General features: G+C 48.2%; 1 protein-coding gene across 3 annotated transcripts; it reads right to left on the bottom strand.

Moving 5' to 3' along the window:
- Positions 1-29,486: 29,486 nt before the first annotated feature.
- Positions 29,487-70,596, bottom strand: LOC119450134 (uncharacterized). 3 transcript variants are annotated; one of them, XM_037713500.2, is made up of 5 exons: positions 70,216-70,596; positions 66,912-66,992; positions 46,865-47,156; positions 45,208-45,391; positions 29,487-36,377 (listed from the first exon to the last, which is right to left on the bottom strand). In XM_037713500.2, exons 1-5 carry the CDS (start codon positions 70,302-70,304, stop codon positions 35,908-35,910), a joined length of 1,116 nt encoding a protein of 371 aa, XP_037569428.1. In that variant the 5' UTR covers positions 70,305-70,596; the 3' UTR covers positions 29,487-35,907. The 3 variants fall into 3 exon arrangements, with proteins under 3 accessions (XP_037569428.1, XP_049521606.1, XP_049521607.1); XM_049665649.1 differs by lacking the exons at positions 66,912-66,992; positions 70,216-70,596 and adding an exon at positions 56,371-56,684; XM_049665650.1 differs by lacking the exons at positions 66,912-66,992; positions 70,216-70,596 and adding an exon at positions 50,574-51,289.
- Between the last annotated feature and the right edge of the window lie 1,493 nt (positions 70,597-72,089).

The following is a 72,089-nucleotide window of genomic DNA, read 5'->3' as shown; positions in this document are numbered from 1 at the left end:
GCGTTTCGAGCGCTCACGCCAGAGTCTGGGCCGTCACCGTGCCACGGGCATTTTTTTCCATGCAGGCAGGCGAGAGGCGCACCACAACCCTGAACGCTGGGCTGCATGCAACTCACGTGCGCCAGGAACTTGCCGAGACACGTTTTTCGGCCCCGCCGCTACACTGTTTCGCTGGCAGCTGTGGACACGGAGTAACTTTTGCGTTTGTTTGGTTATGAGGAACGGATGGAAGCTTCTGGAGACGTCAGCGTGCGAGGAGTGAAACAACAACACGTCTTTGTTTACTTGCCGCTTGCAAAAGCAAAATGATAATTTACATACTTACTCTCTGCAGCCTGCACTGCCACTTGAAACGTGTTTCTGGTTTGTTTCGTTTTCAACAGGAATCTTCTTTAGCTCAGTGGAACTCTTTTGAATGCTATTAAAATGTGCTGCAGTTATGTTCGATGCGTGCTGCTCTTCAGCTGCTTAGTTCCCGGCTTGAAATGACTCAGAGCAGGCTGAATAAAGAGTCAATAGTAGCGAATTGATATCCAGTGGCAGCTTGCCTTAACTAACCTGTTTTGCAATGTTCGGATCAAAATAAACTATCTGTTTAATGTTCCCAATCAACCCTTTCTTCTTACTTTTTTTTTTTTCGTAGGAAAAGAGAGGCCACCATCCGCCAACAAGGACACCTTTGTTCCACGACCGCATTTAATCATTCAATTTCATTATTTTATATACTTTCCAGATGCCTTTTTCTTTGGATATGAACCAACCTATGCTCAACTCGTATTTAATTTCCTTTACGTTAAGGTACACTGTTAATACCTTATATTGTGCTATTCGGTTCTAGGTCAATTCCACGAGTGGGGCATGCGCCACTGTGACACATGGGCCTACTGCTACTACTAAATGCTAAACTTCAAGTAGAGTTGTCTTTGTTTGCAGGGATTTGCAGACTTTAGTTATGCTCAGTAGCGTACGACATCATGGCGTTTACTGCCACCATTCATAACAAATCACAAGAAAGCTGCGAAGAAAACAGCTTCACCTTTCGACAACAAACACGCATATCGAAAGCACGCCACGTGGCTTCACGAACTACAAAATAATGGCGCAATGGGAAGCTTTAGTGCAGTGACACTAAAGCTACGAGCAACGTGCAAACGTTTAGTGACTCTCTGCTCTACGCAAACGTTTAGTGACCCTACTCTACGAGACCAAAATAAAACATCGCGAACACTAACGCGTTGTAATGATTGATTTTGCGCACGTGAAAGTACTAACCTTGCACGCCTCCAGTCTGAGTCACCTAGCCATCGACGTCAGTTGCAGAAACCTCGAGCGCTGGAGACTGCCTCTCTTTGCTGCTTTTCTTTCTTTTTCTCTCTCTCTCTCCTTTTTTTTCTTTCTTTCTTTCTTTTTTTTTTTTAAATTCTATCTAGCCACCTCAGACAGCGCGCGCCTTGCAAGCGCAACTCAGTGGACGAGGTCGCAACACAAGGTGAATTCCTGATCGCCTTCACGTACGCAACTAAAATCGTGTGCATTGCTCGTAGCCGCCAGTATATGCGCTTTCCGTACTAGAGCGAAGCGAACGCCCTTTCATTCATTCAAGGTTACCGGGTATGAGTCACGTTTTGTTTTTATTTACCGCTGCAGGCGCGCGAACGTTCCAGAACATTTTCTCGTAACGTCTACGTAGACGGCAGACGCGCCTCGCATGTCGAGGCTACTGGGAAAATCTACAACTTTTTATCTCTGTTTTGCAGCGCGCACTGCACCGTTGGCGAGCAGGTGCCGTCACCGACGTGCACAAAACCAAATGTTTCAAAATAAACCAAAATCGGAAAAGCCGCCGACGTCGACGAACGGCGCCGGGAGAGCCGAGCGAGCCCGGGCAAGCTCGCCACGGAGTTTATCGGCGCCGGCGCCAGATGGCGAGCGGCGCGTTTGCTCCCATTTTGCGCTTTGTGTTTTGTTTTGACTGGTACGGTGACGTCATCGCCGGGACGGCAACATAAACGCTGCGGCGCGGCCCTGTGTCTGCGTCCATTGGCGAGCTGTCTCTGAGAGGAGGGAAGCATCTCTGCGTTCCAACTTGAGCTTGCGACTCACTCGTTCGTTGCCTACCCGCTGCTGTGTTTTCTGCACCCGTTCGTTCCTTTATCGAGTTCCCGTTGCTGCAAGCAAGTCATTCGAGATGTCTGAGAGCCACTTCGACGAGTACGAGCACTACAACTTCGACCACGACAAGTTCCTGTATGCGGGCCACAGCGGCAAACAGAGGTCGAAGAAGGAAGCTTCGGAGCACACCAACCACCATGACCCGAGCGGACACGTTCGTAAACTAGTCACGAAAATGGCCAACACCGAGAGGAACCGCCGGAACTCGGGCGGCAACCGGCATTGAAGTCTGGTAAGAGCTCGTTTTGATTTGTCTGTTCCAGTACTTTTGTTTAGATCACGAGGCGCAAATGAGGCCTAGAAGCATCAGACAAGTTACTAGAATCGCTGTAACGGACGCTGTTAATTAAAATCAATCAGTTTCGATGCGTTGGTAAGCGTGAACGTATCGTGTACGTGTGCATCCTTTGTCGCTGGCGCCATGTTCGTTTCCCGCCCCTAGCACGAACGTCCTTGAGCGCTTGACAACAACGCAGTTACCTGCTATACGGGGCGTCGGCAGCTGCATGGCGTTCAACACCTGTGTTGTGGATCCCTGTGAAAGGAATAATACTGAGCTCGGAAATGCGCAGTACAGGTTACTTCGAGCCGTTTCTGTTAGTTTCAACGAGGTTGTTTCGTTGCAGAACTTGTCGCTAAGGGTGGGCAAGAGCACGGCCTTTGTTTATAATATACCTAGCAGAGGCGTGGTCGTTGACTTGGGTGCGTGTTGCAATATAGCTAATGCACACACGTTCGGCTCTCATACCTGTTTAAGGAAACCACGAGATATTGAGTATTGTTCCGAAGATAAGCTCGCAGGAGGCTGCACTTTTATCGATCTGTCTTTTGTGCGTTCCTTATCTTTTGTCGTGGGAAATAGAGTGAAACAGGGAAGACGTCACGTCGTATTTTTTTCGTGCCCAAATGTCCTAGCCACTTCACGATCCTTTTGCGAAACCTTTCGAGCTTGTGATGAACGCAACGCTCAGGATGACAAAGTCTATACATTTTAAAATAGGAAGACCTTGCGGTGTTCTTTGTTGTGTGCACGAGGGCCACGTGTCGGTGCACACCGCGTGCGCTCGTGAGTGAGTCCTGTTTGACCGGAGGACCACGATTGCTGTAGCCGTATGTAACCTAAACGCACCAACCCATGCAACGACATTTAGGCCGTTGGCCCGTCCCAATCCGTTTACTCGCGACGTTGATGCAACCGCCTAGCTGTGTCCCCTTTTTATTGTGTAAGTGTTACACTGCTGGAGTAATAGCGTGCCGCGAGTCGTAGCAAAAACCAGTCTGGTCAGCTGCACCCAGGTCGATCTGTGTGCCTCAAGGAAAAAACAACAAAAGAGGAATCGCGTCAAGGAAAGGCTTAAAGGCGAAACAGGGCCAGGTTTAAAAGGAGGCAGGGAATAAAGTTTTCGGCAACGATGGCCTTGCTTAAGACGAGGCCGCGAGCCCTCGGCAGCAGTCGTCAAGCGCGTTCTCGTGCGGCCGTGCAAGTTTTATCTTGGCAAGCCAGCCGCGCTTGATGCGGATGGCGACTGGAAGGAGGAAGCAGCGGGGAGGGACGAAGGGGGGCGGCGGTTATCGACGGGTGCTCGCTCGTTTCCTCGTGCGCCGTGGAAACTTGCCAACAGATCTTTGTCGCCTCGGGGATGCATTTGGAGTGGCAGCTGCCCTCGTTTTGGCACGACCCTGCCTGGTGTTGGGTCTTGCAGTTTGTTTACTGTGTGCTGGGCGCCGGCGGTTACGCCTCCTGCTGCCGGCCCGGCGTGTAGCACAATTGTCTTATTCCAGCGGCAATTATTGTACATACGCATTGATTAGCGTTGCTGATACTACAAACTTGGAACCATTATTTTGTTCTTTTCAAAAAAAAAAATGCTAAGACGTGTTATGACCACCGGACGTAACACGTCCCTCGCGACCTTTGTGATGCTCCTAGCTTCAGCAACTTGTTTCCAGTTGCGAATTCTATGTTGGGTCTCGGCATTCTTATTCTTGAGTCTGTAGCTGCACCATTTGAAACTGAGCTGCAGATGTAGCTTGGCTAGTGAAACGCCTGGCATGTTGCTACAGACATACCTTAGCGGGAGTTGCAATACAGAAAGGCGCAAAGGTCATACATATTAGACGCTCATGTGGTCCACATTAAGTTGTCTTTAGCGCAGTCTGAATTTTAAAAAAATTCTGACGCTTGACGTTGCAATTACTGGTCGCTCTAAACAGGTTCCAAACAGGTTCATGACGCTAGCTAGTAGACCTTTGACCTGCCTCAAATATGTAAATGGTAGTGTAAATTTTACTGGAAATCAACTTTTTTTTTTATTCGGTGCTTCATATCATCACGAAGGCCAATACATTGTCTGCCTTTAATAAACTGGCAAAAAAAAAGATAAGTTTTAATAATTTGCTTCGCTCTCCATAGGCCTTGTTTGTAGTGCCGCTTTAATAAGAAACCAGTTGCTCCGCTTTAAAGTTTCTGTCGCTCACTCGCCTTTTGTTCCCTCCTGCAGGTCGTGTGTGGCATCGGTGCCGGGCTGACATCACCCACCTGAGCGCGGTCTCGTGTGCTACATCTAATTTATGGTACAACGGAACATCGGACGTCGACTGTGATCTTTACAAATACCTTGAACATTGCGTACTCACCGGGGCGGTGTGTGTGCACAGACTGTTGCCTTTCCTCCCTGGCCCTCTTTCTGTGATGTCTCGTCGCTTGCTTTGACGCGCGGTGTGTGTTTCATCTATCCTCACAAGTGTCGACGGTGGCCGGCTTGCGTCCTAGAATATTCCGGCGGTCTGTCGGAAAGCCCATTCAAGCTACTTGTCTTCGCCTTTTTTTTTTTTTTTCGCTTTCATATTTATCTTGCACTGACGTGTCGTAGACAAAAATAAGAGGGCAACTCGTTATGAAGATATCGTACGAGTATAGGGTTTCACAACTAAATAAAGTGTTTTGGCACTTAGTCATGTGTTTGTTTTTATTGTGTGCCCTGCTCGCGGCCTTCAGATGCGCCGAGTTTAGGTAGGTTATGCCCTTTCGCACGCAGTTCTTGTTCCAAGTATACGAGTGAAAGAGAAAGACAGAGCTGGCGATGGTAACCCAGCGAAATGTGTCAAGGTGACGTGGGCAAAGAATCCTGCGATCACGAGATCCTCCCTTTCAGGGGCCTTTTCGATTACATCACTTTAATGCTCTCGAGCGAGTTCGTCAAGACGACTTGAAGATGCCTGTCGCTGATCACGTCAGACCACATGCACCTCGCTAATCCCTTAATTTTAATCTAGCGCCGTGTGTGTCCAGTGTTCTCGTGTATGTTTTTTGTTTTTTGTTTTCCGCCCTAGAACTCGCCTTGAACCAACAAGTCCCTATCGCAATCATGGTCCTGCTGTTCTTGGCCCTGGGCCTGTCAATGTACTCGAGAGTGGTACAACTCAAGAAGAATAACGTGACTAACTATTGTTACAGTCCGCTTGGTGCCATCCGCCTCCGTTGGTTTAGACACTCGCTGAGTACAATCCATGAATGTGAAAGGTAGAGTATACGCGGAACCCGGTGTCCACCACTGATGGAGTGTATAACGCCTGCTTCAAAAGGAATTTTGGCGATGCACTGTGGAGTTAATGGATTTTCTTGTTCGGCAATGTACTATTAGCTATTAGCAGAAGAGGTCATCAGTATATGTGTGGTAGTTAACTGATGACCTAATTCACTATCTTCATAATTTTTTCGATCATTTTTTTGCTTTCTCGCACAATTGCCGAATTGAGGCCGGTCATTGCGCTTGGCATATCGGCATGATCTTATGTGTGTTATGTTTTTTGACTTTGTCGTCAGATGCAATGGTGTTCCGCTAAGCTTTGTCCCACATGGCTCGAAAAAAACCTTAATGTAGAAACAGAACGCCGGAAGTTGGAGGAACTATCACGAAATTACTGCTAGAATTCTACGAATTGCAACATCTGCCACAAGTAATTAGGATGTCAGTTGTTATAATCAGTTATCAGTTCTAAACTTACTGCGTCCGTCACTGCGTTGACGCAATAAGGAGAGAGAGAGTGAAAATATAAGATGGGAGGTTAACCAGTGTAATTGCGTGGTTGGTTACTCTGCACTGGGCGAAGGGGAAAGTGTAGAGAAAATAACGAGGAAAGATATGAAGACATGAAATGGATCTGTCCGTACAAACTCAATGAAGACGTATGATAACGATTAGTCTTCCATACAGTCCCGATGCTTTAAAAAAGAGCACACATGCCTTCATAGCGACTCCTGTTGTCGGCTGGGACCAGAGTCCAAGGATTCTACTTTCCTAAGGGTATACGAGTAGCCAGCCAAAATTTTAACTGACTCGCACGAGCACCGACTTGCTGTGCGCCAGCGCCTTACAGATGACGATACGATATTCACGACCTTTGTGAGCTTGAGTTAACCTTGACCGTTTCGCCAGTTCGTTCGATCGTAACGCACTGTAAAGCAGAAAAAAAAAAGCATTTGCATTAGCTAGCTAAAGATTTGGCCGGCTGTACAGTTGGCAAGCTTGTCGCACGAGGTACAAAGTGTTGTCCTTTGAACACTGACACAAGAACATTCACAAAGAAGATGCACAATCATCTGTTTGCACCCACGTACTTTACATTCGCAGGAAGGAAATTATCTCCACTTCACTGCCCTTTTTTTTTTTGTGCCTTTTGAAGTCCAGTTGTCCTGTATAACACGGCCACGAAGCTAATGTCCGGTTTCTATTTTGCGGGCTCTAAACACTTGCTCTTAGGAGCGTTGCAAGTCAAGAAAGTAGGTGCAGCCAAGCAATAGAGCAGGCGCTCACGCGCGTCTGCGAATATGCGCAGATAGCTATTGTTGACAAACATTGATGCTACTCTAACCTCTGGATAGGTTTCAAATGACGTGCAACTTGCGGCCATTACGACTGTCGTCTTTTATTGGCGAACACTAAACATAGCTTCAAAAAGGAAATGGCTTGAATTGAATTCTCGATTCTGGGGTTTTAGGTGCCAAAACAAACCACAATTCATTATGAGGCACGTCGTAGTGGGGGCATTCGGATTAATTTTGATCACTAGGGGTTCTGTAACGTGTCCCCCAATGCTCGGAACAAGGTCGTTTTTGCTTTCGCCCCCATCGAAATGCAGCCGCCACGTCCGGGATTTGATCCCGTGACCTCGTGCTTACTACCACAACACCATGACCGCTAAGCCACCGCGGCAGGTTAAAAAAAAAAAAAAAGGGGGGGGGGGAGAGAGAGAGAGAGGCTCTCACAGCGCTCGGACGTTCGTTGAGCGGCGCCTGTGCTATCTCACCGCGTGCCGAAAGACTGCTCGCGCCCACGGGGAGCCGCAAAAGCGTGAAAACGCACCTCCATGGAACTTTTGCCACAGCCCAGACTTCGAAGGAAATCTAGCTCTTGACACACCATATCATCTCGGTCTGTATACAGACCGAGATGGACGATTGTTCCGGTCGTTTCTGCCAAAAGTCAATCATTAGGATTCCTTGAGCCGTGCGTATACGCTAAAGATAGCTCTGACGTGTAGCTCTGACATATAGCCAGAACGTTCGACGGATGATATTTATAGCCCCGACATTCCACTAGAAAACGATCATCTGAAAGCCAGGTGGCGACATTTATATGTACTATATACACGTGCTTTTAAAGCGTTTCTGTCGCATTATTGTGCTTGAGTCTTGTAGAAACATTGTGATATTTTTATACTAATGAGATAACCATTATTAAAACTCTAGAGCAATAATATACTTCTTCACCATTGCACACTTGAAACAAACACGAGGAGCAGATTAGCATGCATAAGTGACATTAAGTAATGTGGGCAGCTAGTCCTGGAACATTTGTCGATAAAATGCTTTTAATTCGCAGGTTAGCGATCGTAAATTCGTGAACATTGTGTGCACGCATTTATCGACGTTGGTTGTGACTTGACAAAAAGCAACAAATCTTTATATCCACAGGTGCTTGTGAAGAACAAGCCTGATTTTCTGTTTATTGGAGCCGAGTGTGCTGAATGGAGCATTGTTTATTTTTTTTTTTGTAGTTTATTTGTACTTTTTTTATTTTCAGAAGTTTTCCATACGGCATAAATGATTAAATATACAAATACAGGCCGGTTTCAGCTATATTCATCAGTACGGCTCGATGGTTTGGCCCATGGAGCCAATAATCGTAGTTCGGTGGTCTCGTGGGATGAAGGCCCACTGTTTGCGGGTAGCGTCGTCAGATCTCGTTTTGGCCAGGGCAGGTCTATAGAGGTGTTGGATTGTAGCGGCGGATGCTAGGGCAGAATAATGTGGGCAGGTATCCCCGAATGAGCCATGGCCAGGCATAGGTAACCGATCGGGTAAGTGCCGTCCCCACACGGAGTCTCTGCACCACCTCCTCCTGGTGGGTAAGGACGCCTGGGAGGTTAGGAGGGTATAAAGAAATTGCTGGAGTGGAAGCTACCTATTCCTACCCATAGGGGACAGTGAAGCCGCCGGCGGCCATCGTGTGGTGGGCAGGAAACCGGCCGCGTAGCATATTGTGTGCTTTCGCCGCCGTTTTTTTTTTTTTTCCTCGTGAATGATCACCATTGCTAAACTGAAATTTGGGGGTGGGCTAATTGGAATTTGGGGATGGGCCAACTTGAAATTGGGGGTGGCCTTTCTTGAATATCAGGGTGGGCCAACTGAAATTTGGGGGTGGACCAACTTGAAATTCGAGGGTGTGCTAACTGAAATATGGGGATGGGCCAACTTGAAATTTCGGGTTGGGCCAACTTGTGGGTGCGCCAACTAAAATTTGAGGATGGCCCAACTTGGCAATTGGAGGTGGGCCAACTTGAAATGTGGGGTGGCGAGCATGGTTCATCCAACACGCATGATTGAACCATGGTCGTTGCAATCGGGCTGCTCGCGTACGAATTGGTGCTGCACAGGCACCTTTGTTAAGGAAAGATCACTGTGCACTGCAGTCGCTGCACACAATCGGGCGGCCGCCGAACTTCCTGCCCACCACCATATGGCGGCGTTGGCTTCACTTGAAGAGCGTACGTTCCTTCTACTTCGGCAATTTTTTATATCTTCCTAGGTTTGAACCACACGGTAGGATTAAATCTCGTGCGGTGCGGCGGAGAATGTCCTTGCGGTGGAGGAAATCCCCCAGGGCGTCACTTGGAAAGAATGCACCCAAAGCCAGTGGGTAGACTGTGGAACGGTGTCTGCTTGTATGTGAGCTGAAATGGTGTTCCACGGAATCGATTGCATCCGAAGCTGACCGGCCACCTGTGCAGTCATGCGGCGTATTTCGTCGGCAAAATGGTGATCATTGTTTAGTTGAAATAGAGTGAACTTGTGCGTCGTTGTTGTAGTTGTCGTCGTCGCTATCGTTCAAGTGAGTTTATTCGAACTCTGTGTACATTATGTATACATTTACTGTGCTACATTACACAGCAACAGAAAAAAATTAATAAAAATTAAAAATTAAAAAATGAATAATAATAATAATAATAATAATAATAATAATAATAATAATAATAATAATAATAATAATAATAATAATAATAATAATAATAATAATAATAAACGCAATGCAGACCGCTTCACGGCAGCGCCTGGAATTTGCTGGCTTTCTTTTTTCTCTCTCTCACTTAAGATTGCACATGTGCAGTGCCTCTTACTGCAATTATTTCATCACAACGACCAATATGACGTAGAAATTAATATTTGTTCGATACTTCATTAGAGTGTGACAAGCGTCAACAAAGCAATAATTTGATCGGCGCCTGGCCCACTTGACGGTGGTCTGTTACAGCTGCTGCGGAAATGAGAACCACCGCACAATGTCTCTTTGCTCGTGGCAGAAAGTACCAGTGACTGCACGAACGATGCGCAGTTATTTGCGTTCCTTATCATTGCCTACAAATGCCTAATGGTTACAACAGCGAAGTTATCTGCCAGAGGGGTGGAGGATCGGTGCTCACGGGTTCCTGAAGACGCACCTACCCTGAGGACACTTCAGAACAGCTGACAGTCGCTGTAGCATACACTTGATACATACTGTGATACACTACGGATCACAATGGCAATCTCAGAGGACAGCACTAACCCGTGTGTTCTGCCTCCTTGTTCTGCTTAGAGTCAATCTAGGCACATGGCACCCTCGTGAGGGCGTCCTCACCCATACCTGCCCGGAGGGTGAGGAAGGGGGCATATCACGAGGTGAGTGCGAGGGAGGGTGAGAATGAAGGCGAAAGCCTGCGCGCTCACGAGACATTCAATAAATTACTTGACATTCTCATTCCGAATGCGTATTTACTTCCTATTACTTGTTTTCTTCCACCAAAGGTCGTGGGTTCGAGTGCCCTGATTAACTATATCTTAAGTAAGATAGAGTTAATTAACGCATTCGAACCAATGAATGACCTTTGATAGGAGTAGAACCCACGACATTTGGTGTTACTGAATGCAAAGTTAATTAACGCACAGTTATTTAAGATAGAGTAAATTAAGGCACTCGAACCCACGACCTTTGGTGGGAGAAAACAGGTAATAGGAAGTAACGCATTCGAACGAGAATGTCAAGTAATTTAATTAATGTCACGTGAGCGCGCAGGCTGTAGCTTTCATCCTCTTTAGCGTGTGCTAGAGCCGCTGTCAACTTTTTTGTTAGCTGATAGGCTTGATATATAGTGTGATTATGTTCTTTCGTTCTCCCTTTATGGTTCACCATAGGTAAATAGTGTCGCCTTTGAGCACGTTATTCTTCAGCAAACGAAGGATTATAACCATGTTACACGGACAATGAGAAGTTTCTCATTGTCCATTGTCATTGTCCACTGAAGTTTAATTAAGAAGTTTCTTACTGCAATAATAACGAAAGTTTCTGCTACTCACGCATTTTGACGAGATTAAACTTCGCGATGATGCTAGCTGTACTGAATTCAATTGATCCATTGTAAGATTATGAAAAAAATATTTAGCCGAGAAAGCCTCAAGAAATGCCACCAACAGCTTTATTAGGCATATTATATGTAAACTAATTGCACTTTACTTCAGAAATACGTTTATTATATGCAACCGGAACTACTAACATTGGGAATGAGCACGCATTCGACGGCCAAATAGATTTGTGGTAACGAACTACGCTGCAAGTGACATTAACTTTAAATGACATTAAGTATGCCAGTGTGGCGTCATCGGAAATGTACTAAACTTAAAGGTATGGAGCAGTTAATGTCGCTTTCGTGCCGGTGTGGCACGACTATCATACATTGAAACAATCAAATATTCGCGCGCCAGTTGCTACCTCTCCATGCCGTGCGGTAAGGTAGTGCCATCTGGTGGAAAATTAAAGACACGTCGTGCCCGTCTGGCGGCCTTCGAGACTGCCTCCGGCGAGCTTACGAACTACGGATCACAATGGCAATCTCAGAGGACAGCACTAACCCGTGTGTTCTGCCTCCTTGTTCTGCTTAGAGTCAATCTAGGCACATGGCACCCTCGTGAGGGCGTCCTCACCCATACCTGCCCGGAGGGTGAGGAAGGGGGCATATCACGAGGTGAGTGCGAGGGAGGGTGACTTCGATGAAGTGAAGTCGAATGAGGTAGTCCGGATTCATGCATTGAATCTGAATCTGCATGCATCATGCAGATGCAGATGTTGTCTGCAATACGCGTCCCTCGCTGCAAGCGCACACCATATAGGATGAGAATAGGCCGATTTGGGTCAGCCGACTTGCGATGGCAGCGTTCTCCATCATGTCGGAGCGAATTGGGGCGAGTTGAAGAAAATGCGTCATGTCTTTCTGCGGGTTACATTTTTTTTTTTTTTCATACATCAGCGGAATCACACCCACGCGGCTGTAACAGAATGGTTAGAGCCGAGTGTGTGTGGCAGTGTATTAGGGCTACCACCGAACTTCAAATATATATATCATCTGAATCCGTATGTCGACTAGAAGAGCAGAGGACGGGTGATGTCTGCTTGCGTGTTATATGTTGCTCGCGCATCACAAACGCGAGGCAGATGGGGAATATGCAGGCAAGGTAGCTTCTCCAACTCTTTCTGCCCCTGCTGAGTGCCAGACCCTGTGTTCTCGCTCTTCATCATCATCATCATCATCATAATCATCATCATCATCATCATCATCATCACCATCATCATCATCATCATCATCATCACCATCATCATCCTATATTTATGTCCATGCAGGACGAAGGCCTCTCCCTGCGATCTCCATTACCCCTGTCTTGCGCTAGCTGATTCCAACTTGCACCTGCAAATTTCCTAACTTCATCACACCACCTAGCTTACTGCCGTCCTCGACTGCGCTTCCCTTCTCGTGGTATCCATTCTATAACCATAATGGTTCACCGGTTATCCATCCTACGCATTACATTGCCTGCCCAGCACCATTTTTTTTTTCTCTTAATGTAAATTAGAATATTGGCTATCCCTGTTTGCTCTCTGATCCACACCTCTCTCTTCCTGTCTCTTAACGTTCGGCCTAACATTTCTCGTTCCATCGCTCTTTGTGCGGTTATTAACTTCTTCTCGAGTTTCTTTGTTATCCTGCAAGTTTCTGCGCCATATGTTAGCACCAGTAGAATGCAATAATTGTACACTTTTCTTTTCAACGTCATTGTTAAGCTGCCAGTCAGGATTTGGCGATGCCTACCGTATGCACTCCAACCGAATTTTATTCTTTTGAAAATGTCCTTCTCATGATCAGGTTCCCCTGTGACTAATTGACCTAGATAAACGTACTCCTTTACAGACTCTATACGCTGACTGGCGATCCTGAACTCTTGTTCCCTTGCCAGGCTATCGAACATTATCTTTGCCTTCTGCATGTTAATCTTCAACGCCACTCTTACACTTTCTCGGTTAAGGTCCTCAACCATTTGTTGTAATTTGTCCCCATTGTTGCTGAATAGGACAATGCCATCTGAAAACCGAAGGTTGCTGAGATATTTGCCGTTGCTCCTGACTCCTAATCCTTCCCAGTCTAAGAGCTTGATTGTTTGAATACTTCTTCTAAGCAAGCAGTGCAGAGCATTGGAGAAATTGTCTCTCTTTGCCTGACTCCTTTCTTGATAGGTAACTTTCTACTTTTCTTGTGGAGAACTAATGCTGTGGAATCTTTCTAGATATTTCCCAAGATATTCACGTATGCCTCCTGTACTCCTTGATTACGCAATGCCTCTATAATTGCTGGTATCTCTACTGAATCAAATACTTTTTCATAATCTGATGATGTTAGTGTTTAATAAAAAGGCTTTATTTAAGTTTCTTTCACAAGTTCTTTTTCTACCTGTAACTATATACCTGTATCTACGTTTCTACCCGTGTAACTTACCCACTACTGCATGGGCCTGATAAGGCTTACAGTATGAAGTAAAAAATAAAATCCCCACGTGACCTCCATCTCTGCCGCTCACTCTGACTCAGCCAGAGCAGACGTCACGTGAGAGGTACCATAGTCGTAAATAGGTGGCTTTACTCCGATTTCTGATTTTCGACATTTTCAAGCTCACCAGTGCTCTGTTCTGAATTTGTTATTAGCACAAAAGCCAAATCTTTCAATCTAGTTCGATTTAATGTTTTCCTTTAGTGTCCCTTTAACTAAACATTAGTGTTCGTATCTGGAGCCATGACTGTGGTAGTAAGTCTGAGTGTTGAAGCGTGAAACACGTGGTGGTTGTCACATAGTGCTGGCGCTTGCGCTGCGCAGACCTTGCATGTTTATGTCAACAACAGCGTTGTCTTGTTAGTCTTTCTTTTGTCCTGTGCACTGCTTTTATCTTCTGCATGCGTTTTTTTATTGTTAGTTTTCGTCTTAGCTGATCATTTACCAAACCAACTCGACCAGTACTTATAGCCTTCTTCGTACGCCGAATCACGGTACACTACCTCCGACGCCAAGGCGTTAGTTCTAGCCTTGCAGTATAATATTTCATGACCCGTGTCTTTAGAGTGTTACATAAGCTAAAGCGAAAGAACAGGCCCAGGCCAATCATTACGAACAAGACGACAGCGATGGCGTTAGTCAGAGACGTATACGCACAGGCCTTATGAACGAAAGGGCTTTGTGGGGCGCGGAACAACCGCAGTTTCACGGTCCTGCTTACGCGGCCCCAACTCACGTCTCTCACGTTGACGAGAAAAACACCTGTATGCGTTAAATCACACATCCGGACGCACCATCCGGGCGCCAATATCAATTGCCCCCGCCTTTTATCCCATAAGCGCCCTTGTGGGCTGACATTTACAGCTACTCAGTCACGTGCTACCGCGTCCTTGCGCCGGAGCGCACGTATCACTGCGGCAGCGACGTGGGACAACACGCTGGCGGCTGGAGACCACGGCTGCTATAATAGGTATCGATTGTTGTCGTTTTTATTGCGATCGTATCCTCCGGCGCTAGGGATTTGACTCTTTAAAGCGACTCTAAAGAGCAGTATTTTACTTAAGCACGGTTGATTAATCACGCATCTGTGAAATTGTATCAGTTATAAGCATCAGACTGAAATGACTCTCATTCGTCTAACTTAGTAACTGCGCGAATACTCGTTACGTTACGTGGGCAGGTGCTGCTACGTCATCATATACTTGTGAACAATAAGAGAATAGCAAGAGAACAATAAGACCGTATGGAATCCACAACCGGCCTCCCAGCCTTTCTGTAACACTGCTAGAAGAAAGAAAATTCCTGCCGGAACAGAGCACATTGGTATGTTAACCTTGTGGGTGGTTAACCTTCCATAATACTGGACAACAAGCCATTTCTGCACTTGCATTGTGATCTGTTACGTTTACTGGAACCCAGAACACGCTCTGCATGTGTCGGCCTGTGTACAACCCGGGCGTGCTCGAAGGGAACACAAGACAAATTATTTTCGGCATTTTCGCGCATGCAAAATGCGGTAACTGATTCATTGTATATAGTTATTCCGCATCACTTTCATTGCGCATTTATATAGGAAGCAACCGCCGCAGCCGAAACCAAGCGTCTGTATTAGTGAGGTTATCCTCTCGTTATCGAATGTAAACGGCGGGCTGCCCAGCGGTGGATCACATTAGGTCCTGCAATATGAATTCTGGGAGTTTACGCGCCAAAACCACGATTTGATTATGAGGCACCATAGTGGGGGACTCCGGATTAATTTCGACCACCAGGTTATCTTTATTATAACCTGTCCCCAGTGCACGAGATACGGGCTTTTAACAGCGGAACTGTTAAAGGTCGAGGTTGATCCCTACGGAGTGATGGTGTTGGCAGTTTCCATAAAGAAATAAATAAAACAAAATAAATTTTGTTGGCGAGGCTGGATTCGAACCCGGGTACCCACGGTCCGAAGGCAAGCGTCATAACCACTAAGATATGCTTATATTTTCCGGATTGCCGGAACTTTCACTTAGCAAACACTAATTGTATAAATTTTTGCCAAAGAAAGCAATACATAATTATACATATAAAAGTACTTTCAAACTTGCATGCATACATGTTGTGCGGTCAGCCACATTTTGACTGGCCATGTCATGTTTAAAATTCTTTTGAAGTTGCAAAGCGCTCACTCATCGTCAGCCAATCCGGAGGGCATTCTTGGTCTTTAATTACGTCAATGAATTTGGAAACACCCTCCCGGTAAAGTAGTCGTGCAGGCCTTCGGTCAGGCTCACAAAAAGAAAAGGAACCTGCTATTCGAGCCCGCCACGAACAGTAGAGGCCCATTAGCGTAATGATGACCAAAGGCAGTCCGTCCTCATTTTGTATAGTTACAAATATAATACCTAATGGCTTTAAGGGCAATTATTTCTGTAGTGTTCTTTGAAGAACGTCCCAAAAATAAACCCCTTTCTAACAATAAAAAAAATGTGGTCGATTGTTTCCAGTTGTTTACCTATAATTAAGCCCCCCCTCCCAGTTTGCTCCCCAAGGTAAGTAAAAACCCTGCTCTTGTAAAAAGGGCCGTACCGGCAAAGTCCCGGTATGTAACTTAAAGAAAGAAGATTTAGTACCTGGCTGCACCTGCATTTTTAACACGCTCTAAAACGTCATGTCCCTGTCCTCCACTGTTTATGGCTCTGTACATAGGAACCGGCATGATCATGTCAAGTGTATCCCTGTATAATTTCTTCCGTGACACCGAAAAAAATGTAAGCATTACAAAAACGTACGGGCAGGAAACGAAAACTGTCAACTACTACCCTTAGGTACCCTCAAAGAGCACCAGGCATACTTAAATTGCTTACCACATAAGCCGGCAGATGCTTGCTCAGTCGCAACTGACACATTGTGCGCAGAAAGGGGTCATGCACGTCTCGAAAGAAAGTAAACCTGTTCACTAGCTGTTTCACAAAAAGATCTGACAGGCCTAGGTCCCCGTCTTTGACTCGCTTAAGCAAGTTCATACGGCTACATCTCTCCCATTCTGATGCCCAAATGAACACAGCAAAACTCTGCGAATCTTTTGCAAATTTATACGAGAACAACAGAAAACTTGCATGACGTACCATATCTTGCTTATCAAAAACAAGTTGCACACAGTGGCTCTCGCAAACATTGCGAGATAAGTGCCTTTCCAATTTGTTGTTTTTTCCTTGATTCGCTTAACTTCTTCGAGCCAGTAGTCCTCATTACGACGGTAATGTTCGAGTGGTACGCCCAAGTATTTAGCTGGTGATTTAATCCATCTAATGTTGGCGAACGTTTCAGGTGTTGTGGCTGCCATTCATCACGACAAAAACCCAGACACTTACTTCAATTTGCAGTACCCCCTGTAGTGTTTCAAAAATGTTTAACAATGGTTGTTACTCCTGCAATGCTTTCTTTCGATGTACAGCGCACCGCTACATCATCTGCATATATGCTAAGAGTTTCACTTCGGCTTCCATGAGTTTGAAGCCCCTTAGGCTACTGTTCTGAATGATTGCCAAACAAAAGCTTTCTAGATAGATGGCAAACAAAAGCGGGCTCAGTGGACATCCCTGGCGAACGGAACGCTCTAGTATTTTAATGGGGGCCCCCAGTGTCTTAATATAATCAGCCGTGTTGAGAACTTCCGGTACACCAGAGCTACCCCTTCAGCGATGATTGATCCTACATTTACATGTCAAGAACTAACAACAAAATATCACGCGGGACAAAATCAAAAGCCTTTTCTAAATCTATCTGCAGAATGGCAACGGCATACTGAAAATCGTCACAGCATTCCAAGACGCCTCTCATCGTGTGTATATTTGTGGCGATAGTGCCTCCCTCTATTCCACAAGTCTGATGTGGTCCTACAAGATCCTTAATGACCGACTGTAGTCGGCCTGCAGGAATTTTCATGAAAACGTTCTAATCTGTGTTGGTTAATGAAATGGCCCTGTATGATGTGACCAGTCTCAGCATTGCTTTTTGGTCCGTCTTAGGAATAAGGACGGTATGTGCTTCCGAGAATGACGCTGGTAATGCGTTGGTCGCAAATGCCTCGTCAAACACCGCTTTCAACAAAGGCACCAACTCGTTCTTGAACGCTTTACAAAAAGCTGCACTAAGACCATCTGGACCTGGCAACTTATTAGGAATCAGGTTATCTATAGCGTTTTAAATTACCGCAGGGGTAATGGGTGCTTCTAGAAGTGACTTCGTTTCGGCTGATTGTTGAGGCATACGTGACAGATAGTTTTCTCTGTAGACTTCGATATCCACCGGCTTGCATGCAAAGAGCCGCTCGTAATATCGGCGAAAAGCACATGCGATGCTCTCTCGGTCACTCAGTTCTTGGTCATTCTCTTCAATCACTTTTATTTCGTTGCGGCGTGCATGCCTCTTCTCGATACCTAGCGCTCGTTTCATGGGCAGAACAATCAAACATGCATTTATGGGAACCATATGATTGCGTTGTACCGACGATTGTAACAAAACTTGCTATGGGCGAGAGAAAGAGAAAATGAGAGCGAAAGAGAGAGAAAGAAAGAAATAGACAGAGAAAGAGGCGGGATTTGAACCCGGGTACCCACGGTCCGAAGGCGAGCCTCATACCCACAACGCTATACACACACGCTTGCAGAGCTACGCTGTTTCGATCATCACATTTCCCAAGCGTGGAACTGGCTTAAATTTTTTTGCATTTCGCCTGCATCGAAATGCAGCCGCAGCGGACGGGATTTGATCCTGGGACCTCCTGCATAGCAGCGCGACAACATAGCCCTAAACCACCGTGGCGGGTTGCGTCCTGCAATATACCGCATTTTTGTGTTGCTTGTCAGTGAGTAAGAATTGTTTCGTTGAACAGGCATTTTTGACAAATTGGGCCTTGCGGCATTTCTGCAGTCGTCATTTTTCCTTCTTCATGTGATAGAGGCTTGATAGCTAAAATATGAAGTCCTCTAAGTGTGACATCACTAAACTTGACACTGGGAGTTTTAAACTCGCACACGACAATGTCTTTGAGACGGACGGACGGACGGGCCGGCAGGCAGGCAGGCAGGGACGGTCGGACGGCCGGACGGACGGACGGACGGAAGGACGGACTGGCGGGCAGGCGAACAGGCGAGCGGGCGAGCGGGCGGGGCGGGCAGGCAGGCAGGCAGGCGAAAAAGTGAACAAACAAACAAGTAAGCAGAGAGAAAAAAAAGAAAAAAAAAAGAAAAATTAGGTTCTCCGCAGTGAAGGGAGTCGTCAGTCTGGTGACGCCATTTTGTAATGTTTCACGTACTGGGCAAGGAGTTTCCCTCCTCGCTTTCGTTGTCCATGTCGTTCAGGGCACATGGCGACATTTTCATGTTCAGGCAAGCAATAAAGGCAATCGATTGATCGTCGGGCTGCGGTTTCCGCATCACGCACATCTCCGTATTGTTCTGTGTATGATATAACTGCAGGTAACGCTTCTTTCTCGTCTAGTCTTTCGATGTACGACAATCCATTTCCGACGTTAATTGTCTGTTCACTCATATATAAAGGAATCGCGCTTCTGCAATGGTTACATGTATTATTTATTAGCTGAGGTCACACATCGGTCCCCGAGTGAGGCCACGGCGCGATTAGACGGTAGTCAGTGTCTTAGGCATGCGCATGCGCGCATTAGCGTTGATTACCATGTCAGTAGTTCAAAACGCGGTAGTAGAGTTCTTTTTTTTTTTCTGCACGACCTACGGTCGGCATATGCTTACGTGCAGTCCGCAGTGTCTGGAAATTCTATCCGCCCATGTAATATTCTCGGGCACGGAACGCCATAAAAGCACACAAGAGGATATCACATGGGGCATCCCCATGCGATATATGCGAAAATACGAGTTTTTATGTGGAACCCCCATGGATTTCTGTGGGATCAATATGGGACCCATATGGGTTTCTTCAATGGGGTGGAACATATACATGTACACATGCTTTCTCCGTGCACACAGCGCTGGTGTTGAATTGCTTGTTGCTCGTATGAAAAGCTTAGGCCCCTCGCGTGCAGGAGTGTTACAGCTCTGCCCGGAGGGGCGATGAACGTGCAGCGCGCCTGCGCCTATACGTGTACCTTGTTGCGATTACTGTCGCAAGAACTGGCAGCTGCGGTCGGTGCACTTTTGGGGCGCACGCCAAGGGAGATTCAAAATCACGCTGAGGTGTCTCATCTGGCGCGGCAAATAATTTTCCGCTTTGCTAACTCCCATAACCGGCTTTGACCTATGCGCAAGTTTCTGTGCGACGCGTATGTATGTAGAGGAGCCCTCGATGCCGCGTTCGCTCCGCAGACGCTCGCACCAAGATCGGTGGTTTGAAACCTTGGTGCACTTCAGAAGGCTGGTGACATTTACAGGCTAAAGTTGTACCTAAAACTTCAGCGTGGAAGTTTATACACAGGCATTATAGGTATTTCGATCTGTTTCGCCGCTTCACTATATACCACGCTAGCACTGCGAACTTCCCCACTATACTCCATCTCACAAGTTATTTGCAGCACTGCTGAAGATACGAGGCGTAGACAGGCAATATTATTGCGCAGCGGAAGATAGTTCCGGGCTTAAATGGGATTATTGGCGGGACTAGAAAGCTTAACCTTTTTATTTGTTTTAGTACATGATCCATCGCAGCGATACGTGACATGTTAGGACTTCGGCGCATGCACGTCGGACACAACGAAGTACTGTGGCGGTGAGCAGACGACGCGGCGCGGATGAACACATCTCGAGGGGTATTCGGCCTTCCTATTGGAAAGGGAGTCTTGCAGCTTCAACTGTGACACAGCGATGAGAGTGCCTACATATATTTTCATGTGGGCTCCCTATACCTCCCTGTATTTCTTCCCTTCGTTACCTCGCTCCCTATCCACCACTACTAAGCTAAGACTTACCACATTCGAAAATACCACGATGACACAAGTAGTGCCCTTGATTGTGCTGTTAAACCTGTTGATGCTTATATAACCAGAGACTCTGTGATACATTATCGAACCTGAGATTTAAATAAAAATTAAATCTCAGGTTTAGCGCTCGAAAACCCTTTCAATACGTACTTTGCAGGTATAACCGTGCCACAGCAAACACAGCAATCTCCGCCTGATACTTCATCGTTTCTTTCCAACTCGAACAATTTATTTTTAAGTACCATTTATGCCTTGTAACGGACCATCGGCCCAGTCAAGCTGTTTTTCCAACAGCTTTTAACCTATGCTATCCACCAGGAATCTTGTATTTCTGGAAATAAATATGTATTGCACCTGTATCTAACCAGCGAACGCTTTGCCTTACAGTGAAACTATGCGTCTGCCAGGGCAAAACCGCGCGCCGGCAAATCGCGTCGGCGGGCCTTTCTTGGCGCCGGCCAGACTATAGCTGTATATACATTTGCGTGAGATTTCGCTACCATACTTTGAAAAATGAGACTGAAAAAATTGTTCTACATCCCTTGAAGACGCACTGTTGGAAGAAAACAGAATCGGAGTACATAAGCCATATAGTATAGCCACTCGTTCATCAAATCGATACATTAGTTTGTTCACAAATTGTTTCAATGCTCTGGACGAAAACATTATTACTGTGCAGACAGAATGTCTTGAGACAAAATTATCCACTGTTGTTACCACACAGATACTGTGAGGAGTTTCTCAAACGGATTCAGTCATGCGGCACAAAACTAAGTGCATGAAGTTCGGGGACTGCGAGTAAATTTTAACACTTGTGGTCTGTCTAAGCTGCGCGCGCCTTTCGTATCCGTAAAGATGACTGTTTCTCCAGTTCCTGTGTTAGGTCCTTCATAAACAAAGTCTGTGGCTGCAAAAATATGATGACCTTCAATCCCTCCGTTATGCACGCGCGGGTGCATTCAAGCTTCGCGAGGCAAGAACTGGACGTATACCCATAACGTAAGCCATCCTCGAGTTGGAAACAGCATGACCAAACGCGTCACGAACAATCTCATCAATGCAATAAGCGCAGGACGATGGCGATAGAAGAAGAGATAGGAACAAGCATCTCAGCTGTACAGCCGCCTCGCAGGATATGAATTGCGGCACGTCCTGATCGTGAGCGGCGTTACCCAAATATATGTAGCTAAATATAACAGCTCGCAAGAAAAAAAAGGAAGGAGACACTGAAGTCGAGCGTCAAGACGAGCTGTTTTGAAGCAAAATACGTGGGGCATACACATATCGGCGACCCTATTGCGTCCGTGACGCGCGTTCGCTTTTCCTCCACGGAAGGATGCGCTCGGGGCGAGTCTCTTTCCACGCATGGTGCAACAGCATGGCGCACGCGAACGCACGGCCGTGACGCACCACGCGCGGGCAACGTGCGATTACAAACGCGCCTCCTATGCAAGCATGAAGGTCACGGCGTTTTTTTTTTTTTTTTTAATGAAGCGAGTATTGGGGACAAACGCGGCGCTAAAACCAGTCGTGCTTGAAAGGGTTCTGAAGCCGACGGCATTAACCTTTCTCCGGTAAAACGCTTCCCACGATGCAAAGAGCGGTGAAATGAGCTTCGAGCGGGAAATGCAAACTGTCGCCGTAAAACACGGCCATTTCACGTAAGACGCCCTTCCGGTCGCTTAAATAGACAAGTGGGCAGGCTGCGGAAAGCAAAACGCAAACGGTTTTGAAAGGAGGACAAGCCAAGCTTGAGATCGCGCAATGCTGCCAACGAAAGCGTCAAGCGGTAATACAGGAGAAAGGAAGAAGCAGATCAACATGTTATAGTTTAATGTTATGTTACGTACACACGAGAGAAAGGTTGCGCAATTGATCTGAAGCCGCCGTACTATACGTATACATACCGTATAGTAGCGCGTTGCCAAGGCTCTTACTTTTACGATTAGTTTCGCGCTAAAAAGGACAACACCACTGCGAGGAACCGAACCAGGTAGCACACGCAACCAGGTATTGCGGGTTGTTAAATCTTAACCACGACCACGCTAAAGCGCTGCGTCCAGGCTCGGCCATGCCTTGCCTTTTTTCCTGTGCGTTGACGAGTGATTCCCTGTCGAAATTGCGATCAGGGCGCTTCCTGCCGTTGAGAAGTTGTACTGCTAGTGTGCATACAGTCTCGAAGAAATTAAGGAAAGCCATGAGCACAGTATAAAGTATAAGGAAAAGCAGCGCACGAGACAGTCCAATGCATTAAAGGCCGTTAAGAAGATGAAGTTTCATTATACGCCATCTCCCGCCGGCTGCCTGGGCAGCCTGCAAAACATCCACAGCGATTGAAGTTTTCGAAGTATAGTCACAATAGCCGATGGGCAATGGCATAAATTACACTTAAAGCGCCAAAAGAATTGTAACAAAATCGAAACAGAATTGTCGTGCAATACATTATACAGGAAGCCGCTGAGTATTTTATAGCTGAAATACACCGACAACTTGTCCCTGCCAAAATTGTGCGCTGATATTTTGCCTGTAAGCAATGTATACGGAAGTAACATATGAGGCGTGGCTAAACCACTGGGCAGTGTCGTTCTCTTATCCAGAGTAATGACATTACGCAGTCAACCGCTAAAGGCAAACTCTGCATGGACGACTGCCTGTCCCGGATATCTGAACGTGCGTAGCATATGAGCGAGCGGCTTCCCACGAAAGTGTCGCAAGTGGCAAGATACCACGTCAACTTATCACCGAAGATTTATTTTTTATTTTTCCACATTTAACTGAATACATTGCCTCTACACGCATCTTCCGCGCCTCTTTGGTTAGTTTTTTTTTTTTTCCCCATGTCACCCGCGCAAGAAGGCAAATGATTAAGTATAGGTTTGTTCGAAAGTATTTCTTCCGCTGCTGCGCTGCAGTGTCCTTGCGAGGAGCATAAGTGTGCCTCTTTAAGCTCTGTAATCTACGATAAACAGGCTATAGAAACTGATGAAAACAGAGATAACGGTGATATTTATCAGGCCGAAGATTCGCGTCCTCAAATGCCCGATCTTGCCCCATGTTGTCTCCCAGGGTGCCGCTATACGGTGATCGCATTAAGACGCAGCTTCTCACGGTGCTCAGGACCCTCCAGGATGGCGGTCAGCACGAATGTCAGTATACGAAGCCATCTATTTCAAACACCGGCTCTGCTCATTTGACTCTGAACAGCCTTAGCAGTCGAGCACGCTTGCGGTTTACAGACTACCAAGTGCAACTACAGAAGGCTGCAGAAAAGAGAAAGGAACCCGACATCGGAACGCACACCGAATGCCCGTTCCCACGGTTGACGATCCGGCTTTTCCTTTGGGTAATAATGCAGTATCTTTGACATCCTTCCTCCTGCACACCGTTTTTCCCTTGCACCACCGCCCTCCTGCGTTGCCTTTTGCTGTCGCATTGTGTCGCATGGACTGCCCTTGTGGCCACCACCCATTTTCGGCGTGCCCACAATAAGATGACTATGTCGGTGGCCATTATAGACGGCCCTGCGCGGGGCTTCTGTCTCCTGCCCTACACCTCCGAGCGCCTCCCCACCTCGCTTGCCCCGATGTTGCAGTCGTCGCGTCCGCTGCTCTAATGAAGAGTGCAAACGGTGCCTAATTGAGGAGGCGGCTTTTCCCTTTGATCTCCATCGGGTCGTGTGTGCGCGCGCGTGTGTGTGTGCTTGTGCGTGAGCGAGGCGTGAACGGGGGAAAGAAGCGAGCGGCCAGCAGTCGCCGCTCGTGAGCCTCGCGGTGGCGGCGGCGGCGGCGGCTGGAGTGCACCCGACTATGAGGGGGGCGGAATAGCTTCACACTCGCGCTCACTGTTGGGGTCAAGGAGATGATCCTCCGCAACTCCACGATCGTCCCAACCGCGGCAGTGTTGAGCTTTGAACGAAGAAACTGCGCGGCTAGATGAGCAGCGATTGTCTTGGCGGCTACTGCGCGATCCATGCCAGAGAGAGAGAGTCAGCCGGAGCTCTGGCGGTGGATTGCGCGGGATCCTCGCTTCTTTCTATAATTATCCTCCGATCAGACAAAGAGCGTCACCGACGCGTTTTAGCTTATTTTTTTTTTTTGCTTCGGAATTCCGTGATTAACTCGTTGAATCAACGAGTGCACCGTTTATGCTTTTCGTATTATTTATAAACGCTCTTTCCCCTCACGCTTGGTAGCTGGACGTAATTCAATGGGCCACACGGCTTCGCTCCTTGCGCATTTTCGTAATTTGTAATAATTATGACGTACATCATAATACGTTAGCAGTATACAAAAGCGGCACTGCCGAAGTCAAACGAGGGTTCAAGGGGTAGGGTCCGGCAGCTGGAGACATGAGAACGCAGTCAACAACAATTGACAAATAGCACGATGAAACGCAATACACGCAAAAAAATTATTTGATAGCTTTCTAGCCATTCAAGGATTACATTTCACCAGGCAAATTATTAAAAAGGAATACAATGTAATATTCGCGAATACGCTTCCCGTAACTGCTGCGCCCACGAGGAATGACAACACGCTGACGTGGAAGGAGCTATCGGTTGGGCCTATAATCAAGCCAAAGCTATTTTGTTCAGATGTACATTAACACAATTGTCTCCTTAAACAATAAATCAAAATTAGGCAAGTTTAGGTCTAACACTACACTCTGGTCATGGTACTTGTGTAAGCCGTACATAACAAATGTTAATATACTTCTTAGACGAGAATCGACCTTACTTCCTCAAAAATTACAAGGGGTCCCTTATGCTGCAACTACGACGACTTTAAGGCGAAAGCCCGAGCGCCGCTAACTCAATGACACGAAGACCACTGTTTGTTTTGTTTGCTGAGTGATAATCACTGTGAATTCACAATTAACAGCAATTTTTGCAGCTCATCATGTTTTTTTGCAAGCCAACCTTCGTATGATTCACGAAATTCGAACCGTGACGCAGCATTTTGTGCTGAGGCGCTATCACTTGGACCCTCAAATTTCACATATTTATTTGCAAGTCACTCCCGCACTCCATAACCCCTTGAATTACTCTTAATTCCAACTTTATTCACTCTTGATTCACCCTACCACTGCTTTGTTAACCTTAATTCACTCTATTATCTCGGTTCCACTTCCATCACACTTGGTTTGCTCTATTACTCCAATTTCTCGATTTTCATCACTCTTGATTCACCGTAATTCACTCTTAATTCACTTTCATTTAACCTCCATTATCTCTGCTCACTCTATCTCATCATTACATTTCGTTTGACTTCTATCACCCAACTAGACGCTTTTAATTCACCATGAATTCACTCTTAATTTACCTCTATGTATTTTCCCTTATCACTTAACTTCACTTGCTTAATCATTCTTCCCCACTAATTGCGGTTTTGTGTACATTATCGCCTCTTATCCTAAGTGGACCATTTCGTGTCGACGATGCGGTTTTGAAACGGCCTTGCAACGGAGACCTCACCATGAGACATATAATGCTTTCGCCTTATTAATTTGAACAGAAATAAAAACAAAATAAATCAAACCATAGCACACTGCATGCTAGAGTATCTGCCATCGTATTCATGGCTGACACAATGACTTGATGGAATATACAAGACATGCAATATATCGAATTTCAGAGCAAACATGTTCCAAATGAATGTTGTAGGACATATCAGTATCAAAACAATTCTCAAGTACTTCACAGAAGATACAGGTTGGATAGGAAGGCAGGCACAATTGCTACAACTAGGCACGTTTAGAAGAAAAATAAACTCTGGTGCGGATCTGTCTAAAAGGATTACGAAAACAGCAGATTTGTCTTACTGCTGTTCACATTGATGAAGTTATTATGAAACCAATTCGCAACTTATTGCGAATCATATTGTAGGTTAGCCATAGCATCTCATAATTACATTGCTAGACATACGCAGAGTGTCGTCAGCATTTTGGAACACTTGACAATTTAAAATGTTCTTACCTAAATCACTCACGAACAAGTTAGCTCGTGAGTAAAGAGAGGCGCCAGTATAGAGCGCTGAGATGCAGCGCTTTGAAGTTGGAGAGAATTGCTACGAATTCTCCTCAGCGAAACAGTTTGCGATCGACCATATTAGTAATTCATAATAAGAGATAAAAAAGGACCTCTGAATCTGTAACAGTTGAGTTTGTCTCATAGTCTCTCGCAATTAATCTTGTTAAATGCTTACGACACAGGAAAATGTGCGCATGCGAATTCGTTATTTTCTATTGCGGAATTTAAAACGTCACATATATCATCTAGTGTTGCGTGAGTACCGAGACCAGTTAGGTAACCAAACTGGTGAGATAGAGGAGAGTCGAAATCCGGGTCAGTTTATAGAGATAGAGAGTTGGTTAGATAGAGATTGAGAACTGTATTACAACGGGATAGTATGTAAAGATCCATTAAGGATAATAAAACAGGCGCAGAAACACATGACAAGGAGAGGTGGACATGGGACGAGCGCGCACTCACAACCGAAATTATACTCCACCCAGAAAATATTCTGCACATATGCGACAAGGCCATGGTGGCAACTTGGCCGACACTCTTCGAGTTGTACTCCGCTTAAATCGAGTGACATCATAAAAAAGCTCCGTCGACTATTTTGTTTTCTTTTATAAATGCCTCGAGAAAACACCTCCACGCACTTCCTTGCTAATAAGATAAACTAATTCCACGAGATATCTTACGAACTTAACTTTGCCATGGTCTGGTATGGTTTTGTGGTGAAAAGCCGGCTCACAACCACTTTTCTTTCAGGTGGACTGCTTTGTTCACTCTTGTGTAGTTTTTATGCTCCCTAAGCCTGTAAAATACTCATCTGCCCGAATGTTTGATATGAACTTTACCACAGATCAAGGGAACATGATTTGGGAATCAAGGTAATCAAGGCAGCCAACGAATCTGTTCTCATGCTTCTTTTTGCAGGTAGGCTCTCATTTTTTTTTGCGACTACTAGCTAATGCAAAAAGTCAAAAGAGAAGGAGCAGAACGGTGAAAACAACAGCTTGCTCGCTGCTATATTCAAATTATGTGCATACTTGAGTACACATAGAGGACGACCACACACTCTTTCGCTATGCTATATCCGGCAGCTCCAAAAGGCGGTCACGGTGCCATGCGACTGCTGCTTCAACATTCACATTATTAACAAGGAGAAAGTGCGTATGAGCGTTGCTTCTAGGGATCTGACCAAAAGAGCGATGGGCTTACTTTCTGACGTAATTGATTTTTGCGGCGTATAACATGACAAAAGTCAGCCAAGTTGTCGTGATAGCGTTGTCGAGCATGCGCAGAACAGTTTTGTGGGTGGTACTTTTATCTCACCTAGTTTCAATTGAAAGTGTGTGCCCCTCCTGTGTCCATCTCGTTGTGTCCTGTGCTTCTGCGCACGGTTTTAGCATTTTTAATGCAATTTGCATAAGACGGCAAGCCGGAAAATGATAATAGTCTACTTCCATCTGCTAGACGCTGTTACGCGATAGACGTTTTCATTCCGCCAGTTCATGTTCTTTGCACGAGTTTCTTGCATTACACTATACCAAAAACAGTCGCAAGTACCGTTATTTTTCTATCACCTGACACATTTAAAGCACTGTATGTTTTCAGACTCTTCAAAGCTTGCCCCTGGCTAGTCACTAATAAGCCGCATCGCTGCCACCACGTTATCTATAGGTTACAGAGGTCGTCCTGCACATAACCTTGCTGTATGAGACCGTGCGTTATGCCCCACGTTTTACCTAACGTTTTACGTCCTCGAGATCTGGTTATTGTTACATCAAGTGTCTGCCAGCCAACAATCTTACAGCTTGCATGTTTTATTGCGATAGCAATTATATGGACACTTCAACCGGATTTCTGCCGTCGGCGTCGCCGTGAGGTTCCCTATAGATAAAATCTTCACCGCGCGCTGTATGCCCGAGCGGAAGCGAGCGGGGACGCGCGCTATCACGGAGAGCGAACGCACTCATCTCCCACGCGCAAGCAAGGAAGCAGGAAGCCAGCGCCTGAGGGAGCGGGAGGGGGGGGGGGGGGGGGCGCACTTCTACTCTGCCAACAACCGCGCTCGTCGCTCGTCCGCACCGTCTCTTATCTCCTCACGGCTCTGACCTTTATGCGCCGTGCATTCGCCGCTCAGTTTCCGTTGAAGCGATAGACCGCACGTACCTTCGCCCGCTGCGGCGTATGCTTGCTGCCAGCGTTTTGACAGTCGCTGTCTGCAGTCATTCAGTGTGATCTAGTCGTGTTTGTTTGTGCGCGCTCACACCACGCTTGTTCATTCAGTTAGTAATAGTCGGGCCACATTTTCCAACGCACGCTACACATGCAATGCTGCCCCGATCGGCAGTGCAGCGCTACAGGTGTGTCCCTTCGCACGCGCTGCCCACGGGAAGCGTCGACAACAGTTCGGCGCGTTGCCGGTGCTGCTGCATGTCCAAGTTTATACAGCTGATAAAGCTAATATCATTACTCCTTATATCTCTCTACAAATTTGCTATCGCAATTGATGCTTCACCTTTCAGGTGAAACTGCGACAACTTTTTATTAACAGTATGCTTCCAACTTCTGTATCTTCCTTTATCTTGTGATTTTTCTGTAGCAGCTTCTTCTCTTTGGCTTTCCATGTCCCATCGGCGCATTTCCAGCCATTGACTACAGCGCCGCCAGCGGCAACTTGCAGAACGTGCACATCAGTGCAATTTAATATTGTCGCTTTGTGAAACAACAAAACTTCATTGCGCGAAGGAGCAAAATTATACATCTGACGTTCTGAGTTTGAAATTTGGTGTCAGTGTTCCTTTAACCCTTATCTCCTGGTACAAAATTTCCCTTGTTATCGTCCCTGCCCTTCCGTCGCTGCATGCAATTCCCTGCATAACGACGCTGTAATAGGGCATTGCAGTTGCTACGAACTACTTCGCTTCGATGAAACACTAGCAGAGACAATGCTGCAGTCAATAAATACGATTTTATTTATATCACAAAGGCGTATAGGAGCGTAACAAACACTCTTGAAATGGGCACCAACTTTGGCATTGAGAATGTCCTTGCTTCGGCGTTTGAAATAAAACCTCAAGTGCACAAAACCAAACAAAATAGAGACAAAGAGAGATACCGCACAACGCAGAAATCCATAACGACTTGAGGAACTCTGCTCGCATTCTCCACAAAATGAGAATCATACGTTGGTCGCGACATGCCCGATGAGATTCACTCGGCTGCGACAACCACGATAACTTGTCACGGTTCTCAAACTCATGCCAGTTGTCGGGTCACATACGGAGTGCACACGGGGACCAAACTGTGGCGTTTTTGGGAGAATATTCGATGGCGTGTTAACGCACCACGGACTAAACTAAACGGACTAAAATATAAACGCAGCAGAAAGGCAGAAATGACGAGCATAGCGGCACCAGCTACTAGCCCGTTTCAAAGGGAATGCTAATTAAATACATCCATGTCTATACATCGATCCAGCATTTGGATATGGTTTAGGAAACGCAAATAACAGCTCGGCGAGCCACTTGCGATCCGCGTATTTGAGACATCTGGTATATGCGAAAAGGTGACCGCTCGCTCCAAAGAAATTGTTTTTGCTCAATCACGGCCAGTGGAAACAGAAAAAAGTGGAGACAGAATAATCTGAGTCAAAAGCGCTTCAGCATTCACGGCAACTATGATATTAAGCGGTAACGAATGTCATTTGCAAGAATAGAAATCTTCATCCCGCTGCGAGACAGTGCACATTTATAACCAAACACAGATAGCGTACAATTGCAAGCTACACGTGATCGGCTGCTACTGACACTGCGGGTGTCTCTTGTTGAGTTCACTCGGGGAAAAGAAAACAAGACAGTTTACGAAAGCCCGTCCTCGTATGGCGGTATTTCTTTACGCATTGTGTGCACTTCGTATTATCCGGTTATCTTTCTTTTCTTTATAAGATTCTTTTTTTTTTGCATTACAATACCGCGCCATGTTCAGTGTTCTTATCGGCTCAGTGACCAGACCGCTTCATCTTCTAGTTGCTAACTTACACAAACATATACCAGAAACATTTATACGAACAGCAGTAGCCTTCACCAGCGTTGCAACCAATGGCATATTTTGTGAAAGTTAACGAAACACAGTGGAAGCTCATTAGACTGCAACTACAGGAAAAAATAGCAGCGTCAAATCTGGAATGTAGAACTTGAAAGGAAGCTCAAGGCAATTTGCCTGACAAGTTGTAGGGCAAATTGTTCTCGGACTCGCTTTTCGTTTTGACAACACAAAGAAAGAAAAAGCACAGGGCCTATATTGAACATAGCTACCGGACAACGAACTCTCCCCAAATTACCAAATTACGGAAGCGGTGTAACGAACAAAAAAAGATAATTTAGAACGGCAACAAAGAATGTGATGCCAACAGGTCCTCGCACATTCGTATTTGCGAACAGCAGGGGCCAAAAAAAAAAAAAACAAACAAACAAAAACAATGCCAAGCGTGCACAGGGTGTAACTTCCGAGTGGAATTTGACGAGGTTATCATTTGCATATGCAACTTCCAAGAAGCAATTTTACCAGCACTTATATTAATCTGACAGTGGCGCACCACATTTCTACCACATCGCCTATATGTAAACGGCGGTAATACACTAGGAAGGCGAATGACATTAATGCACCCGCAAAGGGGTAAATCGACACGGTTGAGTCTACTCGCGCGCTGTATGTAAACGCTAGTGTATCGCACCGACGGAGAGAAGAAATGTGAGACGGCTGCCGGAGTGTGTGTGTTCTCGGCTCACCGGCGAGATGCACTCGCTGTGATTGTGATGCGCCAAGAACTGTAATACGCTACTGTCGCTTTCATGTAAACGTGACTAAGCCTCGTTAACATAAATGCGATAGCGTATCGCGTATTGGACAGATCAGTATGCGCTTAAGTAAAAATGAGCCCACGGGGGAGAGGATGCGAAATAAAGAAATGAAGTGAGAAGGAACGCAAGAACACATCTGGTGGAAAGGGCTTTAAGTTGCGCGATATTCTCGATCAGCGACACGAATGGCACCTCGTCATTAACGTCGTGACACGGGAAATGTGGGGAAATTAATTAAACCCATACTTTTATATTTTCAATGGCAAGAACTACCATTGAAAAACCGGCATAACCATTCATTCACTGCCTTCGCCTTTAAATTTTGAACATGTACAAGGTCTCATGGCATTTACTTGAAATAAATTCCTTTGCAAAGGAAAGAGCCGGCCACTTTTGTTGTCGGAAAGTGGGCGCTACTGTGCACTAGAACTATGATAGTAGGCGTCTGCTTGCAGCACATTTATAAGGTCAACGTCAATGAACAGGATTTGACATGCTACGGCAGTGCAGTGGGCGCGACATGACATTTGGTGCAAAGTGCAAACAAAGTGTTCAGGAAACGAAAACAATTGAAAAATATATTGGAATATACAAAGTGACAATCAATTACAAATCACCACATTGCTCATGGATTCAAGTGTGCTGACGCCAAGTGCTCATCTTTGTGTGTGTGGTTATGTTCTGATTTGCCTGTTTCTTCATTTCATTACTGTACACTCATTAGACAATCAAACGTTCAGAAAGGAAGGTGACAAAAAATACCAGGACTTCCATTATCATCAAATAAATCAATCAGCCAACATGCTACAGCGACAACAATGGCTCCATGGCTTCACACCTTTTGTGACAAAGCACACAGCATATCGCTATTGTAGCACTGGCAATGTAACGCCATAGGTAGCATTGTGGTCCCCCACAGCATAGAAAAAGGTCTTCTTATATATTTTTAACTTTTACAAGGTCAGCCGAGCAATTGGTTGCTCTGTACAAACATTTCTGACAACTGCGATGCTAGAGTGGAGTGGAACATAGTGATGATATATGACAGTGAAGAGAACACACTATGGTCATCCATTCAGTCTAGTGCAGCTCGAGTTCTCATAGACGAATGGATAGCACAAGCACTATGATGATGTCTAAGCAGTGCATACAAATGACAGATGAAAGAGACACCACTGGAGCTAACATGCAACTGAAGGCCTCAATTAAAGACAGTATACACTACACAAGCTATGCAACGTGTGACCAAATGGTGAGCACTTGCATAGGTAAATGCACGCACACATTGTTTTTCTTTGGAGTAGTCTGTTGCATGTCAGCACCAATGGTGTTTGCTTTTCATATCATAATCCAAACGAATAATCTCGGCTTATTGTTCGCTCACCAGAGTGCAAGGAGTTCATGGTGCCAAGGCATTTCGACATGGTAGTAATAGCATGAAAGTGACAATTCTAAGGCAACCTACTTTTAATCACTAAACATTTTGTGATGGTTCGCAGCCTGCTCGTGAACTATTTTAGGTTCTATTCCAAATGTCTAGGCGCACATTTATGATTGGGAACAGGCATCCCAACTTACTAATTTAGGCAGGAAACCCAACAGAGTAAAGAGCGGTTGTAGCATACTTTCCTTGTACCTTTTGTCTTGAAAATTTCTGACACATGCCTTGGAAATGACCAAACTAAGGAACGTCAATAATATGTGCATATATGCTGTGCAATGCTTTTATACTATAGTGTCTGAAATGGTCATATGGTTGGTCAGGCTTCGTTTCACGCACACATTGCACTTGTATTAGGCACGTCTTGAATGAGTCACTAGTGTTCATCATCCATTTGACATGAAAGTTCAAATTTGTTTTCGCACAGAATTTAATAGCCTTTCCCTAGGACATAAAAGATATGTCCATGCATTCTGCTCCAAACCTCAAGAAAACTTTTGAAGCACACAGTGTCTTGATATTCTCGCACATCTGACAGAGACTAGTGTTCCCTGCAGAAAAACGGTGCATGCAAATATTTGACAAAGGCATGTTCCAGGCCCAGTGCTGTATCTACAAAGATATGTCTCGGCAATCCTGACGCAAGCTATTCCTATTTATGCAGTGGATCAGTAATGTGCTCTATATTTACCTATTCGTTTGCATTGTAGATAACACCAAAGCAAGCTCACTCTCGAGAGTGAGGCGATGGTCCCAACAAACACACTTAAAACTGAAAGTGGTGTGTACATGTTTTACATCTCTCCTTTCACTAAGACAACATGCTCGAAATAAACTTGAAACTAACACTGCAGATCTCTTTGGATGCAACGAACATGTGCTCCACCTAAAAGTTCCGTTCTGCACAGTATACTCCCGTTAAGGTGAACCAGTTAAGTCAACTTTCCAGATGTGAGGGACAATGTGTGAACATTCGGTCATTTCCCACATATCCAATGCAAAAGAAAATCAGCTTAACCACTAATTTGGTTATGCTGAACTTCTGCAGCCACCACTTAAGCCTGCTACTGAACTCGGCGAGAGGCTCAGATCTGACTGATTTGGAGGCTGCATTGCTATTTGCATACAAAAAGCAAATGGTGCTTCTGTGCACATAAGCAACTACGCCAGCGTCGATGATCATGTGGATGCCTGCAGGGCTGACATCATAGGAACTAATTGAGAAGGTCTTCGAGGTCCCCCTGCAGGCCAATGGTCAAGACATGGCTCAGGAGCCAAGAACCAGTAGTGATCACTAATGGTGCAGATGATATTGCCCTGAATATTTTGCTGCATTTCTCCCACTACATGAAAACACAGAGGAATTTTTAAGCAAGCTAGCCGAAATTTCAGCTTTTGTGAGAGCTAGTGTGCAGATTTGCACAGTGTCATAAGGCAACGTCTACTCAATTACCAAGACTGCATAAAGCAATAATTTGTATGGCTTTGTGTGTTTTGGTCTTAATGCTGTTTCATATATTGTTTTAGCCATCAATATTTGAGTGCACCAAGAGAAGATTTAGCGGTCTGACAAACACTTTCATTATGACGAACTTATGATAAGAACATTTTTTGTGGTCCCGTTGAGTTCATCTTAACGGGAGACTACTATTTTTCCGAAAGTGAGGAAGTTAGCGTTACCTAGGCCTGGTACTAAAGATGAAACTGGGTGCACTCTCCTCAAGCATGTATGCATAATTTCAAACATAGCTTAGTAAAATTATGGCACACAAGAAAATGGTGAGAAACCATGCTTTAGTACCCGCTGCTGCAATGTGAAATATGAAAGCACCTGCAACAACAATGCACCTGCTTTCATTTATTTGAGTGCACCTGCACCAACTGGTGCAAGAAACCAGGACTAACCAGCATCATACTGCACTTAACTATGAATGTTGTCGCCCCATCACAATGTAACTACACAGTGCATAGAGTGCTCTCTTCAGTAGCGTGAATGCTTGATCCACAAACACACACACACACACACACACAACCATTACATTAGAGCAGATACAAAGAAAAAGACTGTTTCACAAAAGGAGCCCTGAAAGTAATACAACATGGAGAAGGTGAATGCGAGAATGTGCAGGGCACGGTCTGTTTAAAAAAAAAAAGGAAGGCACCTGCCAACAAGTCAATACGATTTGGCATTTATGTTGGTGATCCACGATTATACGTATTATGCAGGAACATGAGAAATACGGGAGCAGACACAAACAGTGCCTGGTCCTGTCTGTCTCGTGCTCCTGCACTGTACGAATAATCATGGATTGTCAATAAGCCCAACTTTACATCTCTCATGTTGCCTGTAAACTGTGCATAAACTGTTAAACAGAAGAAGTTTACAGGTCGCAGCCTCTTTCACAATTCTAAAGAAGCAGTGAACAGAAGCAGTAAGACATATCACTTCCGTAACGTGAGAAATGCTGGGTGAGAACTGGGTAGCTTGGCATTCAAACAAGTTAAGCTCGCACATGCACCACTTTCCAAAAGTGCATCCTTGAAAGGGCACACACTGGGCCATGCTGTGATGCTCGTGTTTAGTTTGTGCTGCATGAAGTGCAAAGATCATATGGTAGTGTTCTCACTCTCATTCTCCATGTAAACCTCATCGCCTGACCTATTGCAGCCAAGTGGTGAGTCATGTGGCAGATGGCCCCAGTTCTTTATAAAAGAGCTGTGCTTTCTTTCACGCAGCCTCCACACTCTATTGCGTTCACCTTCAGGGTCCTTCCTGAAATAACTCAGGTACCTAATGCCATCGACAAGTTGGCGTCACATGGCGCCCAAAAAGTCACTTTATGCCTTAAACCACTTGTCTCAACACTTCTGAGCGGCATGGTAGCCACGGTGCAGGTCGGGGAGCCCACGTAGTGCGCTTGTTGCCGCTGACGCAATGCAACCCGAGAGGCAAACGCTACCAGCACAAGTGGCAGTGGCGTCTTTCAAACACACACACATACACTTGTAGGAGAAGTGAGAGAAAAAGCAGGCGAACACGGATGTCTGCACGCGGCAGGTGGAAGGCGCGCTAGGAGTCCGCTAGTCCCGAGCTGACCACCCTCTTGAGCACCTCCATGAAGAGCGTCCGCTCCTGCCTCTCGGAGCGGAGCCGCAGCTCGCGTTCCTGGCGCTCGATCTCGAAGCGCGCCTTCTCAAGGGCGAGCCGGTCCTCCTGGAGCTTGAGCTTGGCTCGCTCCAGTTCGAGCTCCTCACGACGCAGCTTGAGCTCCTTTTCGCGCACGCGCATCTCCTTGGCCTGGCGCGTCACCAGGAACGACACCACCTGTGTCGGGAAGTCGGTTCCCTTCGCGGCGTCGCCCATGGCGGCGGCCACGGCGAACTCCTCGAGGCCTCCATCATCATCGGTGAGAGCACCTCCGCCGTTGCCGGAGAAAGGCGATGGGCCGCCAGCGAGCCGCGGCCGTTTGGCCGAGGACGATGACGTGGAAGAGGTCTGCTCCTTCGCCGACGTGCCGTTCTGCTCGTGCTCGACGCTCCCTGCGTTCAATGAGCGCGAGAATGAGAAAACGGTGCAAAAGTATGGCGATTCATCAAGTGTGGGAATAATGGGCTGCACATGCATTTGCTTAAACTTTGTCCCTATGGCTGCAAATGGCTTTGTGGTTGTAAGTTGAACGTTCTCAAGAAAAAAAATCTTTATAAATACAACAATTCGCAATGATCGTACATGTGGTCGAGAAACATGAGTTTGGGAGAGCAGACGCATAATGACAGCAATGAGGCTGAAGACGCGTGCGCGCGCGACACGTCTGTCCGAAAGGCTGGAACAGTTTATAACTACAACTAACATATGCGTGTAGTTCTACTGACTAATTATTAATATATTTCGCATCAACGTTACATGTGATAGTCCGGCACCGGTATTCCGGTAAAGATGTGCGACAAGTTACATAACCATCGCTTTCCCGCGCGACGTCCGAGAAGACGATGACAAAGAGCTCTGAGCTAGGCCGCTAGGCACGAGCACAGGCGCCATGTCCAACCCGCCGCCTCAGCCAACGATCCCGGCAGGACGCCTTCGTCCTAAACGACGTCTGCGGCCACCCGCAAAATAATCTGCTTCAGATACTTCGCAGCTGCATCTTCCCTTTGTAATTTTGCACTTTGCATACTTTTTGTGTAACTATTTAATACTGTATAATATTTTGTACCGTTCATCTTGCAGGAGGGTTTCTATTGTTGTACGACGTTTTTGTCCCTCCACGCTGCCGCTTGCCACTGTACGCAAAACGCAGTGGAATAGGCTCAAAGCGCAGCACCGGAAGGACGTCAGGACCTGCCTACGGCACACATCGCAGTGCGCCGCTACTCTGGCAAAAGCGGGGTCTTGGCCGCTGGAGACGCGCAACGTGCACTGTCGCACACTGACAAACTGCACAGAGCTCCGGACGGTGGCCCTCTTTTCCAGCGCGTCCGACAACATCACCGTTCGAGAATGGGAGGCGCGCTCCGGCTCTACGAACAGCTGGGCGATGACGCCCACAATACGGGCGCCATGCGGGCCCTGACCACGCCCAGTACACGACAAAGTACGCGCAGATATCCCAGGTCTCAGCGCGAAACGAAGAATGCCACAAGGTGCGCTGGAGCGGCTCACGCGAGCCTTCGTGTACGAAGAACATTGCGACCATTTGCAAATGTACATCGACGGCTCGGTGTTGCAACACGGCCGCTCAATCAGTGCGGCGGCAGTCATTCCAACGCTCCAGCGCCACGAACACCAACGAGCGACGCTGTAGGGTTCGTCGACGGCAGTCGAACTATGGGGCCTGAGCATGGGACTCGGCCTGAGCATGGAGGTGACGCCAACGCGCCACCGAAAGACGCGGTCCTGTGCAAGTGCGGTCGCGGGAGCGAGTCTCGGCCACGGCGGCCGCATTTCGATGGGCGAAATGCAGAAAACATCCGTGTACTTAGATTTAGGAGCACGTTAAAGAACCCCAGGTGGATCCAAATTATTCCAGAGTCTCCCCACTACGGCGTGCGTCATTATCAGATGGTGGTTTTGGCACGTAAAACCCCATAATTTAATTTTTTTTGTGCGACTCGCGCGAGGCGCTCAGCTCAGCCGCATCCAAGTGATGGGCAGCGGCTACCCTCCAGGTGCGCGCGGTACGCAGAATACACGCTGCGCTTGCGCAGAGGGGTGTCAGGGTCCGATTGCAAGTGGGTCCCGGGCCAAGCCACTGGGGCGTGCCCGGCAACAAGCGCGCCGACGAGCTTGCGGCAAGCGCCCACCAACTGCCGCCGTTGACGTCCCCCTCAACAGCAAAGGCATGGGTCTCGTTATCCGACGCCCCCTCCAACAAGCAGCACTCCGATTCACGTATCGCCCGCGATCACCGTACGCAGTATTTCGCGGCAGCAACGGGTGGGGTTACTACGGTTGCTAGGCGGGTGTGTGCGGGTACAAGCGCGCAGGCTTCGGTCTACAGACAACTGCAACAACTCTGGTAAAGTGGGGACGCTCGAACACTTGGTCTTTGAGACACGGTCTGACGGCCACCTCACGAAGCCATCAAGACTTCCCACCCATGTAATCGCATAAATAATTTTCTCGTTGACGAATTAAAGTTTTTACCACCACCACCACCTGCGGTGCAGTGCTTTCAAGGCATCGCGGGAGAAACTCTAGAGCTGCTGCCGCAGGAGCGCGCACGGGCTGCCGACCGGCAGCACCGAGGCGAGGCTCACAAAACACTGTGCGACTTTCTCGAGCGGTCGGGTCTCTTCGCCCTACTGCTCTCCGTGACCTAACGGTGCCAGTGTGCGGGGCTGGGTGATAAACTCTCTTGAAGTCACTAAACAAGCGAGCTACGGATAACTCTGACCTAGTCGCTCTGTTATACATGGAAATAGTTCTCTTCTTTGCTCTCTACTCTCTCTTATCCTCTTACCCTGACCTTTTACTCCCAGCGCACGATGTGTGTCCACGTAAGGGTTTTAATCTGATTTGTAACGTGGGTCTAACCTGGAGGCAATGCAACGTGTGGATAGCATCTATCCACACGTTTCATAACATAACCAACAAATGTCCCAAGCAGCATCTCTCAGCAGGTCCACCAAGAAGTTATTGTTTGACCTCAACAACCGTCCTCCGACAGTATTTTTATTTTTATTAGCATGGTTAGGTTGGCATGGACGGGCAGCAAGGCAAGGTTAATTGAAGACTTTCTGTTATGTGGCAGACGTGGCAGACATTTAAACAAATGCTTTGCTGGGGATCCAACCATTCGGGAGCGTCTAATTCAGTTTCAAGTTCGTGCACATGTACAGCTCATTTGAATAAAGCATCGTCTCGAATAAGAAACAATAATAAAATATTTTTTCGTGCATCATATTCATTATTAATCACAGTGATTGTTCGTTTCTTCTCCTCTTAAATCAGTGCAATCAAGAACACGTTTTGTCAACATGGCGGCTGACCAAGGAAATAGAAAGTCGTAGGAAAATAAAGGCGCGCAGAGTTATTTCGAACTGTTTCCCTAGTAGGAACAAGCGGCGAAAAAACGAAGTCCTTCCAAAGCCGCGCAGCTAGGTCAAGCAACAAAGAGAGACTAACGAGGCATCACCAAACAGATAAAGATATAGATTCAAAATATAACGAGGTATCAACAAGTGGCAGCGCGAGAGTTGATTCCAAAAATGGTTTATAATGCCGTCGACGGTGCCCGTCCGGCTTTCAAAACACGTCTGTACACCGCAGCATCTTCGACGATACTGGACTTTTGCCAATACATAATTACGCTGCTCTATTCAGTAGGGACAGCGACAGGCCATGAAGCGAGACTGACAGTGGTCAAAACATTGCCGGCCAAAAGTGGTCGGTGCTTCATCTCGATTCGCTGCACATGGCGCACATATCGTCCCAACGAGAAAATTTGATTTTTATAACATGGCGCCTTTTTCCCCTACACGTTCTCACGCAGCCGTCCTTGGGCCATTTGTCTAATGCCGTGCCCTGGGCGCTTCACCTTAGAGGAAGCGCCAAGTTGTCAATCAAAAATTGCACGTTTTTTTTTCTTTATTTCATTTATTTTTTTGTTGTTGTGCTTCGGAACTGCCTGCCTTTAGGCACGATCGCATTCTTAACTATACGCGTGGAAGTTGTTTATAAGTCCACGCACACCTTCACGATACGAAACGTATGGTTTGGGTGGCATCCTCAAGACAACGCCCTTGACCGCAATCATAATCGAGCGACAACCGTCTACACGTATCGGCTTGCTATCTCCGACAGCGACGTCAATACGAACACCAAACTGATTGACAACATGATCGGAAGTGTAGATCTGCAGCCTACGATGCTAACTCAAGCGATGTTAACGTTTCAAAAAGAAATACGGTCAAGTGTTCGACGATAAAGGATACCCTCCGAGTTAACCTGGTGCATGGTATGACGTTGCGCTGCGGAGTTCAAGGTCGGGGGTTCGGCGGCCGCATTTCGATGGGGCCGAGATGCGAAAAACGCTCGTGTACTTGGTAAAAGAACCTCAAGTGGTCAAAATTAATCCGGAATCCCGAACTACAGCGTGCCTTATAATCAGATTGTGTTTTTCGCACGTAAAACCCAAGAATTAATGTTTCCTTTTTTCAAATGACGAAGGCCGGGTATACTTCACCTATCCCTTGTTTTTTTATGAAGCCACGACGGCAAACTTGACCGCACGGGCTCAAGCTACTATTTCGGGAAGTACATCGAACGCTAGCAAACCCAGTGAGAACATTCGCACTTGCCCTCACACCGTTTTATTTACCGACCGCACACTGGATGTAGCGGAAGGTTAACAGACTTGCTGCAAAATAAGGAGGGAACCGACGCGATGGCGAAGAAAACATTTGAGAAAAAGTAAAGTCATGCCAGACAGAGATAATGTAAGAAACGACGCTCAAGTGACGTGGGTAGAAGTATATATGGCCCGTAAAACCACACGATTAATACAGAAAATGCATCAACCAAATTTAAAACCAACAGAGTTCGCTGTCCTACATAGAGACGCAGTGGCGACATTCGGACTTCCTCCACGAAAAAGTTAAGTTTAATGAGATAAGCAGTTATTTACCACAGGGAAAAAAAAAACCTGCTATTAATCTTTGTCCGTAGTTGCTTTCAAGGGCCCAAGAGCGATAATTTTTCTTGATAGCCACAGTGTTTAGATGAAGTAACAGATAAGCCTCCGTCGTAACCGGTATCAGCTTTCTAACAAAATTACAAGCCGGATATATGTACCAGTCGTTTATAAGCATAAACGTACTCGTAGCGTAATTTACTGCAACCTGACCGCACATTACCGCAACCTACACATCAACGTTCGCTTACGATGGTTGACAGTAATTACACGCAGTACTCTAATAAACAAAACATGAACAAGATGAAAACCCAAAAACGGCGATACATTTGACTTGCTTGGACAATGAAGCTTTCCTGTAACAAAACTGCACACTTGAAGCTGATGCAGTTTATTATTTTTTGAACAGCGAAGCTGTTGAAGCCAGCCGGTAATTTATGGTTCGTATCAACAAAATTTGGAGGACGCTTAAGCTTCGCCTTCAAGAGTAGGAACGCGATAGCATTCAAAGATCCTTGATTGTTTCTCACACTTCCCGGCAACTGCAGCTTATATAACCTAGGGCTCCATGTTTACCGGGAAACGTTGGCGGTGAACTCTATGCACGAAGGCGCGCTTTCTGGTAGAAACGCGGCCTTTCTCGTGGACCGGCCTTCTTTTATTGTTTGCACCTTTAATATTTCAGCCTGAGAAGATTTAGCATAACATGCATGCGCTGTCGGTATTTTGTTTGTGGGCTGTCACTTTCAAAATTCCGAGGAATAACTTTGCAAAGAATGCAAGACAAAGTGTGAGCAACTTTAGTGGTAAAATATATTTGGAGGGCCTGCGTGGTTGGGCATGATTTTCTCGACCGCAGGCGGCATTGCCGACGCCGACGCCGGATTTTCTGCGACACGGGGCCATATAACGCTATCGCTATCGCGTTAAAACTACCAAGAAAGAAAAACTTTCTTGACGAGCCGGGATTCGAGCCGGCGTACCCACGGTCTCAAGGCGAGTGTCGTAACCACTAGGCTAAACAGCCACTTTTTTTTTTTTTTCCACGCTTGCAGAACCTGCATTTATGCGAACCATATGAATGCATTCGAGCGTCGTCATCTTCGTCCACAGGTGGCGCGTTCACACACCCGTGCTCTGCGAGGTGAAGAAGAGGTTTTCCGCGCTATGCTCAGGAGAGAGATAAAGAAAATGAGAGCGAGAGAGAGAGAGATAGACGCATTCACGGAGCGGATCTGCTGGAACGCGTTGTTGCATTGCAACGCGGTGGAACGCGGCGTCGGCATTGCAACGCGGAGTAGGTGTTGCAAGCTGCGCTATGCAACGCGCAGTGACGGCCGTAAGTCCGAAACGCGCGAAGAGAAATATTATCATCATCATGAGTAATAAGATGAAAAGTTCGCGCGCACTTCCGGAAAATGCTGGGCTACGATCGCCCAGCTTCGCTGTTTCAAGCGTTGCGCGGCCGAGTGCAACGTTAAGCGTTTTTATATTTCCTCCGACGACGAGCGACATATTCCCTTTTGTGGACATAAGAGAGAACATAGAAGAGGAAATGATGCAGACACTTGTGAAGCGCTATAGCGAAACCTAATATTTGTCCCCGCATCGCGTGGTAGTTTTCCTGGTGAAGGATCACTCTTAATATCGACATAACGGATGACAATTGCGGTAATCGTGCATCGAGGGCGATCGCTTTCGTGCCAGCTTGACCACGTTACACCGCTACTTCAATATGAATAGAATGCCTAGCAGTCTCCGCAAGCCACCGGAAAATTACATGCTGGGTGAGAACATTCGCACTTGCCCTCGCACTGTTTTATTTACCGACCGCACACTGGTCGGTAGATAGTTGCACCGTTAACTCCTTTAGGCAGCTTTTCAGTCTAGATACGTTAAACAATGAAGGCGTCCATCAAGCTCCACACCATCAATAATTGATCATTCGCACTCGGGCGGCGATAGATTCCATAGTAAACTTCTCCGGACTGATTGTTTCGAGCAGCAGGGGCTCTTTACGGCATTCAAAAACTGCGGCCTCTTGCTTGCCAACTGCAACGGAATTTCACTTTGGATAAATTTGTTATAAATGAGTACTGTTTAAACAGTGTACCAATCTTGGCAAAGCCGGTAATTGTATATATTTTTTCTTTAGTTAGGAGCCTTTAAATAGCACCTAAGCAGACGACGCGTGCATCTGGTGGCGTCGCTGTGACGAAAGTCCCAACACGACACGTCCGAAACTTCAGCGCGCTGCGGGCGTCGGGCGTCGGGCGCTCGGGCTGGCTCGCGTCGCCCTGCCTGGCAACCCATAGAGTACGCGGTTGTCTGAGCGTCTTTACAGCAAGATAGAGTGCTTAAGTGCGCTCCTCCTCGACCGCTGCGGCGCGGGTGAGGCGGTAGGCACCCAACCGCGAGGTAGCCATGGTATAGGAGCACCCCGCTGCGGCCGCGGTCAGCATGGCCTCCGAAATTGCGCAGGTGAGCCGTTGCAGTCTTGGTGACAATGCCGAGGAGCCGCGCGTTAGGTCATGCGTCACTTCCGGCAAGCGGTAATGGCGCCTTTTTGGTTATTTTTTTTTTACAATGGAGCTGTTAGAACCTCGCTATAATGATCATTCCGTCGTCCGCAGCTTCGGTGAGCTGGGGGAGAGAGAGCCGAGAGAGAGTGAAAGCAGAGTATAAAAATAGCATCGCGCAGCATAGCGAATGCGAGGTGGCGAGGAGGAGTGTGGCAGGTGGTAGTGGGACGCGTAGAGCTGCTGCCGACGCCGACCGCGTTTCCCCGCGTTCGCGCCGAACGTGCTCGGTGTCCGTGATTGAAGCCGATGCCTCTGGCGACGGCTCGGCAGGTTTCGACCAGAGAACTGGACACTAGTTGCTTCCGAAAGACTGAAGAGAGGGCTTAGGGAAGCTGAAACCAAGCGTCGCAGAAGAGAACATCCCGAGCTTAGATTTAGGGAAGATGAGAGTTCGCGTAGCCGAAGAAATGAAGATCCGGAGGCTCGTGAACGTGGCCGGTTGAATTCATCGCGATACTACGCAGAACATCGCGAAGAAATCTTGAGCGCCAGGAAACAAAGGAGACTGGAAGATCTTGTGTTGCGGGCGCTCAGGAACTTTCGCAACACGTAACGAATTGGGACTAACGGTGCTAATGGGCGCTCACTTCGGCGGTCCTCCTTCTCGCAGCGGAAAAAAAAAATGTGCGTGGCTCTGCTATCGCAAACACCAGAGACCAGCGGAGATGGGGGAAGCCCAGCCTAAGTTAGACTAAGTGTGTGGTTTGCCACTACTTTACTACGCTTTCCCCAGCTCCACTGGTCTCTGGTATTTGCGATAGCCGAGCCAGGCATAATTTTTTAAGAACGGCTATTTATGCTAGCTATTCGCGGCGCTTCCGCTCGTATTTCAAACGCCAAATTGTACACGCACGGTGACTCCTCGATATTTATAGATTATCTTAAGCTAAGCTTTTTACGCTGTCCTAAATTTCGTTGCAGTCGGCATTTAAAACCTAAAGGCGCGGATACAGTCCGGCTTAACGCGGACGCAGGCTGCGAGCGTGCGTGGATGAGCGAGTGCTCTATACAGTCGAGTATCACGCTGCAGTTAAATGCCTTCCATGACGCTTTCCGCCGACCAGTTCGGAAGAGCATCGTCGATCTAGGGACTTTAGGCGCAGTCAGCGCGGCCGCCGGCGTTCGGCGCGCTTTGACGCGGAATAGTACGTGTCCTATCTAAATCCGGGCCAGCTAGACCAGAGTGCATCGCGTGCTAGCTTGGCAGGCCGGCAGCATGCATGCCCACAAGGTCGGGAGTGCTGAAGAGAGCGTGATGAGTGTGCGCCTTCAACAAACGAAAAATTGTGTAAAAAAATCAACGACGATTGTCAATGTAATCGATTAGCACGAAAGAACGAAATAACTTTTTCCTTAACGAGTCCGACTACCAACCAACCCCGAAAACGGGCAAAAGAAGCAAAGAAAGCTGGATACGTTAACAGCGTTCGCTCGCCGCGCTGTTGCAAGCCAAGTTCAATGCCCAGAACTATAACAAGGACACAAGAGTCACATTCGCGGCGATCTTAGAGTCGCCGGCGTGACGCATCCGACTTTCCCGGTCGCTGCCTGGCGTTGTGCTGGAAACGCCGGACTATATCCGCGCCTATGGACACCGCGGCGTGTGTTCCAAACGCGTGGAACGATACGCGAATAAATTCTGGGTTGGTTGCTCACCCTGGCGAGTGGTGTATGGCTCAGGCGTGGAGTCCTCGTGCAGAATGACACGGGGCCGGATCTTTTCCGGGTCAAAGTCATCGTCATCATCTTCGTCCTCTGCTGCCGCTGCAGCAGCCGTGACAAAGCCGCCGCCAATGCGAGAGCTGTATCCACCTGCGCCGTCTTCGTATTGCTGAAGAACCTGCGTGGATAATGATATTATATATACGAAAAGTAGTGCAATACAGAAAAGAGCCTGCTGAAGAAAACGGTCGGCATGAGAAGGTGTGCGGGAGGCAGAGGGTGGGGGGCTTGATAGCATGGTTGTTCAGAAGTGTGGTACTCAGCAGAGCCACACAACACGCTGTAAATTCAGATCGTTAATTATAGAAAGACGAAACTCGTTGGTAGAGTTTGGGATACATGCCTAGGTAAGTAGTGCAACAGCGAGAACAAACGCTGGATCTGAACTGACGTTGATCGATTGCTTGGGCGTAATATATGTGCGAGATATCCAACAGCAACCAAGTAGAGAAATGTGTGAATTGCCTACGAGAAGTCAATGGAACAATTTTTTTTCAGGTCGGACGCTTAATGCGTTTCCCTGACCTGTGGCAGTGTAATAAAGGCTAGTATACTTTCCCTCGCCTTTCTAGACCCGTCGTTGAAATCCCCTCGTATCGACAGGTTATAGTGACTTTTCATTGCTCCCACTTACCCCTCCCCGTTGGCGCTGAGCCGTGCTCCCTCAAGGGCTGCAGAAGATAGCGCCAACCTTTCCCTTTCCCTCAAGAACCACTTATCATCATCCTGCCGCTGCGCGTCGCAATACGCCATTCAATAAAGAAAAGCACATATGCTCCTGCATCAAAACTTGACCAATTATCAACGTTGCGTGAATCAAGGAGAAACAAAAGACGCTGTTCCGACACTTCAGAAGGGGTAGGTTCAGCTGCGGCTAATAGATGGATTGCAACACGACCCTCTCCCTCCACTGCAGTGCCATGCAGCAGAGCTTGGCACGATCCTTTCCCCCTCCCCACACCACGTGGCAGTGCTCGGCAATCACTGGTCTCCAACGGTAGCGCGCAAAGTATCCGCAGGAGGAGTAGTCGAGTAGACGGATCTTGCCTCGACCTTCATCAACACACAAGATTGAGCACCCCTGACTACAGTGAAACTTGCAAGCGCTTCAGTACACACCGTTCAACGGTGCCAATTTTTTCATATAACTTTTTGCATTCCGCATCTTCTTAGCCATGCTTCATAAGAGCTAACCACAAATCTTCTATCCTGGTCTTTCGTATGCAGTATCAGCACGTAGGCTGTCCAGCGCACATTGCCACTGTGAAATGAAACATACCTATACGTAGTCCCAAACGGCCGCGCTTGAGGTATTCAGAGTTCTATCTCATTCTGGGCTAAATCACTGTGCAGTTTCGCTGCGCACCACGCCCGAGGCCGACAAAAAGAACGCTGGGCGTTATCTCTTGCAATAATGACGCTGTGCAGGAGTCCAGATAAGACACCAGAGTGACGAGAGTTCCAGATTCCTTTAAAATTGTTGTAGACAAACCAACCTGTACAGATGCCGATTAGAAGCACCCCTTTCAGACAAGACAAGCCTGTTTACCGATGCTTTTGATGAGACGAGCGTTATTCGTGAGACTGGTACCTGTTGTAGAAGCTGCTCCTTGACGGCGAACTCCTCTTTGGTGCAGAACCGCTGCAGGCTCGGGTAGTCGCCTTTGATGAACTGGTCCAAAAGCAGGATGGTGCGTTCCCGGCATCGCCTCGAGCTGATCGTGAACAGGTGCTCGAGGTTCTTGGAGATTGACGCCCACGTGGTAGTGGGTGGCGTGTCCTTGAACGGATTAAGGCTCACGACTTCCTCCAGCAGCCGGATGTCGTGCTGCCCGGAGAAGCGCATCGGCCGCTTCCGCTTGTCCGTCTCCTCGCCATTGCCGCTGTGAAACGGTGCAAGGACACGAATGACGCGTGCGGTAGATAGATGATTGATTGATGGATATAGTTTTTTTTTGGCGCAAGGGCCAGAAATGGCCAAAGAGCACCATGACACTTGGTGATGAATGGCAATGAGAATAGTTGAATATGGTAGATAGATGCTACCCTTCGGTAATGCACGCGAGTATACTGAATCAGAAGGGGTTGCCGCTAAATTTAATATTAAATTGTGGCGTTTTACGTGTCAACACCGCGACATAATTATGAGGCATGCCATGGTGGGGGACTCAGGATTAAATTCGAAGACCTGGGGTACTTTAACGTGCGCCTAAGTATAGCTAAGCATACGTGCATTTCTGCATTTCACCCCCATCGAAATGCGGCCGCCGTGGCAGCTAGGGAATCGAACTCACGACCTCGACCTTATCAGCACAACGCCGTAGCCGCTAAGGTACCACGGCGGGTGAAGTTACTACTGGGCAAGTTGATTCGTAAAAGATTTGAACCATCTGGGTGTTTATAACGTGCGCCCAAAGCACAATAAACGATCATATTTGCATCCTGCCCCCATCAGAATGTGGCTGCAGCGGCCTGGGATCAATCCCACGACCTCAGCATCAGCAATATAACGCAATAGCCGCTGTGGCTATGCCGTTGCAGGAGAGGAGCTGCTTGAGCTTTACGTTCCACGGTGGCCTCTCTCGCAAGGCCTGTACCGAGTCCAATGATGCTTAGCTTGGGAGATCTGCCTAGAATGGGCGTATTCAGCCTGACGTAGCCTACGACTAAACGTTGAAGGACATGGTTATAACACCTGGGGCCAAATTCACGAAGCTTTTCGGTCGTAAGTGCACGCTCTTTGCCACTGGCCGTCCGCTTTCGCTAATGATATGTCGAGCATCAGAATTGGCTAGAATTTTCTCTTGCAAACAATTCTAACATAAGAGCCTTTTGTAAATACAGACACAGAAGGGCAGCAAAAACGAATAAGGGAGGAGGGAGAAAAGACGCGAGCTGAGCTTCGAATTAACTTCAACGCTTAACTTCAAGCCAGTTGCCCTGTGTTTCCTTCCTCGTCCCTTCCAACTTCGCATCGTTCTTAAAAGATGCATTCAGAACACACGCAGCAACGCTAGTCCGATATTCTATCTTAAGAGTTATTACTCGTATGGAACACAGCAGAGGGCAGAGTCACGGAACCCCGGGGCATTTGGAGAACCTGTGGCCTCTTCACACGTACTACGCCCCTGCGCGCCACGTCAACATCCACATTTCGCGACCGGTCGATTCCGGTGCTAACTAGGGTGGAGCGCCGCGAGCACCACTGACGAAGTGCGAAAAGGAATAGCATTGGAATTTAACAGTTACGTTGTCTCGGCCTACGTACAAAGGTGCGTGCGCTGTAACGTGCCCCGAAAGTGCACAGACTATTTTGGGGGATAAAAAAAAAAGCAACAACAAAAACTATTTATTATTCTCAAAGCCAGTACACACGCAGTTGGTCGGACCCATAGCCTACAGGGCTTGCGATGGGTCCGAATGCTAGTACAATAATATTGGAAGACTTTATGATGGATGACAGGGTACAATCACGACCCACTTCTATAACGCACAACACAAATGACAAGCTTATGTATATATCTATGTGGTATATTCGATCAATGTGTTCGACCAAATTTTGTTACGCTTGCCTCTGTATACGAGTGGCAGCAAGTTGAATACTCACGTATATGACGACATTATTAACATTTAGAGACAGGAACTACTGCTTGGCGGTTTCAAAGTAAACACGCGCATTACCTAGCTTCCTAAGAAAGTGTTTGAAAGTATCGTGCGTGTTCGAGTAGTAAAAATACTTAGTTTATGCTCACCGACAATAATTTACTACTACTCCGGTACAGCTAACGTATATGTGCCATTTAAACACCATCGAGAACAAAAAAACCATGTGCCCCATATCCATTTGTTCCACATGAACATATGCGGATACCATATAAAACCTGTATGCTCCCAAACATATGGGACAACACATCCAAAAACAAAAACAATATTAAAAAGAAAACTAGATGCCCTGTATAACCCACATATCCAATATTGGGCGTATGATGATCCCATATAAAAGCCCGCATGTTCCCACAACTAATATGTGCCATATGATATGTGGGAATATATGATATTCTTATATGGCATCCCCATATGTTAAACATAATGGTTATGGGGGTTCTGTGGCATATGGGTTATTTTTCGGTAAAGCGTCCCATATGATGAATGGAAACATCCCCATTTTTATATGGAATTATCATGCTTCTTTTTCTTTTTTCCCTTTTTTTATAGGGAAGTGCAGAATTTTTTCACTTTTCGAAAGGAGCTCTCTTCAAGAAGGCAGCAGATGTTTCGCATCAGCTAGAAGAAAGCGACCGGTTTCCTACTGATACAGGATAAGGACGGACGCAAAAAAAAACGAGCAAGACAGATATATATATATATATATATATATATATATATATATATAACTGCTCAATCATGAAGGCTCACTAAAGTGAAGATGAAGTGGGTGAAGTCTTGACAAGAATGACAGTAATTCTTTTTTCAAGTACGCAGGAAAATGGACACTGTTTCAGAAGTGTCGGTCTCAGCCAGATAATAACAGCTACTAAAATACTCATCCCAAACTTTAAGCCACTGGCATTAAATGGAAAATGACGGAGTTGCGTTGTTCGGGTAGCAGACAAGAACAAAAGTTATCTCTTCCGCACAGCCAGAATAAATATGTTTTGCTGCGGCTTCTGTATGCCGACGGCGTAAATGCTATAGATAAGACCTACAGCAGTGAATACATTCGTGGGTAACGGTCACGGTGTGAGATATAAAAGAGTATATATCTTACACCGTGGTAACGGTGCGTGAGGGAGGCGTCGAACACCATGCTAGTTATCTGCAGAATAGCTGTTCAGTAGTGGCAGCCACCTACGCCTCTTGGCGCGCTCCTCGAACTGCACGCTATCTCGCATACTTTCTAAGAATACGCAAGGCCCGAACGTAGGCGCATCGCGGATCATAGCTGCGATTTATACGAAAAAAGGACGTTGCAGCAGCAAGAGAAAGTGATAGCCCGCAGTCGGCCAGCGGTCATCCAAAGACAAAGCTCGCGTTCGTGATCCACTCGGCAACGTTTCTCGCGGGGACGGCGACGCTCAAGAAGAAATTTGGTCTACTGACGTCCTTAGCTGGAAGCCGATGGGTCGTAAGTGCTACCGTCGCGGCGCTGCTCCCACCTACGCCGCACAATGCGGGGCGCGGGACGACGACGTACGCGGCGAGAATAGATGTGGGCTGTGGTGGACGGGGCAGTCACGACCAGCGGCCGTGAAAAAAAAAAAAAAAAAAGAAATCGAAGAGAAAGAACCCTCGAGACGTACCGCCTACGGGAGCGCTTCACGACGGCCTCGAGCGCCATGGCGATATCAGCGGCAGACATGTCGGCCGCTCGAGTGGAACCTCGGTGGAGCGAAGATGCGCTAGCCACCGATGGGTGGAAGGGCTAACACAACGGCAGAAGCCTTCGGTCTGCGACGCACAGTCCTCGCGAGTCTGCTCCTGCGAATGGAATGCTCCGCGGCGCTCCTGGTACGCGAGCTCGACGCGAAGCCGCTGCGTTCTCACGTGGCGGGGACATCGTCGTCGTCGCCGGCGCCAGCCGTCCATGGCGTCTCCCGCGTTAGCGTCTATGGCCACTGGACCGGCCCTCGCATGGCGCTCGGCCAAAGGGGACCGATGCGTCGTCCAAGTGAACCCCGGGTCTCCGAAGTGAGCCAGTGGAAGGCCGCGACGTCCAGCCGGGGGGCTTCCGGGGAGTCGGAGGACTATAGCCGTCATGAGTGGGGGCTGACACTCACTCGACCGAGGGCATGCGCGCGGGGGCATGGGGTTGCGGACGCGCCAAGTAGATAGAACGGTGCATAGAAGACGATGACGACGATTTGCGCACACGCGGCGCAGCTCGCGGCAGCCGTTTAAAGCATTTTAAAGCCGCCACCCCTCACTATGATGCTGCTGGCTGCTGTCATTCGCGATTGACCAGTACCGGACATTGCGCAAACCGAGGCGGCCCGGCATGGCAGGTGGCTCGTACGTAAGCGCCGACGCGAGCTCCAACGCAAACATGCCGTCGTATCGGTCCATTGTGATAATTCCTTCGTTGCCATGCTGTCGTCTTCACTATGTCGTCGTCACACTGGCGTCGTCATTTCTTCGCTGTAATGCAATCCGCATGTTCGAGCAATAAAGGCGTCCAACTAGGTCGTGCGCTCTAAACTTGCAAATTTTCGCTAAACAAGAAAATCGTTCTTCACAAATACCAATTCAAGCCGCACCTAAACCGGTTCCCACAATGCTGTGGATTCTACAGTGTTTTTTTTTTTTTTTTTTCATCGCTCGCCCTCGCGTCTACAACGGCGGTAGCGAGCATCCTCCGAACAATGCGGCAGTGGGGGCCGAAAAGAAATTTGCGCTTTGCAGTTTCTGCGTGTTGTATCGTGGGACCGATTTTCTGTCTCGGCAGGCACTCGAAAGCCTGGAAAGAGTGCAAAGTATAACAAAAAATCGAGGTAACCAAATCCAAAACATACCTGCTTATGCAAGCTGCTGCTCGACAACTGATCTTACATGGAATTGTATGTTTCATGTAAGATTTCAAGCAGATCTGCAGTTCATGCTTGAAAATATATACGGTCTTCTTTTTAGCTGCACAAATTTTTAAAAATTAGCTGCGACTGATAGCACAATTATAAGTTAATTCCTCGATGAGGCGGCCATTACTTCGAGAAATAAAAATGTATAATTGAATTACCATAATTACAATAATGAACTTTTAAATTAATTACTTTACATCACATACTTCAATCTACGAATTCTAGCTATAGTGAAATTGCAAAGCATATCGACTTGGAACGAATTCTTAGGATGGCACCAGTTCCGAGAAATGTGCCGTCCAACTTGGGGTAAAAACCCACTGTTTTGCCACTTACATTTTTTTTTTAAATGAAAACGCCGTTTTATGCATTGCAGCACAAAAGTGACTTGGAACGGCTATGCATTTCGTCGGACACTTTGAAAATTAATATCTCGAAACTGGTGCAGTCCTGAGAATTCGTTCCAAGTGGATACGCCTTGCGAACTCGCCCGGCTATAATTCGTAGATGGAAATATGTGCCGTGAAGTGATTAAAAGGTTAATTAGTGTAATTATGGTAATTATTCAAATCAGCATTATGGTTTCTCGTCGAAGTAATTGCCGCCTCATCGAGTAATTTAGCTCAAGTGTTAGAACTGTGATGTCTGCCAAAAAATAAAATAAAAGAATAAATCACTAAAAAAATGGAAAGAGACACCTGGTGCAGTGCAAAAACAGGACTAGGTGCAAAGGCGACAGAATGGGGACGGCATCCCTGCCGTTCGCGTAATAGACGCTTTTCTCTCCCACTTTCTCACCTCCCCCTTTGCAGTTGGGCTAAAAGGTTATAAGGCTGAGGACAAAACGACGGGCTACCTCTTCGTTACCGACTCTTCGTTACCTATATGTGCCCGGTGAAAGCGAGTGTCAGACCCCTGGACGCACCCCGACCTTGCGATAGACGACAGAGGCGGGGAATTCCCGGTGTTATCGTGCGGTGTACTATAGCAACGCGCCTTGCAACCCTTGCGTTCCAGTCGCGCACAATTTCCGGCTCGAGCGCGCGCGCGTGCCCCAACTGATAATCAACGCGTGCGGCTATATTTATACGCCGACGCGACACGAACGCACGCACGCGCAGGCGTTCGGAAGACGTCACTCCCGCGCCACAGGAAGGGGGCGTGGCGGCGATACCGCGGTGAAGTTACGCTACAGCTACGCGCTGCCGCGACATTTTTTTTTCTTCTCTTTTCGGTAAGCGAGAGCAACGCGAGTCATGACTCCACCACTCGAGACAAAGGCGATCCAAAACAAAATAGGAAACCTGTGTGCGTGCGTGCGCGTGTGTTTGTAGACGAATTGGCGAGCGAGCGCGCCGCACGCTGCATGTCACTCCGCCGCCTCCACCCATGGATTGCCACAGCGTGGTGGTGATCGGGCTGAGATGGGCACCGTGCCAAGGTGACTGAGGTGGCTCGCGGAGTGGCAATCAGCAATTATTCGCGTCAAGCGCGCGCATATAGAAACTGCGGGTGAGGTCACCGAGACGTAGCGACGGTTTTCTTCGACGGCGTAATGCACCGTACCACGAATGCTGAATTGAGAAGGCGTCGTCAAATGCGCGGCTTCCAGTGGCGAGAAGAAGCACTCAGAATAGCTGGAAAAGTGTTCTTGCGAGGAGGCCTTGTCTCGTCGCTACCACTGAAACCGGCGCGATGCGGCTGTTCTATAGACACACGTGTCAAATTCCGCCATGTTGTCAAATACGCCATCTAGTCAGCTCTGCACGATAGGCTTACAGGGTGGCTACGCCCTCTCATTGGGTCAAACCGTCAAAATGGCGGAATTCGGCAACGTGGTCACTGTAACGTAGCGGAATTTGAGTGTATCGAATGTCCTGGATTGGCTCATTCAGGAAGTTCTCGTCCACCAACCAGTGTACAAAATTGAGATGGTAGCTTAGGTTCTGTAAAAACTCGTATTGGACGGTTGCTAGGTTAAGTTTGTAATTACAGTTCAAAATAAAGGGAGGACTGATAGCAATTGCATTTAACTGCCCGACATCAACGTGCCTAGCAGCCGAATACCCTTAATGTCTTGTACCACAGCCGCATGCCATGCTGAACTGTTCGTGAGAGGACAAATACAAAAGGCAAACTGATAGACATATCCCTAACATACTAAATATACACATTATTCCTAAATACGTATGCCGATGCCTGCGGAGAATAACTGAACTTTCCTAATGTGCTAAGTCGGACATAGATGTGCCGTCGTTATGGAATGATGACAGTTCAATATGATGACAAATGACTTGATTCTATGGAGCCCAACTTTGGCACTCACCATGGTAGCTTAGTGACTATGGCGTGGCGCTGCTGAACCCGGGGTCGCGGGTTCGAACCAGGCCGGGGCGGCTGCATTTCGATGTGAATGAAACGCGCAAAAAAAAAGCTCGTGTACTTAGATTTAGGTGTTCGTTAAAGATGCCCAGGTGGTCAAAATTAATTCCCCCCCCCCCCCCCCCCACCCACTACGGCATGCCTCATAATCAGATCGTGGTTCTGGCGCGCTAAACCGCAGAATTTAAAAACTTTTTGGCACGTGTATGTACCAGATTTACACTATGGCCAATGAGTGACGCCGTAGAGGAGAGCTTCACGGTAGTGTTGAACTGGGCCATTCAAACATGCACATAAACTTAAATAGGCGTGCTTTCTGCATTCTACCTTCATCTCAATGCGACCATCGAAGTCGGGAATCGCATCAGCGACTCCGTGTTCAAATCCAGCGCGTCAAGGCACTGAGCCACTCTGCAGGTGTCACGGCCGTTCATACTATTTAGTCCGCAAACCTTCAACAGCGCACTCACGATGACATTTGTTTTTCGACGAATACAAAAAATGCGTGTCTTTTTAGTGGCGATCGTCATCGCCAGCTGGCCTTTCACTCTTGCCCTATAGAGCATAAAGTCGGCCACAAAAGCTTACAGGTCACGGGACTTGCAAGTAAGAAAGAAATCCGCGAGGCCCCCTTTGCACATAGCCTCGAATTCAGATTTTCAGTCTGTAGTGGTTTTTACGATCATCATAGTGATCCATTGTTCTTTCTTTCTCTCCTTGAGATGAATAAATTTGTTTGATTGAGTGATTGATTGATTGATTCATTTGTTAAATTAGAACCGCGAAGCTACAATGTTCGTGCGAATCATGTCCCGCAAATTTTTGTGGCCGACTGTGCACAGCCGCTGTTCGCTGAAAGACGCGCGTACGAGGCGCATCCTAAATGACTTCGTCCTTGCATAAGCCGCTGAAATCCGACCTGTCGAAAACCAGGAAAGAAAGGGCCATCGCGCAGGTAGTTTCCCGCGTGGGAGGGGCCTTCATGCAAAGCGCGCACGCGACTGTTGAAACCACGGTGCCGCTCGCTTACGTTTATTAATAGTAAGCTACGAAGCGGGCTATAAGCGTTTATGAAGGCGCATTACGGTAAACATTACCCTGGCGAAGAGTCATAAACAGAAAATGGTTCTACATCTAGCCAAGTGTGAAGGCGATAAGTGTGACTATGAGTAAAAATGCATTGGCGCTAAGCCCGACTATACTGCGATAGCGGACGAAAAACAAACAATACGGCTGGCCTTGCTTGCACATGACCGAGGAAAAGAAAACGGCCCGTAAAGGGGGCATCAAAAGGAAACACGAAGTGAAAACCTGAAACAAGCTTCTTCCTGCATGTCTATAAACATATTTTCCGCGTACTTCGCTCCAGCGCGAAACCTTTCGCCAGAAGACGAGCACTCGATCTACTGACCATACTAAGGCGTAGAAGACATCAGTACTAGAAAAAGGGACTATGGCTTCAGCCCCACGGTCACATTTAAGAGATCGATGTCACGTGGTGAAACACCCGTTAACGGGTGCCGTCTTGGAAAATCCCTATAGACGACAACACAGATTGCGAACACAGAGAAATCACGACCTTACGCAAGCGCCTTCAGTGACCGAGCGATAGCGTGATGTATTCTGCGGGCGCAGCGTTTTCTATCTGCAAATATCTTTATAACGAAACAAAGGCTCACCAAACCTACACCGCTTCCATCCACTTCGTTCTACGAAATACAACAGGATCGACACACTCACTCAGACACGCGCTCATTCATTACGTTCTACAGTGGAAAATGAGAGGCGACGTATATAGCAGACGGCTCCGGACATCTCTCATAGGAATTGACTGGCGGAAGCAAACCCGCAACCTCAGCAGGACGTTACAGTCGCTTTGTCAGCGTGGCGGAAGAGAGGTCGCGCGCAGGACGCCTGAGTGGACGCGTGAGTACGCAAACGGCTGCGCAAATCCGCAAACATGTATGCAATGTCCCCTGCCCGAAGGCACCTCGGGGAACGGCGAAGCGATCTGCAGCCGCCAGAAGATGAACTGTAGTCCGTGAATCATCCGGCAAAAGATTCGGGCGAAAGGTCACGTTGTCCGTGCCTTCCCCAAAATACCCGTCGTTGTGACGATTGAGCACCACAGAGGGAAGCTTACCTCGAGCCTCCACCCACGCTCGGCTTCTTGGCGACCACCTTCATTGAGGACTGTTCATCTTCGCCGGCCTTGCTCTCGCAAGCTTTCTCCGCCACCATATTTGGCGCCCAGGTCTGCTATTAGCACCTAAAGACGCCTCCTCGACTGGCTGCTTCGCTCTTGGCGGCCTGTCTTCCAGGCCGCGATCACGTGAGCTCCCGAAGAGCGCGTTGCATGCAAGCGACACGCAGCCAAGAGGCGACGTCGCCGGCTTGTCGCCGGTAGCGACAGTAAGACTGCAAGCCCTGTTCAGTGCTCGAAATGACATGGCGCATCTGCGGCAATCTAGGAAGCTGGCGCTTCCCGCCTTCGTCTCGCTATGCGCCGTGAACGCGCCGTCGAGGGAGTTTTTTAGATCTTCCTTCTTTCTGGTTTCTTGGCGACTTCTGCAGGGGCGCCCGAAAGGCTCTTTCTTATCTGCGCAAACGGCGGCGAGACGCTAAAAACTGAGAAAGCACTGATATGCTGTAAGGCACGCTGCCTCTGAGGATTACAGGCACGTCGCCGATCGAAACGCCCCGTCTGTCGGAGCGGAAGGCGTGTCTTTGACTCGCAAGTTCGCTCGTCACGCGCTGCTCGACGTGTGAATTGAATTCTGGGGTTTTACGTGCAAGAACCACGATTTGATCATGAGGCACGCCGTAGTGGGGGACTCCGGATAAATTTTTCCGCGTGCGCCCACTGGCCGGGACACGGGCGTTCTTGTATTTCGCCCCCACCGAAATGCGGCCGCCGCGGCTGGGATTTGATCCCGCGACCTCGACCATAGCCGCTAAGCCACCGCGGCGGATGCTCGACGTGTGTCGTAGTGGCGTAATGGCTTTTGCTATACGCTGTTAAGCCCGAGGGAGCGGTACAAATCCCGGACGGCGGCCGCATTTTGACGGGGCCAAATGCGAAAACGCCCGTGACTTGGGTGCACGTGCGTTAAAGAAACCCAGGTGGTCCAATTTAATCCGGAGGCGTGCCTCACAATGATATCACGGTTTTGGCGCGTAAAACCCCAAGATTTATTTTATTTAATTTTAATTCTTCTGTGTCATATGTCCTACGGGGCGTTAAAAAACAACGTATACTCCTCAGAGTCTGGTGTGCTCAAGAAAAGGGAAAAGGGTACAGATCTGCGAACTTAGCACGGTTATTGTGCAACCCCATAACCGTGTAACGGTTATGAGGTTGCCTGCGAAGAGTGACATCACGCGTGAAGGTTGTTACGAAACTGCCAGTCGCCTTCCTCCGTAATTACTTGCCATTATGCTAGGATGACGCCAAACCTTCCCTTGCCGCTGCGGTACCCTGCTTCGTTCCTTTTGTCACATGTGTGTTACGCAACTATTTCTGCTTTGACTCTCAACGATCTGCTGCTTTATGCAAGAATGCTTAATAGTCTTTTCAGTAACAAAAGTTGACGCGTATCATGCAACAGGTACGCGCATACCATGTGCTGAGCTATGCGCGTGATTACTATATATTTTCCTCGAAATCGTGGCTTTCAAACGATGGACATGAACTGATGCCACGAGCTCTACTGCGTCTAAGTGCGTAACTATATTTCCAAGGTGGCTTCAATGAACGTCTGAACAGTTATAACAAGGAACCATGGCGCACCGTATATGAACGATCGCGCAAGTCGTGGTCTTTCTGGCGTTCGCATTTAAGACGTGTTCCGATAGCACTTCAATTACGCGCTTTGTACGCGGTTGTCGTGGTGATGGATGCAAAATGTACAGCTATTCCCTTCCGTAGTCACTGCTGTTGTGAACTTGTGAGCGCGACTTGTTATTTCCAGTTCTGGCTGGCAGTATAGCAAAGAGAAAGACTATAGGACAGCACTTAGCATCGCTAGCTCTCGAAGTATGCTAATTTAAAGTCTCGACAGTTGCGCGTACGTGCGTCGCGGGCGACCTTGCACACTTTCATTTATCAAGTTGATGTTTCCATACGTCGTCTCTCTTACGAACTTGATTTCGTGCGCACTGTGACACGCTCGTGGACGCTGAACACACCTCAAGTTTTCTGTTATATACTGCCAAATAGGGTGAAGCCGGCCTACAATGCTATAAAGAAATGCGCAACCGATGTTTGGGATCGAACCTTTGTCTTCCAGCAAAGCAGCCGAATGCTCTCGCCATTAGGCCCAGACCGCACGCATGTTTCCGATCACCCCAACGTTGCTCTTTGGAACGTCTGGCGCGTCCGTCACGTGCCCTTTTCTCGCATTGCTCCCTCGTGGCAGCTATATATAGCGATTTGAGACGCTGTGTTAGACTGCGCTGACTCCGGGTTCAGCCTATACTTTTTAGGCCAGGCTATCATACCTTCAAAGTGGACGAACTTCGCCTATAATGGGTAAAACATCCTTCGCAGGTGTATGCCAATCTGAGCAACTGATACATCAAAGATAGTGAAGCGAGTTCTCACACCCTTAGGAAGTACTAAAGGTCTGTTAGCTAGCTCTTCTCAGTGATGGTTAATCACCGACGCCCCGCAGCCATACGGCCGCTTCGGGGCTCCCATGCAGACTCCGTTGCTGGCTACTCTTTGCAACTGCAGCCGCACAAATGCCTAGTCGGCCTCCAATGTGGAGCCGGTAAAATACGGCATGAGAAAAAATAAAACGCATTACTGGCTAAAGTATATTGCGCATGAAAGTTGTATATTCGAGTAAGGTGCACTGAAGGTAACTTTTACAGCGAAGCTGTTAGCCTCTAGTTGGTCGGCTTTTATCGTGTCCGCGTCCGTCAGCAAAAATGTGGGTCGATGCCGGCGACAGTGCAGTACCAGGAGCACAGTCTCGTACCGTAAGGCAGAGGCTTCAAGCAGTCAGCAAAGTCAAGCGAACAGTGCATACATTCTTTGGAATCACACGTACAACATACAGAGCAGCATACGTTTCAATAAAGAACAAGCACAAAACAATCATCCCAACCAGATAATTATAGTTCCTTGTAGTTCCTTATTGAATTAAATAAATGATAAATAAATGGCAATGAATGCGGATGAAAAAGATTCCTGGGGCCGCAACATTCATATGGGAACGGATTACCAGCGAAGCTGTTTGGGCTGCTGGCATGGGCTGTATGCATTATGAAATCAATACATTTTTTTTCATACGGCACCCGACTACGCCGACACAAGCGCCGCCGCGGTGACCGTACCTCCCATGCATCTGCCGCAACCGCTGCTGCAGCCGCGCCAGGCACCTCCGACGCGCGTGACGTTATAGCCACAGAAGCGCCGGCCACGTGCACAGGCGCCTTCGCCACTCTTTCCCCCTCTTCCCTACCCATACCATTGTTGCGCCAGCGACCCACTCTTTACCCTATCCCATAAACCGTATCCCTGCGACGGCACCCTCGCCACCACTCTTACCCCTCTCCCCTGCGTCTCCATTGATGCAGTGCCGTCGCCATATCTTCCCCTCCTCTCTACGTCTTTATTGCGCAAGGACCGTCGCCACACTCTTACCACCTCCCTGCCCGTCTCCATTGAGCAGGCCGTCGCCATACCTTCCCCCTCATCTCTACCCGTCTTTATTGCTTCAGTCCGTCGCCACACTCTTAACCCCTCTCCCTGCCGCTCCATTGATGCCAGTGCCGTCGCCATACTCTTCCCCCTCCTCTCTACCCGTCTTTATTGCTGCAGTACCGTCGCCACACTCTTACCCCCTCTCCCCTGCCCGTCTCCATTGATGCAGTGCCGTCGCCATACTCTTCCCCCTCCTCTCTACCCGTCTTTATTGCTGCAGTACCGTCGCCACACTCTTACCCCCCTCTCCCCTGCCCGTCTCCATTGATGCAGTGCCGTCGCCATACTCTTCCCCCTCCTCTCTACCCGTCTTTATTGCTGCAGTACCGTCGCCACACTCTTACCCCCTCTCCCCTGCCCGTCTCCATTGATGCAGTGCCGTCGCCATACTCTTCCCCCTCCTCTCTACCCGTCTTTATTGCTGCAGTACCGTCGCCACACTCTTACCCCCTCTCCCCTGCCCGTCTCCATTGATGCAGTGCCGTCGCCATACTCTTCCCCCTCTTCCCTACCCGTCTTATTGCTGCAGTACCGTCGCCACACTCTTACCCCCTCTCCCCTGCCCGTCTCCCTTGCTGCGGCACCCTCGCCACACTCTTACCCCCTCTGCCCCTACCCGTCTCCATTGCTGCAGTGCCGTCGTCACTCTTTCCCCCCTGTCCCCCTACCCAGCTCCATTGTTGCAGCGCCGTCGCCACACTCTTTACCACCTCTCCCTACCCGTATCCCTTGCTGCGGCACCCTCGCCACACTCTTACCCCCTCTGCCCCTACCGTCTCCATTGCTGCAGTGCCGTCGTCACTCTTTCCCCTGTCCCCTACCCAGCTCCATTGTGCAGCGCCGTCGCCACACACTTTACCCCTCTCCCCTACCCGTATCCCTTGCTGCGGCACCCTCGCCACACTCTTACCCCCTCTGCCCCTACCCGTCTCCATTGCTGCAGTGCCGTCGTCACTCTTTCCCCCTGTCCCCTACCCAGCTCCATTGTTGCAGCGCCGTCGCCACACTCTTACACCTCTCCCCTACCCGATCCCTTGCTGCGGCACCCTCGCCACACTCTTACCCCCTCTGCCCCTACCCGTCTCCATTGCTGCAGTGCCGTCGTCACTCTTTCCCCCTGTCCCCTACCCAGCTCCATTGTTGCAGCGCCGTCGCCACACTCTTTACACCTCTCCCCTACCCGTATCCCTTGCTGCGGCACCCTCGCCACACTCTTACCCCCTCTGCCCCTACCCGTCTCCATTGCTGCAGTGCCGTCGTCACTCTTTCCCCCTGTCCCCTACCCAGCTCCATTGTTGCAGCGCCGTCGCCACACTCTTTACACCTCTCCCCTACCCGTATCCCTTGCTGCGGCACCCTCGCCACACTCTTACCCCCTCTGCCCCTACCTGTCTCCATTGCTGCAGTGCCGTCGTCACTCTTTCCCCCTGTCCCCTACCCAGCTCCATTGTTGCAGCGCCGTCGCCACACTCTTTACACCTCTCCCCTACCCATCTTCATTCCAGCAGCGCCGGCACCTCCGACGCGCGTGACGTTATAACGACACAGCGCAGGCCACGTGCACGGGCACCGTTGCTACTCTTTCCCCCTCTCCCCTCCGGTCTCCATTGCTGCAGCACTGTCGCCACACTCCTTCCCCCTCTCCCCTACCCATCTGCATTGCTACAGCACCGTCGCCAATCTCCCCCTCTCCCCTACCCATGTTGATTCCAGCAGCGCCGGCACCAAGAGTGTGGCGCCGGCACCTCGGACGCGCGTGACGTTATAACCACAGAAGCGCAGGCCACGTGCACAGGCGCCGTCGCCACCCCCCTTCCCCCTCTCCCCCTACTCATCTCCATTGCTGCAGCGATGTCGCCACTCTCTTTCCCCCTCTCCCCACGGACGGGCGTGACGTTTTAACCACAGAAGCGCAGGCCACATGCACAATCGTCTCCATTCCTGCCCACGAAACCGACGCAAGCCGCCCAGGGTACCCCCTTCCTCCTTGGGAGCGCATGCGGGGGATGCATACGGTGCTAGAGGTAAACAGCTTCACTGTAAGAACTGGCCGCAGATGGGATACGAACCCACGTCTTCGCATTACCAATTGAGCTACCGCGGCACCGTTTTCCCCATCCACATTCTGGGGTATTTATGTTTATCTACTAGAACTAGCCCCCGGGAGTGTTAGCCAGCGCCACCACTGACGGCCTTGGCTGCGGATGTGAACATCCTTTCTGCCGCAGGTGTCACGTCTACGTGAACATTTAGGACACTAAACCGACACATGATACCGAAATGTATTAAAGCTTCACTCGATATGTAATGAGCGAGAAGAAAGGAAACTGAGGGGCCTGATTTCTTATTTGTTTGATGGTTTCTTATGATATGGCTATATATAGTCCAACTGACGGTGGTCTATTTCGCTCCTCAAAAAGGCAGGACGTGTTTCAAGCGAGCTCCTGAACAACGCTTTGTAATGCCATAAAAGCGGTTTAAATTATTGATCCGGGACCTTAAAGAGGTGCGACGTAATGCTCACGCATTTCTCTCGCATTTACCGCTAAACTGCCACTGAATTTGCAGGTACAAATTGGAATCAGCTAACGCAAGACAGGGGTAACTGGAGATCGCAGGGAGAGGCCTTCGTCCTGCAGTGGACACACGAGAAGGCGCGTGTGAAACGGTGGTGTTGATGAGAAGCGCTTCCCGTGGGCAGCGCGTGCGAAGGGACACACCTGTAGGGCTGCACTGCCGATCCGGGCAGAATTGCATGTGTAGCGTGCGTTGGAAAATGTGACCCGACTATTACTAACTGAATGAACAAGCGTGGTGTGAGCACGCACAAACAAACACGAATAGATCACACTGAATGACTGCAGACAACGACTGTCAAAACGCTGGCAGCAAGCATACGCCATAGCGGGCGAAGGTACGTGCGGTCTATCGCTTGAACGGAAACTGAGCGGCGAATGCACGGCGCATAAAGGTCAGAGCCGTGTGGAGATGAGAGACGGTGCTGGCGAGCGACGAGAGCGGTTGTTGGCTATCCTGCACGTTGCGAGACCTAAGCCATACGTCACTGGCCCCTGTGGTCCGTCGTAGCAAGCACAGGGTCGGCGCTCTCGCCGCCGGGGGAGGGGGTTAGTGCCACAAGACAGTGAAGTGCCACTGTCGGTCGGACGAAGACGACGGCGACGAAGTGGCCAGAGGCGCGCGACAGCCTTGATTCCGTCGCCGCTGCTTGTGGCTGGTGTAACCTTGTATAGTTATAATTTCGAAATAAACGTTATTCCCGTAACAATATATATATATATATATATATATATATATATATATATATATATTATACAAGGCGCTATACAAGCAATCTGACAACACTGGAGCACCGAAAGGGTACGACATCATTTGTTCTCGCTTTGCCGCATATACAAGTACACGCCAGCTGTGAGCTATACATCACTATTCCTGTATGTATGAAGAACGGTAAGACAAGTTTGTTTCTCGATTCGATGAACAGTAGCCCTCTTATGCACTCTCGACATTTATGTAACCGAGGCTCAAGCGTCGCGGCTTAGACTCGCGTATTTGTCAAAGCTTAAATCTATTATGGCTGAACAAATTATGAGCAGTAGGAAAGTTTATTTACTGCATAGTACACTGGGTTTAACGTCCAAAGCAACTCTTGGGCTATGAGAGACGCCGTATAATGGAGGTCTCCGGATCAATTTTGACTAGCTCAGTACACGAGCACTTTACTTTTTAAATGTTCTTTTCTTTTTTTTGCATTACGCTGCTATCGGAACTTGGCCGCCGCGGCCGCGAATTGCGACCGCGACATCAGCAGCAGAACGCCATCGCCACAAAAAGTTTCCCATGCAAACCTGCAAAAGCAGCTTTAGCCATAATTGCAGTTCATTCTGCTGCGCGTGATCCTGTGCTGTGATAGTGTGCAGTGATCGTAGCCGGTTGTGATCTGTGTCTGTACCCCCTCACTCTCCCTCTCTACTGTCTTCTTACCACCTCTATGCCATCTTCTCTCTCCGCTACGTCCCCCACCTCCTCCATTTACCAGTGTAGGGTAGCAAACCGGATTTTCTGTTCTAGCTGACCTCCCTGCGCCTTTCTCCTTTTCTTTGCTTTTTCCCTACCCCGTACTCAACCGGCCTGTATGATGATGAGCGTCCGTGAACACATACACGAGTCTTAGATGTCGGCTAAGACCTTCATAACGATTATGCGTCAGTGCTGGGAAGCGGTGAGTCAGGCCGCCTAACGCATGTAATCGCAATATCCGAGCGGCACTCGACGGCGGGCTTCCGACGACGCTCTTGAAGCACGACAGGCGACAGCGTGGCAGAAGAAGACGCGTGCTAACACGCATCCTGTTGAACAAGTGGGCTCCGCGGCGCCCCAAGATAACAGGCGGACGGAAGGAGACTGTGGAAACGGCGCCGGCGGAGTGGCAGCGAAGCTCTTCCGAGCGAGAACTATAGGTCGTTGCGCGTCGCCTATATTCGGCGCAGAATGACGCGCGCGAACCTAGAACCTTTGACGGTATACGGGGAACGTCTTCCGCGCAATCCCTGAACATTGACAGGATGTTGCTGTGGCCAGCTGCTGAGGCAAATGGCATTGCCACAAGAGACCACGTTACAACAACCCTCTTAGTGGCGCGTTATTTTAGTTTTTGTCACCTTATAGTACTGTGCTAATTGCCACAAGCTGATGCACTAAGTGTCATTGTTGTTGTTCTTAATATTGTTTGTGTATACTTGATCATACGCACTGCTGTGTTTTTATTGTTGTACAGCATTTCTCATGGGAATGGCCGACAACGCTCTTTGCAATGCCTGTCTTTGCGAGGAGACGCTAGAACACATTCTATGCGACTGTCCTGAATATAATGTTCCGAGACAGTCCCTTTGCGTCCGCTCTAGCGCACCTTGACAATAGACCAATGTCAGTTGAAACGATTCTCACATGCAGTCGATAGAAGACATCGCAGCTGAAGGCGACGACGGACTACTTAGGTTTTTGAACGAAACGAGCTTGGACAAGCGGCTGTGACAGTGATGTCACGTACCACGCAGGAGTGACGGACTGTGACTGACGGTGTGTGTGCTGTGCTACCTGCTCTCTCTCTCTCTCCTCTCTATCTTTCATTCTCCCCCATCCCGCTCCCATGTGTAGGGTAGCAAACCGGTTCTCCTAAACTGGTTAACCTCCCTGCCTTTCCTTCTCCACTCTTTCCTTCCTTGTTGTATAGCATGTAATACGTTATTGTTCTCACTCCTATGTTGGCCCTGCAAAAGGGCTGATAGTATATTCAAATAAAAAAAAATAAGGCATGAAAACAGAAACAGTTTGTCTTTGGCTGCTAAATTTAAATAACATTCTGTAGTTTTACGAGCCAAAACCACGATCTGATTATGAGGCACGTCGTAGTGGGGGACTTCGGAATATTCTGGTTTTCTTGGCAGCTTGTGTTTTCTGCGTTTGGCTGCGGTTCTAGTACACTCTAATTGTAGCTAGAATACAATGGGTCGTGAGCAAAAGAGATCTGGATGTTCCTTTGCGCGAAGTTACGCGGCCACATTAACAAACAAGTCGGGATGATTAACTCGTTCGTTCCGTGTTCATAATTTTATCGGAAGCAAGGAAACACGGTCACCGTTCGGTATTAATACAAAATTCTGACTATACCGCCAACGTTCACAGCAAAGACCAAACTGAAAACAGCCGGCTAGCTATGTACAGGCGCGCTTACCGCAATAACTGCGCGTTGGCTCGGCGATTTCACTAGCAAATCTCGGAGAACGCTCCTATTCACAGCCCAGCGTTTACTATATTAAGTCACCACCCGTAGAAGAAAAATGAATTGTTCAAAGGATCGCATCTTTTTACCATGACTTATTCAATCGAACAATTGATTAATTATAGTACCTGCAGATTCAGTTGACGCACCTTTAACCGATGCTGCAGAGCATAATGAAGAGCCTTCCTGCCTGTGCTCGTGGATATGCTATAGGACAGGCTAGGTACAGGCTAGGAGCAACAGTGTTAGAGGTGAGTGCGACACTGCATTCGCCACATATTAGAACTCCAGTTTTCTGGAGAGGAGGTGGTGGTGGGGTAGGGCGGGGAAGCACCACGCCTCAACATCCGGGAGTGCGCAGTAGCCGAACGGTTATGAACCTTTTCAAGAAGAGCTCGCGACCCAACAATGCGGGGCCGACCAAGCCATGCCTTTGACCGCACGCGACAAGCAATGCAAGCGTCCTGCAGGCTATTTTATCAGACGAGTATTTATTTTGATGACGCGCAGCATAGCGTTTACGAAACTGCGCATCGCCATAGTGATCCATAAAACATAAATCATGCGGGACAACGCCACAACCTGGTGGATGGAATGCAGAAGCACGTGTCAGCGCACTCGGCGTTATGCATTAAAGGTCTACAATTCTCTCCGTGCTTATTGCGGTCCCCGCGAGATGGCAGCTTCGTACACCACTGCAGAGCCCCGCGGTTACATATGGAATCGACTACAGACGACATCAATTGAAACACAATCATGCCTCTTTCTTAGGCATTATTGGGCAGTAATTGCATGTCTTAATTACGGCAAGTGTCCCCTGATTTTGTGTCTTACCGTACCGATGTAAGCCCAGCGTTAAGGATAATTTGTGGACGTGTTCTCGAACGGTCACCTCCGGCGATGTCACTTTCAGTGCGCCCTGATTGGTTGGTTGAGGAAAACCGGATGAGATGATTGGATGGTTGAGCACTACCTCACGCAAAAGTGACCATCCGAGAATACGTCCCCTATAGGTATAAGAAGTGTCGCCTACACGTTTCTATTTAGTCACAGCGTGACGAAGTAAACTTGACACTGAGTCGTACGATACAACCACAAAACATTCGTGTCTAGAGTCCAGTTTTTTTTTTTTTTTCAAAATAGCAGCTTGATCTATCGGTTACGCGTGACTTACTCAGTGTCCAACTTCCTCGAGCTCCTGGATGGTTTCTCGTATTTCGAGCGGGTATACGACTCCTGATCCGGTGAGGAGGACCTGGGAAAAGAAAAGTCACAAGAGAGATGTTGGGAATTACACAATTTTAAAAATTCCCCATGCCCCAAAAACGAAAGAGAGAAGGTAAAAAGGTTACCGCAACTGGCTAAAAGAATAGCATAAGAACATAGTTTCTTATTGCGCTCACTTTACTCATTATTAAGTAGCAACGGATACCCACAATAAGCGATGCATTTCCTAAGTGTCATTAACTTCATGAATAAGAAGGTTTTTTTTCTCAATTAACATTTTTTTCTTTTCTTTTTGTTAGGAAGCCTTCCAGTGAGAGTGCTATGTGGGGCGCCATACTACACCTAAATAAATAAATAAATAAATAAATAAATAAATAAATAAATAAATAAATAAATAATAGAAGTGTTATTTATGCACGAGATATTGAAGTGAAGGAATTGAGGCTCGCCCCATTGTGAAAATTAAGGTCAAAGTTTCATCATTTCAATTTCCCGGCAGAACACTGACGCTGGTACGTCAGTGTGACGTCACGGATTTCAATTTCCTTTCTCGTATTAGGGCCGTTGTGACTCAGTAAAAGTTATTAAATCTTGTTATGTTCAGTGTTTGGCTCTATTAGAATACAGTGCAGTGCAGCTTTGCCGATAAAACATGAAATAATTTCGAGCAGACGCAGTCGAAACACATGACGTCACGGCCACCTGGTGCGAGAACTACGAGGCACCATCTCCACAAGTCTTTCGTTCTGGCACTTAAAGAGCACTTTCTCACGGTAAGTGCTACTTTCTTGAGTAATTTACTCGGGTAATTGAATAATGCAGCCTAAATAATTTTTCTCCTGAGAGTCTATTTAAGCTTGTCTTAAGGCTTATGTCGGCAACAGGCGGCTGTGTAGCTAGATTTTGACTGCGTAGGAATAGCACACGAATTAGAGATCAGCAAGACGACGACGGTGACGACGATCGTATGGCAGCGACGGCATGTTCTGAGGCAACAACAACAACAACAACAACAACAACAACAACAACAACAACAACAACAACAACAACACAACAACAACAACAACAACAACAACAACAACATTTCTATTCCAGCCGTGAGACGCGAGTTTACATGTCCACCGTTGAGTTCAGCATATAGTCACTGGACGGGCATAAATAAGCGACAGAAACGCGGATTGTGGTGTCTTCTGCAACCTAAATCTAAACGATCGTATTCGTGCGTACCTATAAGTCTATGTCGTGTGCTTTGACACGCCATTTGGGCTCCGGCGAAGAAACGTTAAAACCTGTTCGACCAGTGCCGATCATGAAGGCGGTGCAATGTCCTACACCTTCTACGTAGTGTTAGCTGCTACGAATGAAGGACTCTAGGGAATGTGGGCCGATACTGAAGGTGGCTCTAACGTAATGTGTGAACGCGCTCACTGTCACAAGGGAAGAATGCGAGAAGCTGGCACATGACACCCCTGCCGAACGTCTCAAAGGCACGACAGACGTATGCGTGCGATCGTGGCCTAAAAGACAACAAAGAAAGAAAGAAAAATCAGGTAGGCTGTATCGGGAACGCAGTCGCTGTGGTGTACGTAGAACGTCTTGTGCCTGATGCCGAGGGTGCTTATAGGGTACAGAAATGGACGTAACCAAGTACGCAAGTGACATTTATTAGCGCATTATACTAAAGCTTGCACGCTTAACTTAATACAGCTTATGAACATCCACTTTCACAGGGTGGAATAGAGGCGGACTTTTTTTTTTTTTTTTTGAAATAGTAGAAACTTACCGTACCGTACACCTTGAACTTTAATTTATCCAGTTTGCCCGCAATCGCTGTTGTCTCTAGTAGTGGCGTTTCCTTGCCTTCTTACGTTGCCTTTTCCCTTTCCCGCCCTCCCCCCTTGTATGCGAATTGGGAGCGCAGAGTGGCAAGGCTGTTATTCACTCGTTTCGCGACTGCGTCGGTTCTACTCATTCTCTGCCTCCTCTCCCTATAGGCTCTCTACCATTCTATCTACCTCCTCTCTGGACTATTGGGCGATAGTAAAAAAAGGTAGGCGCTGCAGCTTATGCAACGGCTCCTGCCATGTATATACACGCTTTGAAGATCTTTCCGACGCGGCGTGCAAGTCAGCGACAGCAGCAACAGCATCAGTAGCGTAAAAGTCGACGGAAGATGCAAAGAAATCTTCGCCTTAAAAAGAGGAAAGGGACCAAATGAAAAGAGAAAACAATTTTAAGTTGTGCTGCCTTATCATGGAATACATCAAATGAGAACTCTCCAGCTCTCCCAACTTCCCCTGAGAGTACAGGACACCATGTTCTTGAGAACGGCAAGACATCTCGTACCCATGTGAGAGGCCGAAAAGATTAGAAAGGCAGAAATGCCATGCTGAAGAGGCAAAGGACAACACATTCCCGCGAGAGCGCCTTTCGCGTTCGGACCACGCGCACGTCTAGTCGCAGCTACACGAACCATATATTCGAGAGTTTTAGATTAGGGGGCCCCAACGCTTGCGTCCCTCTAAGAGATCTAAAACTCTCTATTATGAACTGTTCAAACCGCGCGCGCGCGTAAGGAACAGCGAACGCTGCACGGCAGACGCGCACGCGAACCCCACGAGTCCACGAAGGCGCGGCCCATCCTGCTGCAGCGGCAGCTGCGAAGCCCCGGCGCGCGCGCGCCGCTCGACAGACCGCGCCGAGCGACAACTCCACCCACGACGCGGCGGCAGCAACAAGCGTGCAGCAAAGGAAAAGAACGCCCAGCCGGGCCAGCACGCGCGACGAGCCAGCGCGCCAAGCCAGGCACACCGCCGGAGCTTTCCCTTTCCCGAGAGCGCGAGCGGAGGAAGGCAGCGACGGGCAGAGCGCGCGACAAGGCCCGAAGGTTCACCCGTGCAGCCGACGAGCGACGGCATCGACCGGACAGCGGCGGAGGCCGGAGGGGTGCCTCCGCCGCCAAGACATGGAAGCGGTTTGACGAAGCCAACTGAAGCAGAATTTCGCTTCCTCCGTTTGCGCACTCTTCTGCCGGCGATTAAAACAAGCTCGAAGTGTACGCGACGACTTCGACTACGAGAGGTCGTGAAGACGCGTACGGCACTGAGACGACAGCTGTGGAGGCGACTCCCACGAGGCGTCGCGGCTGGGGGATAAAGCGAAACGCTTCGCATTCGACTCTGCTACACGCGCGCGCATGCCGCCGAGTCCCGCTGGCAATCAGGTTATACACGTCCAAGTCGCTCACTCACCGGTCGTCCATGGCGTCCGAGTCGACTTGGTGTCCATTGCTTCGCAGGCTCAATCGCGCCGTCTTGCTTGCGGACGACGTGTGCGCCATGTTGGGTTCTGCTGGAGGAGAGGTCTAGTTCTCGCGGCGCCCGCTAGGGTCGACCCCGGCGGCGGCGGTCGTGCGCCCCCTCGCTTGAGGACGCCGTCCCCCCTCTCCCCTCGGTGGCGGGGACGTCCGTTGAGCAGCGGCGGCTTCAATGTCACGCACCGGGGCCCCCTTCTTCCCCACAGGAGGCAGCTGCACGTCGCCACACCCGGGGACCGTCTGGCCAACACCTGTGGCTCGCGGGAAGCGGCCGGTGCTCGTTGGCGATGGGTGCGGTGGTCGGGGCTGGACGACGCCATCTTGCGACAACACGCCGGCTTGCCTCCGCCGCCAGCTCTTCTCGCGCTCCCTACTACGGGTCCGCGGGGGCTTCGCTCAAACAACACACCGGCGCGCCGCGCGCGTGCGCTCGCTTGCCGCCGCCGCTGCTACGTGGACGTCGGCGGGTTGGGCGCGGCGGGGTAGCTTTTCTTCTTCGCTCCGACGCTCGGTCCTGTGGGACGCGCTTCGGTTGAAAGATGGCGGGACGCGGGCGTCCGTCGGAAAAGCCGCTGAAGGGGCTCGATGAATGAAGCCGCCGCGGGGTGCCTCTTGCCTTTCCGATAACGTATTAAAGATTCGCGCTGGCCGCTGCGGCGAAGTTCGTCGCGCCTCAGCGGACGAGCTGTGGGGCGGAGGAACGAACGCCGCTGTGTCCGCTGCGCCTGCTTATAGAATCGGAAGCGAAGTTTTCCTGAGTGAAAGCCCAATGTGTTGAGTCGATTGGGTGGAAAAACGCCGAATTGCATTTTCATGTGTCTTCCTCAGTATCCACTTTTGTTGAAGCACGCACTGCTAAGACCTGCAGTGTTGGAGTCTTCATTCCAAAAATTCCATTTTCTTTCATGTGATGCGACCAATTGCAAGAACTTCCCGATTTGCCATCTGTGATTCGGTCCCTTCTTGCAGGCTCGTCAACGCGCAAAAAGCATCTTCAACTAGACAGAGGTGTCCTTCTCAAAGAAAAAAAAATAATTGATAAAAATGCATAGACATGTTTTCTAAACAATGTTTTAATTTACTTTGAAGTCACGTTGCCGTAATAGGTACTAAGTCCTGCCTCTAGGTGAGTTAAAACTCCGAGCACTAATGGGTCGAAAGAAAAGAGCGTCAGGCCAGATACGTGGCATGAATTCCCCAATTCTTGCCGACACATCAGCGTTATAAAAAGAGTGCGAAAATAAATAAAAGACTTCTCCTGGCAACGGACCTGGCTGCGAAGGATCCCAGCCCGCTAATAGCGCTCCCCGCGGTCCCCTTTCATGCATATAGTATGCTTCTCTCGTTGCTTCCAGTGCTTGAAGCGTCCTGCCTTGAGATTATTGAACTTGAGAAGCAAACTCTTTAGTGCTTTGCAAAGTGTTAATATGACGGGGGCCGCCAACTTGCTAAGGTTTCCAATTTTACACCAAGTCGGTGTGAATCGAACCAGAGGCGCCTCCTATAGCTACTGAATGAAGGAATTGAATTTGCAATGACTGAACAAATTAACAACGTTTTTGGCGGCACAAAGAAGTGGACACGTAAGTACATATTGATCTACAGACCTAGTCCGCTGGCCCAGCTTACTGCAGGGAAGCACCTTGAATCATCCCGCAAAGAACGTAACAGCGAAAGAGTACGCGTCCCCATGTCTTCGCAGCCTTGCGTTCTCTTAGTTTTTTACATATGACTTAAAGTTTTGGGGAAGACCTGGGACGTCGATCAATTATGGCAATCTGGCTGGCTAACTCGGCTTCAGAAGGACAG

Source organism: Dermacentor silvarum, chromosome 4 (assembly GCF_013339745.2).
Source record: "Dermacentor silvarum isolate Dsil-2018 chromosome 4, BIME_Dsil_1.4, whole genome shotgun sequence".
NCBI lineage: Eukaryota > Metazoa > Arthropoda > Arachnida > Ixodida > Ixodidae > Dermacentor > Dermacentor silvarum.
This window is presented reverse-complemented; position numbering and strand designations above follow the sequence as displayed.

Bases quoted from the DNA above. Each gene is read 5' to 3' on its own strand.
- LOC119450134 (XM_037713500.2), bottom strand. From the start codon at position 70,304: ATGGCGCACACGTCGTCCGCAAGCAAGACGGCGCGATTGAGCCTGCGA. The intron at 47,157-66,911 runs GTAAGTCACGCG...ACCGTTTCACAG, and splicing joins TCGAGGAAGTTGGACACTGA to CGGCAATGGCGAGGAGACGG. The intron at 45,392-46,864 runs GTACCAGTCTCA...TTATCCACGCAG, and splicing joins AGGAGCAGCTTCTACAACAG to GTTCTTCAGCAATACGAAGA.